This window comes from Nicotiana tomentosiformis, chromosome 5, assembly GCF_000390325.3.
Source record: "Nicotiana tomentosiformis chromosome 5, ASM39032v3, whole genome shotgun sequence".
Taxonomy (NCBI): domain Eukaryota; kingdom Viridiplantae; phylum Streptophyta; class Magnoliopsida; order Solanales; family Solanaceae; genus Nicotiana; species Nicotiana tomentosiformis.
In genome coordinates, this window is record NC_090816.1 from 78,157,925 (window position 1) to 78,230,013 (window position 72,089).

At 38.0% G+C, this 72,089-nt stretch overlaps 2 protein-coding genes across 2 annotated transcripts; one reads left to right on the forward strand and one right to left on the reverse strand.

Moving 5' to 3' along the window:
• Positions 1-6,321: 6,321 nt before the first annotated feature.
• LOC104118069 (uncharacterized) lies at positions 6,322-8,960 on the reverse strand. Its single transcript, XM_009629243.4, has 2 exons — positions 8,741-8,960; positions 6,322-8,193 (listed from the first exon to the last, which is right to left on the reverse strand). The coding sequence occupies exon 2, from the start codon at positions 8,084-8,086 to the stop codon at positions 6,515-6,517; it is 1,572 nt and encodes a 523-aa protein (XP_009627538.1). The 5' UTR covers positions 8,087-8,193; positions 8,741-8,960; the 3' UTR covers positions 6,322-6,514.
• A 30,009-nt stretch (positions 8,961-38,969) lies between these two features.
• Positions 38,970-44,561, forward strand: LOC138892613 (uncharacterized). The gene is made up of 7 exons (XM_070176349.1): positions 38,970-39,112; positions 40,176-40,210; positions 42,191-42,315; positions 43,234-43,419; positions 43,488-43,910; positions 44,006-44,085; positions 44,231-44,561. The coding sequence occupies exons 1-7, from the start codon at positions 38,970-38,972 to the stop codon at positions 44,559-44,561; spliced, it is 1,323 nt and encodes a 440-aa protein (XP_070032450.1).
• Positions 44,562-72,089: the final 27,528 nt, after the last annotated feature.

Below are 72,089 nucleotides of genomic sequence, written 5' to 3' on the forward strand. Positions count from 1 at the left end.
GGTTTTGAAAAGAAAGGAGCAAAAATCATTTTCTTGTTCTATCAAGTCAAGAGGGTGCTATTGCTCCTTTCTTTTTTTAGATACTGTCTTTATAAAGACATAAAAAGCCCTCAAGACTAATCAATCTAGAGACCAAGTGATGTTACCTGATTAATGATAGAAGCAACAGCTGTGCTATGACAACTTCAGCAGTAATATCAAGTTTGACCACCATCAAATTTAGATACTCTGTCTTTATAGAGATAAAAAGAGCCCTCAACTAACAGTCACCTTTTTCTGCATTGTTCGGTGACTGTTCAGGTTTGGAACATCTTTATAGCACTAACAGGGATTCAATGGGTCATGCCCAATAGCATCATGGAAATGTTGTCATGCTGGAACAAGGGGAGAATTTTGGTGGTAAGGAATTTGGCACTAACTCATACCATGTACATTAAGGACAGCCCGATGCACTAAGCTCCCGCTATGCATGAAGTCGGGAGAAGGGCCGGACCATAAGGGTCAATTATACGCAGCCTTACCCTGTATTTCTGCAAGAGGTTGTTTCCACGGCTCGAACTCGTGACCTCCTAGTCACATGACAACAACTTTACCAGTTACGCCAAGGCTCCCCTTCAACTCATACCATGTACATTAATAACCAAAAGTAAGACATGAAGACAGGACGAAGTACCTTACCTCATTGAGTCCTACATGACTTTGAAGTTCAACAATGGTTCAACCTAGTGGCCGAAAACAAAAAACAGCACTTGGGATTCACTTCATATTATGATTAAGTGCCTTCATGTTTCAGAAGATTTACCTTGGATAAGTTGCCAAATTCCAAGCCCAGAGAGACCTGTAGCTTTCCAACACTCTGAAATTCATACTAAGCAGACCAACTAAAAGAAATGCATTGACATGCTTAAGAAAAGAGATTAAAGGAATACAGCCAATCCTTATACTTACAGCCAAAATCCGATAGAAGATCTGTAAGTGAGAAGAATAGATGGGGTATGAATCCTGCATGCATATGGTGGACTCTTTGGAATGAGAGGAATTCAAGATGTTTTGAAGACAATGCTAACTCAATTCAGAAGTTTAAAATGAATTGCCTACTGCTTTTTCATTTTTGGTGTAAACTGGAATACATAGAGGACTCAGAAGCTATAATAGATGTTCTTGGGTCTTCGTAAGAAGATAGATAAATTGATGTATATTTTTGGTTATTCCCTATGTAATTATGGCATGCACAGCCTTTGTGCTTTTGAATATAGCAAACTGTTATCATCTCAAAAAAAAAAAGAACCCTCAAGACTAATTGATTTAGAGATCATTTGATGTTACCTGACAGCTTTGCTTTGACAACTTCAGTAGTAATGACCACCATTTTTCTCCATCCTTGCTCCATGTCTAATCTCCCTCCCTGGATTTGTTTCATCTTTTTCTTTTGCAAAGGTGCCAACTTCAAGTTTACGGCCATTCATTGTCATGGTATTATCTAGGAGTAAAACACTTTCTTTTGCTTTGCAATTACCAGTGGCTTTCCAGGAAAAAGGAGTTTTGACACTGCTTTTCTTTTCAGTGATAGTTGACTACTTGACTGTTCTGGTGACACTATTCAAGCAATTGTTTTGCTCACTGTTCTGGTGATACTACTCAAGCAACTGTTTACTCTTCCAATAATATTTTAATATTTCTTGTTCTCAAAATAAAGTAAAAATAATCTAGTTTAAGATAATTACTAAGAGTATTGCGTAAAATATTCTTAGTGATTAGGTTATCAAGCTGAATATTCTCAAAAAGCTCCTCTTTCTTTCAAATAAATAAAATATTTTTATCGTGATTAATGAGAAGTTGAGAACAAAATACTTGCATATACGGAATAATCACTCAATCAACTATGACAATCAATCGATCGACTATGCTTCAATCCTAAACTAGATGATATCGGTAATATAAGACATTTGTATCCATTCGGATCTATTCAGGCCCATCTTGTTCCAATCATACATACAAGGAACATCGTAGGTAAAATGAAGTTGAGGAAAGATATAAATAGACAAATTATATGCAGATTTGTTAATTAAATTTTTCACCTAATTGACTGGAAATATAAATATACAAAAATTATTTGCAGATTTGTTAATTAAATTTTTCACCTAATTGACTGGAACCCCACAACTTGTAAGTTTGATGAATTTTTTCAATCCGAAAGGATATAGATCGAAAAGACACGCATTGACTAATGAATGGTGGAAAATGCTCAAAAGAATATGGAGAGGTGAGTTAGGATAGGAGCACAGTCTGATTTACTCGAAGCAAGAGATTCCCCATAGTTATTCAGATACCTATTTCTGATAGGTTTTTATCATAAATTTCAAAAATTGTTTGAATGAGCATACAAAAAACTACTCAAAGTTTATCACCTTAAAGTTAGATCTTAGTTTGGTCTATTCAGATAACTCAGTTGGAAATTTCAAGATCCAGCAGGGTCCGGAATAGGAAAAAGGTCCAGCAGGATTCAAGAAAAGAACTAAATCTAGAAAAAAATCAGTATCCTCCAATTTACATAAAACATTGAAAGCTTGACCCTTAGACAACGATACTCCTTTCAATGAAGAAATTATTTAAGTCCAGGAGAATTCGTTACTTACAGCCCAATAAGTCGCTAAAGAGGACACTCACACTCATTAAAGGCAAATGCAGCACAAATTCAAGTGATACTATTAATTCAAAGCCATAGGTAAATATGAGGCCTTGGGTGATTAAATAGTCACAACCTCAGACTACAGAATAGAAGCTGCAGTGGCCAACTTGCAAGACTATGCATATCAGAGAACTAACATTTAAGGCAAAGAAGAAAAGAAAACTAAAACTCAATTTAGGTGTTGTAGTCCCTTTATGTTAAAATAGTTGACATGCTTTTTGTTTTTTGTCTGTTCCCATGTTACTTGACCATTCCCTTTAAATATTAAGCTTTTTCTTCTCCAACAATTGTAACCAATTTAGAGATCATTTGATGTTACCTGATTAATGAAAGAAGCAACATTTTTGCTTTGACAACTTCAGAAGTAATCTCAAGTGTGACCATCATTTTTCTGCATCCTTGCTCCATGCCCAATCTTCCTCCCTGGATTTGTTTCATCTTTTTCTATTGCAAGGTGCCAACTTCAAGTTTACGCTATTCATTGTCATGGTATTGTCTAGAAGTAAAACTATCAAAGTGCATGTTTGCTTGTAGACCAGAATAGCCATTTCAAGCACCAAAAAAGAAATCAAGATATAGGAATATCAGCATATACCAGAAAACAGACTAAAGAAGATGCTCTTGATTCCCAGCATAGAGCCTCCACACACTCCAAGTCATGATTTCTACTGTCGTCGAGAAGAGCATACGACTAGGCGCTAATTGATATCTTTAGGCCTCAGGTTTAGAGTTTCATCACAAACAACAAACGATAAACAAAAATCTCCACATACAAACCACTTCCTTAGAGCAGAGAACTACGCCTAACACAAATCTTTGCTATCATTAGCATGTTCAATGTGTATTCTTAAACTTTATTCCATTGTAATTCTGAGATAGTCTACCCCTTAACAAGTAAAGGAGAATTAATATGTTTTTCTTGCAAGACAATAGATTCAAACAAAATGCTCCCTCTCATTAATTTTTAAGGTAAGGAGGAAACTTAGACCACTGACACAAGTAGCTTTTGTATCGACTATATGACAGCTTCACCGACCACTTATGTTCCATATTTATTCCAGAAACATACAATGGAACAATTAATTGGCATAGAGCATTAGCTAACACCCTGCAACAAATTAAATATGGATGTCTGCAATTAGTATGAAGGCAATAAATATACATGGATCAGACATGTTCCGTTACTGCAAAATGCAGCCAGATTAGTAACATGATCTCTAATCCTGCTTCCATATAAGAGATGGACCCTAAACAATAGCAAGTTGACGAGTGATGTTGAAAGTCAAGAAAATCAATGCTAAAACTTCTTAATCTCTTCGTTTTTGTCATGGGATCAGAGTCTAGGTAATGAGTGTTTCCTCTGAATATTGAATTTTAAGTCAGCAACTCTTTGCTTACTCATCAAGCTATGCTGATGATGTTACAGAGACTTGCTTCACCGTACCTCTTTCAGCTTATAAGAATAGATTTTGTTCCGATACCAAATGTGCAATTACCAGCAACTTCCCAGAGAAAAGAGTTTTGGCACAGCTTTTCGGTGATGGTTCACAATTTTGATAACACTATTCAAACAACTGTTTACTCTTACAATGATCTTTTAAAATTTCTTGTTTCTAAAATAAGTAAAAAGATATTTCACCCCATAAGCTTTAAGGGTAAGTCAAAATTTAAGAGAATAAAAAGAGTATCAACCAATCAATTATGACAATCAATTAATTGACAAAGCTTCAGTTATAAACTACTTGAGATCGGTTATATAAAGCATCTCTTTTAAAAATAAAAATAAAAATTGGAAAAACTGGTCATAAAGCATCTTTATCCATTCCGATGTTTTCAGGCCTACTTTCTTCCAAACTTACATAAAAGGAGCATCCTAGATAAATTTTCATCTTTCCAAAAAGAAGCTAAGAAAAGATAGAAGCAAACAAAAATTGGTTGCAGATTGGGTAATGTAATTTTCCATCTAATTGATGGAACCCCCGCAAATTTTAAGTCTGATGAATTTTCTAAATCAGAAAAAGTACAAAATCGGAAAGAAATGCATTGAATATGAAAGGTGGAAAATGCTCAATAGATGATTACATGATGGTGAGTTAAGAGAGGAGCATGGTTTGATTTACTTAAAGCAAGAGATTCCCCCTAGTTATTCAGATACCTATTCTGATTACATAGGTTTTTATCATATATTCAAGATTTGTTTATTAAGCATTGTGGAAAAATCTATTCAAAGTTCATCTCCTTAAAATTAAATCATGTTTGGTCTGTTCAGACAACTCAACTGGAACCTCAAAAGAAAATTTAGAATACAAAAAGGTTTCAGAAGAAAAAAAAAAGATTCATGCGGATTCAAGAACATATCCAAATCTTGAAACAATTCAGTATGCTACAATTTAGATAAAAATTTGAAAGTTTGGCACTTTGACAACGATACTCCTTTCAATGAAGAAATTATTTAAGTCCAGGAAAATCCGCTAAAGCACAATAAGTCACTAAAGAAGTCACTCATACTTACTAACGGCAAATATAACACAAATTCAAGTGATACTAATAATTAAAAGCCATAGGAAAATATGAGGCCTTAGGTCATTACCAGTCACAAGTCACAGCCTCAGAGTAGAAGAATAGAAGCTGCTACGGCAAATCAGCAACATTATGCATATCAGAGAACTAACATATAAGGATAAGAAAAAAGAAAGCTAAATCTCAATTGAGATGTTGTAGTTTCTTTGTTGTAAATTAGTTAACTGCTTTGCTTTTTTGTCTGTCCATATAACTTGACCATTCCCTTTAAATACCAAACTTTTCCTTCTACTCCAACTCTAACAATTTTATACTAATGCTCTCTCTACTCAAGCTATATGACACTCCTTCCATTTGGATATTGCAAAATATTTGACATCATTCCAAAAATAATATTATTTTATACAAATTTCAGAACTTTTAAGAGTTTAACTTAATTGACTATTCAAATGTTAACTTCAATATGGCGCTTTCTATGTTAAACTAACTTTTAAACTATTACTATACTTCAAATTGACATATATAACTTTGTATTCAGTCAAACACCGCCATATAAAATGAAACGGGAGTACTACTTTATAATGTCTTAATGATGCGAGACATCTTCCTCACTAATTCAACATATCAAAGTATTATTTTAATACTTCTTTATTAGTTATGACATAATAAAATATTCAAAAAGTTTCTTAATCTGTGCTAGTAAAAGTAGGTAGTGTACTTTAGGAAAGGAACTAATTAAAATCATCCGATCAAAGGTAAAAGTCAAGCCACAATATTCTAAAGCGAAGTCTACTTTCAAAAAGTCCTCATATTCATTATTGCTCTTCACCTTCACTAAACCAGCCTCCTCCTAATAAGGATTGAGAAAAGAATAAGGCCAATTATCTTTCCAACTCCAATAAGGGGGCACCATAAGGGGGATCAGAATGTAAATCTTGTATAGCAGATCTGAGAATAGATCGATAGAAATTCTTGTAGAATGGGATTTTCATATCAGAATGCCTTATTAAGTCAAAAGATTTTTCACTTGAGCAATCAATTAAGAGTGAGTCTCACTGATCAAAATAAGTTATATGTGCCGCCTAGAAGCATAAAAACGCTGGCAAAAAATGTGAAAGAATCAGAGTACTGCGACAATATTACAGAGAATAAAATATCTGAAACATGATGATCACAACCAGCACTTGTACTTGTACAACATATTTAGAATGTAGAAATACAACATACCTATAGCTAAAATGAAAATTGCGCAGGCGAGCTTACAGTGTATGGTTAAAGTTCTCATAACATTGCAAAAAGGTCGTACTACACATCTTCTCTTTGTATAATCGAAGGAGCAGGCGGTGTCATTATCTCATTTTTCACTATTGGAGGTGGAGAGGAGTTGGGAGAACCTTGAGTGGATCTATATAGCACATCCTCACGAGGTAATGGAGCTATACTTTCATCTTGTTTCATATAAAATTTATCCTCCACAATGTCATAGGAATTTCCAGTCCTTACTTCCTGTGCAAGAGAACACCAACAGCAGAAAAGCCATAGTGCACAATCAGCAACAGAAGGTTTACCACAGCAAGTATTGTAAGGAGGCAAATTGTATCGTTTTCTCATCTGAATCCTCCAAAAGCCACCATATAGTAACCCAAATAGACAAAGGAAAATTCCAGTAAGTCCTAGCGCCCCCCTGACACTATCATTGTCAATATTAACAGCAGCCAAATTGAAGATCCAGAAAGGAGCCATACAGAAGAGAAGAAAAGTTGCAATATGAACATACATGTTTCCAAACCCAAGTCTCTCCATATTCCAACCAAAAACACAAAAACTGCAGAACAGAGAGAGATATGCCAAAGAAATGTCATCCCAAAAATCAAGAATGCCTCCACTCCATTGTGGCCTAGTTTCAAGAATTCTTCCTTCATCTGATGCAAAAGAAAATCTTCTTTCCAATGATTTTCTTCTCAGTTGGCTAGATGCGCTGCTCTCAGCAGCTGTCATCTGAAGTTGTGCTTCCTCATCTAACTCAGTATCATAATCTTTTCCAAGAGGGCTGAGCATAGAGTAAACTCCAGCAATGGCAGGTGCACCAATTGCAACTGAGATACTTAATCCTACCCCAATAGCTGGTCTTTCTGACCTCCTGTAACCCAAATTAAGGCCGCACAGAGCATATTGAGCAAAACAGTTGAGATTAAGTAACCCAACAACCACCATCATGTGTGTCCATTCATGGGGCTTATAAGTGCCATGTTTGCAGTAAATCTTTCTCAGCCTGGAAATATCTTCTGGCCTCCATCGCATTAAAAGAACAAAGTGATAGAGTCTTTGTGGGTGTTGGTACAGACACATCAGAGTAAACAGTGCATTAAGGATTTGGTTATTCACTTCAAACCACGTATCCCTCTGAGATTTCTTAGGGATGGCATGGTTCAACATCCCTGTCATCACAAGAAATAAAATTGCACCAGAAACGGCTACGCATACAATCCAGATAAAGAGTACAATATTCAGCGGATTTCTGAACCACTCTTTGCACATTTTGCAAAGAGACGTCCAATCAATTTTCCGTGAAAACAGCCTAGAAAGGCGTTGACGGAGATGAAGGCTGCTAGAAGAAGGTACAGTTCGAGAAAACTCATCTCTTTCATCAGCTATCTGCTGAAACTTTGCCGATGGAGAGCCCAAAGTACCAAAGTTGAGGAACCTTAGCCTTTTGGGAATAGCAAGATTGCTACCTTGGGAATGGTTCTGAGAATTATCATTACTTATGAGTCCCCTATGAGATGTAGAAACATGCAGAGGTATATGAGTCTTCACTTGGCCACCCTTAGGTTCCTCAACAATACCATGGCATTCACCATTGACAGCAGATGTCATTCTTGCTTTCCTTTAATTTTATTGGGTTCAAACTCAAAGTATTAAACTTTAACAGATCATCATGTACAGCTTCTCCGCTTCAATGTGGCAAAGTAAGTATCTTGAATCTGTAGATTAAGACAGCTACATCAATATTCAAATGCTTCAACATTTATGGTATCAAAAAAATCTGTCTTCCGCAAAATTGTGGCTATACAAGCAGTGGCGGAACCATGAATTTGGAAAAGGGGATTCAAAAAATTTGAAAAGCAAATTTTGAAACTACCTTTGCCACTCCAATGAAAACTTCCCTTAGGGATTCAAAAGTTTACATATATAGACAAAAAAATGTTTTGCCTTATTTATGCAGTACAATTTTCCAACATAAAAACCCTACAAACTTATGATAAAATGAGCTAAACGAATTCCCTAAAAGCTCACTCAAGACACAGCACATGACAGATTGAACTTAATTAGCCGAAATATCATTGTTAACAGTTTTATCTCATGATAATCAAGAGCTGCAAATCACAGCGGAAAGTTCAAGGTGACATCTTTAGAGAACAACAAGCACAAAAAGAAATACTACCAAGAACTATAAAATAGGCTTTAATTCATGAATCAGCAGAAGGAAAAAAAAAAAGTAATATAAGACAAAGAAGTCAACATACATACCATTAAGACAGCACACACAGATGAGAGTAATTTGAATCAAAAATAGAAACTTTGGTTTTCTGGGTTGTGCTTCATTTAACCTAAGCTTCAATTCAAAAAAGAAGGAAAAAGAAGCATCTTTAATTTTTCTGGGTTTACTTCCTGTGAAGGAACACAAGGATGCCTAAAGGGACCATCTCATAAACAACACAAAAAGCCAAATGGGTATATGCTAGAGTGGAAAAATCATAAGCACATGCACACCCACTTATTAGGCTTTTTTTTTTTTTTTTTTTTTTTTTACAAACTTATTTTTAGTTTTATAACTCTATCTCTTTTTTTATACATGAAAGATTTATTTTTTACATCTGCTTTCTACATATGAGATATCTAAAAATAGTTATTTTCTTAAATTCAAAATTATAAATGATCATACTGTACAAATAACACAGCAGAGCTGAAAAAGAAAAGCAAAAAAGTGCCCCCTTTGTAGCTCACCTTCACCCAAAGCAAAAGGACTATTACGCTATGGCCAGGGTAGCATTAATTCTGATCATCGGAAAATTATTCTTATTTTTTATAATCAACAAATTTGTTTATCTAGAATTATTCTAATTTTAGTATTCTTCTTTTACTTAAATACAATCACATAAAATAAAAATAGATGGGGTATTATCCAACCGAGCACACGCTCCAACAATTTGGTAATGCAAAACCCATATTATGATAAACTAATAATTTGACCGCGCTTCGCGCAGTTATAAAAATAGCAATAAATTTAGAAATAATATTTTTATAAACTTAATAGAGATAGAATAAATAATAATTTTCTTGTATATGCATATAATTTTTAATTCTTTTATATTGATTAACTAAAAAGGGTAATATTCTTACTGAAATTAGAATATTTTACTGCATATGTCATTATCAAACCTCTTTTCTAAAAAAAATAAAAATAAAAGGAATTTTAAGAAACTTTTTGTAACGACCCGACGTGTCGTTTTAAGAATTAACGCCTCGTTCAGTGACTTAAGGTCTCGAGAAGCCTCGCAATATGTATTATGACCCGCGTGTGTGGTCGAGTTTGATATACAGATGATTCGGAGAGATTTGGGACACTTAGTCCCTAAGACGGAAGCTTAAGTCTTAGGATTTTTGACCGTAGTCGGAACTGTGTGAAGACGACTCCAGAATGGAGTTCCGTCTCCGTTGAGTGATTTTGGACTTAGGAGCGTGTTCGGACTATGAATCTGAGGTCTGTAGCCAATTTAGGCTTGAAATGCGAAAGTCGAATTTTTGGAGAATTGGACTGGTAGTGGACTTTTTGATATCGGGGTCGGAATCTGATTCCGAAAATTGTAGTAGGTCCATAATGTCAATTATGACTTGTGTGCAAAATTTGAAGTCATTCCGGATTGATTTGATGTGTTTCGACACAAATTATAGAAATTGAAAGTTCAAAGTTCATAGATTTTGATTTGGGGTGTGATTCGTCGTTTTGATGTTGTTTGAGGTGATTTGAGAATTCGACTAAGTTTGTATGATATTTTGGGACTTGATGGTATGTTTGATTGAGGTCCCGAGGGGCTCGGACGTGTTTCGGGGTGGTTTCGGACCAAATTGGAGCTGTTTGGACTGTTGTTGCTGAAGTCTGGTTTCCTTCTTCGCGAGCTCGAAAGGAGTCCCGCGTTTGCGAAGAGAAATTTGAGGGACTGATGGTTTGGCCTTCGCGAACGCGAAGCTGTGGACGCAAACGCAAAGAATGAGTAGGGCAAGCCTTCTCGAACGCGGCCCAGGTAACGCGAACGCGAAGAAGAAGGGAAGATTGGGACCTGGGGTCGTTTAGCCTTCGCGAACGCGAAGCATGGAACGCGAACACGAAGGAGTTGGTCAGCTGGTCATCGCGAATGTGACAAGGAGTTCGCGAACGCGAAAAGGAAATGATGGGGTAGAAAAAGTTGGCCTTCGCGAACGCGACGAGGAGGTCGCGAACGCGATGAAGGATTTGAGGCAGTCGGATTTTGGCCTTCGCGAACGCGAAGCAAAGGTCGCGAACCTTAAGAAGGCCTATCTGGGCAGAATTAAAAGTCCCAAAAATGGGGGTTTGAGTTCATAACTCAAAATCTAATTTAGAGTTCGGTAGAAGGCGATTTTTGGAGAGATTCTTCCGTAGGTGTTTGGGGTAAGTGATTCTTATCCAGTTTTGATTAATTTTCATGATTATGTCTTTGAATCCATCATTTAATTCAGATTTAATGGAGGAAAAAAAATCAAGATTTTTATAAAATCTTCCAAAAGCGAAAATTTAAGATTTGGAAATCAAGTTGTTATTGGAATTCGATAAAATTGGTATGGTTGAACTCGTATCGGAATGGGTGTTCGAATTTCATAAAAATTATGTCGGGTTCCGAGAGGCGGGTCCCACGTTGACTTTTGTTGACCTTTTGGAATAAATTTTTAAGTCGACGTATTATTATCCGGAATTATTTTCGATGAATTTTAATGAAGTTATACAATTAATTTGGATAGATTTGAGCTGTTAGGAGGTCAATTCAAGCAAGAAGGCAATTTTGGAATATCGGCATAACTTCAAAGAGGTAAGTGTCTTGCTTAACCTCGACTGGGGGAAATTCCCCTTAGGCATTGAGTCTTATGTGCAACTTGGGTAATTAAAAACCATGTACGCGACGTGACGAGTACGTACTTGATTTATATGTGCAAATTTTATTGAGTTAAAGTCTTGAGCATATTGTGTAGTAAATTGGATAATTGTTGGCATATATTTTATCATCTACTTGTCGTGCCTAAACCCTTGTTGTTGACTCTGTTGTTATATGACAATGTGATGTGATTGTTATTTGATTATTTATGAAATTTTGTGAATTTGTTGGCTTGATAATTATTGGAATTTAATTTCATTTTGAATTTTTTCCTCTGCAAATAATTAATTAAATGAGCTTAAAAAGAGGCGTTTATATAATTATTAAAAATTTGATCTTTTATGAAGACTTTGCTTTATGTTGAGTAATTTATATATATATTGATTATTTTTGGGTGTTGTACACATTGTATGAAGTATTTGGCTATTTGCTGTGAAATTAATTGACTTTGTTGTAGCTTTGAAATTTGGTTGTGGCCATTGGGCAAATTGTGATATGAATTGATTTTTGTTATGTTGTTGTGATAATTTTCCGTGTAAATTATTGTATTGTGTGAATTATTATTTTTGGGAGATAAGGGTGACATTTCACCGTTGATATTATGTGGTTATAAGGATGGCATTTCACTGTTGTATTTGTTGACTATTGATATTGTCTGGGCGGAGCGATAAGGGTGGCTATAGGAGCGATAAGGGTGACTATAGGAGCGATAAGGGTGGCTATAGGAGCGATAAGGGTGGCTATTGATATTGTCTGGGCGGAGCGATAAGGGTAGTTATAAGAGCGATAAGGGTGGCAATAAGAGCGATAAGGATAGCTATAGGAGCGATAAGGATGGCAATAAGAGCGATAAGGGTGGCTATTGTCAGGGACGATATGTGATGATGTGGGGTTGTGGTGTTGAAAATTTTCATGTGATGTTGTGATTTTCTTGTGTTTATTTTTATACCTTGTGCAACTTGTCTTGTTGTTAGTAAATTGATAATAATTTAATTTTGTTGAAATTGGGAGCCTGCGGCTATTGCCTGGCAGTTTATAAAATGAATTATGGGCACGAGGTGCCGTGAATTGTGATATAAAATGGGGATATTGGCACGAGGATTGTCCGTGCAGTTGTGATATAAAATGTGGGCACGAGGTGCTGTGATGAAATAATAATGATATTTGGCACGTGAAATGTCCGTGCAGTTGTGATATGAAATGAGGGCACGAGGTGCCGGGCAAATATGATGATTTAATTATGGGCACGAGGTACCGTGGAAATATGAAAATAAGTTGAGACCCGTATTTACAAAAAATATAAAAATGGGCTGAGACCCGTATTTTGATGATTTTGAAATGAGGTATTACATGGTGACTTTTTAATTGAAAGAATTATATTCAAAATATTTATTTGAAAGGATTTTTACTTAGTAAGTATCATATAAAAGAATTGTATTTTGAAATATATTTATTTGAGGAAATTGTATTTGAAAAGATTTATTGAAAAAATTATATTTGAAAAAAATAATTATTTGAGCGAATTATATTTGAAAGAGAGTTATCTGGAAGAACTATGTGAAAGACATTTATTTGAAGAGCTTGATTTAATTGTGTGTAATTGTGTTTATTAATTGTTGAGATAATGGTGTTCTTGTTGTCTGTTGTGCATATCACTGGTTGTTTTATCTTGCCTTTATTATTATTTATTTCCTATTATTTTGTATATTATATTGCACAGGTTATTAGACTAGTGCGTGTCTTGACTGTACCTCGTCTCTACTCCATTGAGGTTAGTCTTGATACTTACTGGGCACCGTTGTGGTGTGCTCACTCTACACTTCTGCACATTTTTGTGCAGAGCCAAGTATTGAAGATATTGGACTTGAGCAGATTTAAAGCGCGATCATAAGGATTCAAGGTAGAGCTGCTTGGCCGTCGCAATCCTTTGGAGTCTTTTCATTTCATTGTACTGTTAATTTGTAATCAAACAGTATTGTATATTCGGTCCTCGTGATCATTCCATGTATTAAGTTAGAGTTCATGACTCAGTACTACCAGTCTTGGGAGGTTGTGTATTGTAATTATTTCCGCTGTTAGATTTTAAAAAAATGGCTTCAAAATGTAATAGAAATCGGCTTACCTAGTCTTAGAGACTATGTGCTATTACGACGCCTGTGGTGGAATTTTGGGTCGTGATACTTTTTTACTTTTAAATATAGGTATGTATTGTTTTCTTATTCAAATTGAAGAAACAAAACATGAAAACTAAAGAAACTAAAAACATAAAGAAAGCAAAATACCAGCTTATTATTGGTTATATACACTTACATCTTCCAATTTTACAACAACAAAAAAAAAAAAAAAAAAGTCAAGTGAAGTACATTGTGCTACTAAAAAAAAGAAATCCACAAGTACAGTGACTCAAGTCTCCAACAGAAGGTAAATGAAAATAAGAACTCCATAGTAAGCAAAAAGTTACTACAATTTTCAGGGTAAACCCCAGCCTCTCACGAAAGGCTCATTAACGCGCATTTTCATATCAATGGCAATAAAGATTTTTAACAAAAACACAACTCAGTGTATAGTATAATATCTTTCTGGATCATCCTTAACCTTAAGAAAATAAATAATAATGAATTAATAATGAAAAACAGTTTCCAGCAAGCTAAAATTAAGAGGTCATAAATGTGTTCCAATAAATCATTCTCGACAAAATAATTATTTTTTCAATTGGACAACTATTATAGGTTTGATTTGCTTCTGTTTCCATAGAAAAATTGCAAGCTAACATATGTCAAATTAGAAATTGGAATAGCTAGGTATATATTGCACACAGGAGTAAAAAATATGTTAAAAATATCTATCTTATAAGATTTTTTATCAAAATATGGATAAGCCTCGTGTGCGTACTCTCATCATCCAAAATATAATATTTTCTTCAAATAATACCTTCACCTAGACAAAAAGATTCACAATACTATTAATAAGGTGTCATGAGAGGCCAAACTATAAGGCGACAGAAATTGAGGAAGATAAAGATTTTTAAATCAAGAAAATAAAACATGTTAAGAAGAAGTAAAAAATGTTAGAATCGGAAAGCCAAAAGATCAAATAGAATATCAAACGAATGGCCAACTCCCCTTGTCTTGTTTGGCTTATATATATATACAAAGATTAAAGAATATATTGGAGTGGGAGAAGAGAGTAATTAGAGTAATTAAGGTAGGGATTGAGAAAGTGACTAGATATTGAAATGCCCAGTAACGTAATAGCACTAATATTTAGTGCACCTTAATAGACATTAATCATAGGGATGAAGGAAGGAAAAGTAAACCAAAATATTTATAGTTATTAGGGAATAAACCAAAAAAATGAGAAAATAGATAAATAGGATCCTTGGCCAAAGAGAAGTGCCAACTCATTTCCTATTTTTCCAACTTTTTATATATATATATATATATAGATTGTAACATTTTGCAAATTTGGACAATGGACAGGTGCCAAAAAGTCTTGACATGTGTGGAATTATTTTCCACTTTATGTTAGATTTTAATTTGCCGTGGTTTGAAAATAATTCGTCGTTCTCTGTAATCAAAGAAAATCTATATATAATTTTAATTTAGGGGAATAGAAGAGTGACTACGAGCCCGTTTGGATTAGCTTATTTGAAGTAGCTGATAAGCATTAGGTGATGAAAATCACTTTTAAGTGCTGAAACTGATTTAATAAATAAGCAGTTACGTGTTTGGATACAAGTGCTGGAATTAATAATAAGTTGTTGCAGTATTTGATAAAAAATGCTGATAAGCTCTTTTTCTGTTAAAATGATTTAAATAACCTTATAACTGTTTACACTTATAAGGGCGTAATTTCTTCAAAATTTTAGATTCCAGATCGATTCAAATATAAAATATTCTATTTGTCATTTTATTTTAAATACAAATGTGCTTAGATAAGATAATTTTTATGATAAATATAATTTATTTTATGATAATGATATAATTATAAGTTATAATAGTTAATGAATTGACAAAAGTTTCTCAGTAAAAAATAAACCTAAATAGGACAAAATATTTGAAGAGAAATAAACACTGTCTTCATCACCACAACACTTAGAAAGCAATACACTAAAAATTTTGATATGCCCTCGTTTATTACATACAGTTCAAAGATTAATACACAATCACAAAGATACAAATACGCAAAGGAATAGAAAATTTGCTTTTCTTAAATAGTCAATGAGAATTCAAGACTTGAAGAGGCGGAGGAGGATGGGTTAGGTTAAAACAATACTTGAGGCAGTGAGTATCGATGTAAGAGTTTTTTTTCTAAAAAAGAATATTTTAAGGATAAAATAGTAAAAATCTTGGTCAAACTTAAAGTGCTTATAAGCTAAAAATTCATAAGCTGAGGGTGACAAGCTTATGACTTATTTTTTACTTTTAAGCACGTGGCTTATAAGTATTTTTAACTTTACCAAATGCGTAGATAAGCCGAAAAGTACTTATAAACTAGTTTGACCCGTTTATAAGCTTAACCAAACACCCTCTACGTGGCACTTCTCACTGCCCACAGTTCATATTTATCTAAATTCTCATATTTTTGCCATTTCCCTCTATATTTCACTCTTGCCTGTTCCCGAAGGGCCACTTCTTTTCACAAAAAAATTCAGTTACACTTTATATATTTAATTTCTATTTCCAAAGCGGTTGCTAATATCCCGTTTTCGAAACGTTATCCTCTCAATTTTCACATATCATACATATATGCTCTTCATATTCAGTCCTTTTTCTTTCTTGGTAGATGTTCAATTATTTTTAAGGCAATTTATATTAGGAATTGTAACGACCTGACCTGTCGTTTTGCTTTCTAGATCCCCGTTCTTCTAAATAAGACTCCATATATGTGCTTTTACTGTTCTATGACTAGCGGAGATGGTTAGTTCGGGATTTGGAAGGGTTCGGGTTGAAATCGGAACACTTAATTCCTTAAGGATGGCTAAAAGGACTAAATTTAACTTTGGTCAACATTTTGAGTAAACGATCACGGAACTAGGATTTTACGGTCCCAATAGGTTCGTATGATGATTTTGGATTTGGGCGTGTGTTCGGATCGAGTTTTGGATGACCCGGGAGCGTTTCGGCACTTAAGATTGATAATTGAGCACCTTGAAGGTTTTAAAATTCTTTAAATTTGGTTTGGAGTGAATTTTGATGTTATCGAGGTCCGTTTGGGATTACGAGCTTGAGAATAGTTCTGTATGGTGATTTAAGACTTGCACGCAAATTTTAGTATCATTCTGAGTAGTTTAGGTATGATTCGGTGCGTTCGGAGTGAGTTGGAAGAACTTGAAGTTCATATGTTGATCCTATTAGTTTTGGATTGCGATTCTTAGTTCTAATGTTGTTTTTCGCGTTCCGAGGGTGCGAGCGAGTCCGTTTTATATTTACAAACTTATTGGTATGTTTGGACGAGGCCTCGGGTGCCATCTGGACGATGCTCAGATCGATTTAGAGCACAAAGGGTTGCTGGTGCACCGGCTCTAGTGTGCCCGCACCTGCAAGCTTTTGGCCGCAGGTGCGAGCCCGCAGATGCGAGCTTGTGGCTGCAGAAGCGGCTTTGGGGCGTTTGGCCAGTGGCCGCAGAAGCGGAGAACCATGCCTGCTTCTGCGAGGAATATCCCGCAGGTGCGATAAGACCGCAGGTGCGCTTGGCCATCCGTAGAAGCGGGACCGCAGAAGCGGTATTCCGCCCGCAGAAGCGGCCAGTGCTGGGCCTGGGAAATTTCGCAGAAGCGGACCTACCTCCGCAAAAGTGATGCCGCAGATGCGACCCAGTGACCGCAAGTGCGAAAGTACTAGAGGCAGTGAGGTTCATTTAAGTCGGGAGTTAAACCATTTTGACTCATTTTCTTTCATTCATTGGGCGATTTTGGAGCTTTTGGAGAGGGGCTTTCACCTAGCACTTTGAGGTAAGTGATTTCTATACAATATGAGTTAAATACATAGATTATGGGTAGATTTTAACATGTAAAAATTATAAAAATTATGGGTTTAGATGAAAAATCTAGATTTTAATAAAAATGAGATTTAACCACGAAAATGGTTATGGAATTGACTGAAAATTTTATATTTGAGTTCGTGAGGTTATGGGTAACAACTTTCTTTAAAGATTTCCAGAATCCGGGCACGTGGGCCCGGGGATGAATTTTAGGAATCTTTCAATTGGGGTTGGGTAATCACTCTAATAGTTGGAATATGAACTTTTAAACGTGTATTGATTAATTTATATAACATTTGACTAGTTTTGGATTGTTCGGCACCAAGTTGAGGTTTTAGGACGAAATTATGATCGGAAAGTGAGCCTTGAGACGAGGTAAGTCTCTTGTCTAACCTTGTAAGAGGGAACTTGCCCCATAGGTGATTTAAATTAATATTTGCCTCTGATTGTGGGGGCTACGTACGCACGAGGTGACGAGAGTCTATGCGTAGCTACTATTTGTGCTTATGTCTGGTAGTTTAGGACCCAAATCATGAATTACTTATAATGTTTGCACCCTACTTGTTAATTTAAGTACCTAAATTATATTAGAACTTGTTAGAGGAATTGTAAAAGATCGAATTTTATTTACTTGAATTTTTAGCGGATTACTTGACCATTAATAGAAATTTTATTATAGTGTGTGTTAGCCTTGTTATAACATTTAAGTCAAATGCTTATAAAGTATCCTCTCTTCTTGTGGAGCGGGCCGAACGCCTTGGCAGTAGATAGATACATCTATGGATCGTGCCGCACATCCCTTGGCGGTGTACACGTTATTCTGGATCGGTCCGTACGATCTTGGCATAAATCGTGCTTAACAATACTCAAAACCTAATCATACTTGATATTATTTTATGCCTTATCAGGTTACACTTATTAATGACTGGAATTTATTTGGGATTTATTGAATTGTGAAAGAATTATTTGCTCCTGCTTGTTAATGGGTAATTATAATAATTTACATAACTCATGCTTATTTAGAATTTATGTATTCATATTGTTAGCCCTTAGTAAGTATTGAAGTCGACCCCTCGTCACTACTTCTTCGAGGTTAGACTATATACTTACCGGGTACATGTTGTTTATGTACTCATGCTACACTTCTGCACTAATCGTGCAAGATCTGAGGCAGGTGCATCTGACGGTCCTACCGGCGCGCATTCTAAATATCCCGAGGCCTAGTGGTGAGCTGCTTCCTGAACCGTTCCGCAGCACCTAGAGTCTCTCATTTGCATCTATTTTTGTCTATTTTCATTTCAGACAAAAGCTAAAGTTTTGTATAATCTATTAGTGCTCATACACTTGTAACACCAGGTCTTGACACATACACTAGCCGTCATATGGTTTTGAATTATTCTATTATTATGATTGCACTCAGCTGCTTTCGTCTATTTATTTAAATTTGTTGTTTCTTAACCTTTTAATTAATGAAATTTAATTACTTGAAAACTTATTAAAAGAGAAATTACATGGTTTATTTCACTGTTGGCTTGCCTAGCGGCAACGTTGGGTGCCATTACGGCCTATAGGAGAATTGGGTCGTGACAGGAATTGTAATGGGTTCTCTTGAAAGAGGGTTTGGGGATTCTATTAGAACTTGAAAATGGAACTTGGGCCTTTTTCCTTTTCTCATATTGAATCTCGGTCATTCATGCTGGTGGTTGTCTTGATGCTCCTATAAGTACGACTCAGGAAATTGACCTTCGAATTCAAATGTCCTCAATGGTATCTCATTTTCTTTTTGACTGCGTCTATGTAACTTTTTCTTGAGGGTTGTTTTTCGGGTTATTGTCTCCATATTTTCTCTTGGTTTTAGTTTTTTAAATTTCACGATTCGGTACGAAGTCTTTCATTGGAATTTTTGGCAGCATTAGTTTTCTAACATTTGTTGAATATCAGGTAATCTGGTAACTACGCTTATTCATATGAAAAGGTGAAAGAAACAATAGTCTTGGACATGCTCTTTATATGTTGGATAATATGATATGGTCCAAAGATGGAAGAATATGAATATACAAATTTCATAAATGTATCATTGAGTAAGAGTGATAGTCATTACTTTCAAGTTTTATTGGAATTAAAAATTCATATAACTCTTGGAGTTCATATTTACTGTTAACCTGACATTTAAGTCACGATATAAGAACTATTTTTAGGAGAATTATATTTAATACTTATTGTTAAATGTTAAGGGATTTCTCTTTTGGATGGCTTAGCCTGAATATAATATATGTACCTTCTAATGACTTAAAAATCGAGTTAAAACTTGAAACTAACAATGCTAATTCAACTGAAGTATGGATCTCCAATATCAATTCCATGATACCTGACTAAAGAAACAGTGGTCGTAGGACAATGAGAATTTTTCAATTTAATGTAAGTTTTATTGGCCTCAAAGCAACAAGTTATGTGAATCTTGCCAGTTTTTCTGCTCCACCATCAAAAGACCTTTGTGTTCTATGTATTTGTGGTTATCACTTATCAAAACTTAGAAAACTAGTGCAAAACAATATCCTGAAGGTCAGTAGCGCCGGTCTCTCTCTGGGCTGATGTAGTATTCGTTCATTGACTTGAATCATATATCTATAAAATAGCTTAGAGAAAATATATACGTATATATATTAATATGACACTCACTGTAACTGGTGTAGTATGCTCCATATTTCCACCATATCAATTAATTTAATTCAGAAAAGAAACGAGTGTCGATATACGTGTGCATATGCATATTTATTGTTAACTTTATCGTATCATGTTACATGGAGAGTTGAAGGTGCGACTTATTTATATTTGCATCGGAGTTAATATTCTGAAGTTTGTTGTTGTCATATTAATGTCCTTGGTCAATCAATTGGTCTTTAGAAAACTAAAAGCCTAATCCATTGGAATTTCAGTAAAGTACTGTTTGCCCCTCGATGTAGTTTTGATTCTTGATACTATGCATTGGATAAATTCTGAGCACTTTAAGCATAGTGACTACATGTGCTTTTGAAGATGTTTATATATTTCTTTCTCCATTGCCCCTTATTATATGCACGATAAGCTGGATTGAACGTTTGATCAACTTTCTCTGGAGTTGTTAAGAGAAATATCAACCAACTTACTGTTAAACTGTTGTTGAAAGAATTTATGTGTTAATTTGCATCTATGATGATTAAATAATAATTGTGGCCATAGTATTGATGACTTGACACCTCTTTTTGGCTAAGAAATCTATTTATCTTTTTTCTCTCTTTTTATTTTTCTTTTTCCTTTTTCTCATTAACTGGTTTAGCCGCTTTAATGACTCAAAGCTCCATGTTCCAGCAACCCTACATCTCCTATCCGACCTTACCATTTCTCATTTTCAGTTTTTTAATCATTGTATTGAATTGGGTGATGCAACCAAAATAAGATTACCCCGATCTCTCGAATCTATTCTGTTACGAATTTGGATAGACAATTTTTTAAGATATCATAGACAAGTGACCTTTTGCTCTTTGTGCTTCTCTTTCTTGGATTTGCTTTGTTCTAATATATGGGCAATTTCTTAAGTTGCATTGTTAACTTACTCTGAATTTGTTTCTTTTTATTTCAGATTTTACCTCTCAGTATATCGTCCACTCTTCATTTCACCAACACATCAAGGCATAATCAATATAATATTTATAAATCTTATATTTTCCTTTTTATAATTGATCAGCAATTCATACAGGTACTTTCTTGAAGTGTAAACTTGGTGTTAAGATACTATTACATGTCCTCTCACGTTTTAACGATGCTGCTCTAAAATAACAACCAAAAAGGAAAAGAAGGCAAGAAAAGAAAGAGGAACAATATAAACTTGCAGAGCTTCTTGATGTGAAAAGGTAAATCTGTAAATGTTAAAAAGGGCCATTTAAAAGTATTAAACTGTTGAAATTAGATTGTGCCCCCTCAGTAAGCTGGTAAACATTTGAAGCTAAATTGTCCATTTAGATCCCTCTTCTAGCTTTACATTTCTCATTCACCAGAGTATAACGAAGGAAATTAAATGTTATCTGAATGCATGTTAAGTCAAAAGTAGACAAGTACATTTACAACATGATTGATATGCAGCGGGAAGATATCATCCAATGAGGATTATTTTATGTATATTTGATTTAGACATGTAGCATTTATTTGAAGGTAGGACACGACTCAGGAGCAAGTCGTGAGTTTGATATTGTATTTCTTTATCCCTCCACTTGGGTTCATGATGCTTTTGAACTTTATCAAATTGCATATCTTTTTGCTTATAAAAACTGCTAAACTTGCAAGTTGGAATAAAGTTTAAATGCAGATTTTGAATTTTGATTTAGTCGACGTATAGCTTCACGTGAATAGCTTTCATCATTGTGTACCAAAGATTAGAATTGAATGTCCTAAATGTTTATATGAATTAGCATTTAATTTTTCCTTTTTTATTTTTTTAATTAACGTTTCTTATATTATAAAAAAGTAAAAGAAACATTTGTTTATGACCGCGCGAAGCGCGAATAGATTTACTAGTTAGTAATAATAGAAGGGACGGTAGGTGGGCTAACTGACATTGTTGATAGGGTCAGAATATTTGCCAATTCTGGGCAGTGAATATTCGTTATGGAGCCAACCAGACATAATAGAAGATTTGTTCTTGATTAGTTATTGCATCTGCCGATGATTAATCTAATTCTATCTGTAATAAGGCCGTAAAGTGGAGCATACCATAAGTGAATTGTTTAAAGGCAAAAAACATTTGTTGGTTTTTTTCCCTTCATTCATAGGAGGAAATGATCTCACCACATTACATTTTCAATAAACGAATATAAACTTATAAAAATCTCAGGTAGGGTGTATATAGGTCGATTTGGATATTTTTCAGTTACTAAATCAAATTAATTGTGTCAAATTTTTGAATTTATATGCCAAATCAAACTAATAAAGGTCGGGTTTTTCAATCTCGGTTTTCTCGAATTTTCGACTTTCTCGAGTTTTTCGCATTGTTTTGGTTAAGTCTTTACAACATAAAACATATAACTTGTGGTACAAATATTTCTTTAGTTCTAGTAAGATACAATTATATAAGGTATTTTTCAAGAAAAACACAAAATGTTGATATAATTCATGACATTGTACTAAAATATTTAATAATAAAGATAATAAAATTATAATAAAATAAATATTACTAATTTATAAGTCATATGATCATGATCTAAAAGTACTAAGTCATGCTAAAATAAGTACGGGTAATACGTATTAGTTACACGAGTAACCACTTAAAAAAAGTAAGTAATGCATTTTCACTATCTAAACAAATGCGAAATAAAAAAAAAAATCCAACAATAATATTGTCATTCTTAATATTGAATTGAATTTCTTTGCTAGCAAGAGTGTTGATTTGGTTCGGGGAAAGGACATAAATGCTCTGGCGGAGTAAACTATTTCCACGTCGCTGCCCCAAACTTTATTTTTTACTGCCTGCCCCATCATTGCCCCAGTACATGATTACTGTTACGCGGTGTAACGACCCGACCAGTCGTTTTGAGTTCTAGCGCGTCATTTGGCTGTTTGAGGCCTCGAGTAGCTTCACTTCATGTTTTATGACTTATACATGGGGTCAGAATTGAATTTCGGAAAGTTCGGAGTGATTTCAGAAGAAAAATTCTCAATTCGGAAGCTTTAAGTTGTAAGAGTTGACCAAGGTCTGACTTTTGAGTAAATGACATGTAAATCAGGATTTGAAGATTCCAATAGGTTCGTATGATGATTTTGGACTTTGGCATATGTTCGAGTTGAGTATCGAGTGGTCCGGGAGTATTTCAACGCTTGTTATGGAAAGTTGACATTTTGAAAGTTTAAGAATTTCTAAAGGTTGATTTGAAGTGAATCTATGGTGTTATCCATGTTCGTTTGAGGTTCCGAGCCTTGGAATAGGTTCGTATTGTGATTTGTAACTTGTACGTAAAGTTTGGCGTCATTCTGGAATGTTTTGATATGATTCGACGCGTTCGTGGAAGTTTGGGAGTTGAAAGTTGAAAGAAAGATGTTGATCGTCGATTCATGATTTTGATATTATTTGTGGTGTTTTGAGCCTTTGGATAAGTTTTTATAAGGTATTGAGCTTTGTTGGTGTGATTGGACGAGGTCTCGGGGGGCCTCAGGTGTGTTTCGGGGTGGCTTCCGACCAAATTTAGCTCAGTTGTTGTTGGTGGTGCTGGTTTTGTTCTTCGCGAACGCGAGGGGTCTCACGCGTTCGCGAAGAAGGAATATGGGTCTGGGCCTTTTTGTTCTATGCGTTCGCAATGGGGAAGCCGCGTTCGCGATGTGTTGGGCAGTGTTACTCCGCGTTCGCGATAGACATGACGCATTTGCGTAAGAGAAGTTGGCCTGGTCGTGGAATTTTGCCTTCACGTTTGCGATTAGGCAGCCACGTTCGCGAAGGGTAGGCTGGTAAAGCTTCGCGTTCGCGAGCCCTTTCTCGCGTTCGCGTAGAGGAGTTTTGGAGCTGAAGCTGGATGTGCTTCGCGAACACGAGGTGATTTTCGCGTTCGCGATGAAGGTCGTTTAGGCAGTGTATAAAATTACAAAAACAGGTTTTGACTCATTTTATCTCAAATCTTCCATGGAAACCAAATTTGGAGCAACTTTGAAGGAGCTTTTTCGTCATCCATCACTAGGTAAGTAACTTCTACATATTGTGAGTTAAATACACGACTTATACATGAATTTTACATGGACTTAAACATTGAAATTGGTGGAAATTGTGAGATTTTGAAGAAAAGCTAGAATTTATATTTTTAGATTTTTACCACGAAATTGGACACGGGATTAGGGATACATTACATATTTGAGTTCGTGGTGTCATGGGTAATGTTCATCTTCGAAATGTTTTGAAATCCGGGTGTAACGACCCTACCGGTCGTTCTAAGCTTTAGCGCGTCGTTCAACGGTTTGAGGCCCCGAGCAGTTTCACTTCAGGTATTATGACTTGTACGGATGGCCAGAATTTAATTTCGGGAAGTTCGGAGTTTATTTGGAAAGAAAATTCAAATTTCGGAAGCCTTAAGTTGGAGGAATCGACAAAACTGGGATTTTTGAGTAAACAACCTCAGAATCGGGAATTGAAAGTTCCAACAGGTTCGTATGATGATTTTGGACTTGGACGTATGTCCGGATCGTATTTTGGATGACTCGGGAGCGTTTCAGCGCCTATTATGGAAATTGGCATTTTGGAAGAATTTCAAAAGAATTAGCTTGGGGTGTATTTTAAATATTATCAATGTCCGTTTGGGATTCCGAGTCTGGAAATATCTCCGTATGGTGATTCTGGTATTGGAAGCGCATCTGGAAGTGGATTTGGAGGTCCGTTGATCATTTCGGGGTCATTTGAAAAAAAATAAAAAATTGAAGGTTTTTAGAAAGTTTGACCCGGAGTGGACTTTTTGATATCGGGGTCGAATTTCGATTCCGGAAGCTTGAGTAGGTCCGTAATATCAATTATGATAGGTGCGAGAAAAGGAAGTAATGGATTTTATTTGGCAGAATGTTATATGCCGATTCGGAGTGCCAAAAGAAATCGTATGTGATAATGGACCACAGTTTATAGGCTCGAAAGTCACAAAATTTTTTTAAAGTTGGCAAATCAAACTAATAACTTCCTTACCTTATCATCCCGTGAAAAATGGACAAGCTGAGTCAACGAACAAGATTATTATTAATAATTTGAAGAAAAGATTAGAAGAATCAAAAGGCAATTGGCCCGAGGTGTTACCAGGAGTATTATGGGCTTATCGAACAAGAACAAAGACAGGCACGGGAGAAACACCATTTTCACTTGTTTATGGTTCAGAAGCCTTAATCCCAGTTGAAATAGGAGAGCCAAGTACGAGATTCACACAAGCAACAGAAGAATCAAATGATGAAGAGTTAAGAGCGAACTTGGATTTACTCGAGCAAAGAAGAGAAGCAGCTCTAATAAGGATGGCAGCACAGAAGCAAACTATTGAATGATACTACAATAGGAAGGCTCATCTAAGATACTTCAAGATTGGGGACTTCGTTCTCAAAAAGGTTTTTCAATCAACAAAAACAGTTGGAGCAGGAAAGTTGAACCCAAATTGGGAAGGTCCTTATAAAGTTCGAGGTATCGCTGGGAAAGGTGCTTATGAATTAGAAACCATGGACGGCAAGGTGTTACCTTCGAATTGGAATGCTGTTCATTTGAAGAAATTTTATTTCTAAGCAAGGGAAATACCCACGGTCAGGTATCACTTAACTACGATTTTGTTTTATTCAGTTAAATTATACTAACAATTTTAGATGATAGGCAAAAAGCTAGCCCATACCAAATGATGATATTAGACCTGAAAGACACGCGAGATACAAAATTATTCCTGATCTGGGTTACAACCTTTCTGATGGAAATAAAAAGGGTTAAGCAGTCATAATCTAAAAATATACCTCCGAGTCCCGTATGTATTTTCCTTTTCAGGAAATGGACCACATGAAAGGAACTATCAAGTGCTCGATATTTCATACTTCAAAACTCTAACACTTGGGGGACTATGGAAGGCAAAGAAGACTAAAAGAGTCAGAATTCAAGTCAAGCCTGGATCAACCCAAAAATAAAAAATCAAGAGCTAATCAAGAGCCAAAAAAAAGCCCGATTCAAAACCTTTGTAATAAGCTTTGATAAAGTATAAACTCGCGGATGTAAATTACAAGATCCTACGAGTACTTAGGTTAAGGGCAATGATTAGTCATGGGTTGCAAAATATACCCTAGAATTTTATGAAATTTGTTATAAGGAAAACAGTTATGAAAGAGTTGTAGATGTTGTACAAAAAGTTACTTGAATACATGTAAAGTGTTATATAATTTAAAAGTTTAAAATATGAAACTTCCTCAAATTATTCAATAAATCTCTTCGAAACATGTATTTTCCTACTTCTTTCATATACTTACACCAATATGAAGTTGAGACGTCTTCTTCATTAGTGTCGTTTATAAAAGGGCCCTCTTTTATAAAATTTGTGTCTATACCAAAATCACGAAATACTAAAGCATTTTTAAAATGCAAGTCAAAGAGTAAAACATAAAATCAAACGAAATATTATATAATAAACCTAGCTAAAACTAAGTATAAACTTAGTTAAAACCAAGGTATTAGTTTGATTACAAACCCCAAAACGGACCAGGGGTAAAAACTAGCCAATCATTCCAAAAATAAAAAAAACAAAAATAAACAAAACAAACTTCCCATCAAAAGTTCAAGAAACAAACTAAGAACATTATGGGGCAGAATCCAATATGGCATCATCAGCAGCGGGAGAAGATTCGACTTGAGCAGAAGAGGCTTGAACACCAACTTCACCAGGAGTAAGTTCATCACCTTCGGGAACTCCCACCTCAGGTGAGGAAAAGTTCTGACTTTGCTGAATTTTTTTAATAGTTTCCTTATCCTTTGCAATCTCAGCATTCAAGTCAAAGACTTCCTGGCTAGCCTCCATCAAAGTCTCGAGGCGCGTGTTCAGAAAAGTCCAGCTTACGTCAAGAGTTGATTTATCTTTGAGAGCCTCGTAGTCCTTCTCCCATTGCTCAATTTCAGCCTTCAACTCTTCTCTTTCAGTCAAAGAGGCATCATAAGAAGACTTCAAAGGGGCGAGGGATCTCTCCAAGAACTGGACCTTATCAGTAGAGGCACAGAGGTCTTCTTGAGCCTAGGTGAGTGTTTGAACAAGCTCCCCGGCATAGGTCTCCTTCTGATTAAGGAGTTCTTTCAAACCCCTAATCTCTTCGGTAGCTTTGGAAAGGTGCTCTGCAAATGAAGACTCAAGGATATCTTTATCTTTGCCAACTTGACTGGAAGAGGCTTTTTCAATTACCAATTCTGCCGCCATCACTCTTACTTGTTATTCCAAAGCACACTTCTCCTTATCTAAAACTTCTTTCTCAAACGGAAGACCCTCGTATTGTTCCTTCCAGTTGTCCGCCTCTGTACGATAATCGTTGACTAGCTGTTCAGTGGACAATTCTCTTCATAAGCTCCGTGTTTATCAAGTTGATCTACAAAAGAAAAAGAAGAAGTGATTATCAAACAAAGGTAAAAAATCACAAGGAAAATAAAGGAAAGAGCTAAGACTTGTACCTTCAAAGATGAATAAACAATATCATTCATCCACGTCAAGGAACTGTGGCTTTCCAACTTCGACTTCTCAACTGGGCCAAGCAGAGGTTTTAGCCATACGTCGGCTTGGCCAGAGTTTTTCAAAAGATTACCATCCTCGGGGACTTCTATGGTAACCTTTTTCATCATCCTATTGCTCGAGGAAGTGAAACTTCAACATGAGAAGTGGTAGCAATAGGGACAGTTGAGGAAGTGAAAACAGGCACGGGAGGAGCAGTAACAGCAACAACAGGAGCAAAAATCTGAGAATCAATAGGAACTGACACTCGAAAAGAGGCAAGGGGTACTTCTTCGGAAACAGGACCAAAATCTTCACTATCAAAACCACGGAAAAATAATTGATCGATAGAGTCACGAGGGGAAACATTCATCTCTTCATCAGAACTCACTAAAGTAGCACTTTCAGGCTCATTCACAGGAACTGAACTTGGAGGAGGGGTGGTTTCATCATCTTAAATAACGCGCCTCCTAGCCCGAGGCCTACACACTAAATAACCCTCTTCTTGTTCCTCTTCACACTCTAAGCCACGAGCTCCCTCCGCTTTTCTCTTTGATGAAGAATTTAAAATCATCTCTTGAGCAAGGGACAAAGAGAGTCTTGATGAAGTAATAGATGCGGCACTGACACCTCGAATGGGAAACCCTAGCAAAGGAAAAAGTTAGTAACCTCCAAGTAAATACAAAAGGAAGGAGGAAAATCAAAGAGAAGGATACCATGAGTCTTGACTTTCCAACCAAACCTATGAGAAATGTGTTTCCAAGACCTTTCTTTCGTAGGAGCAACCGACAACAATTTCTCTACCCAAGCACGGAAGTTTGGTATTTCTTCAAAAACTTCCATGGTTGCTAAAAAGAAAAGAAAAAAGCCACGAGATCGTAAGTTTCTTCTTCCCTCATAAAAAAAGAAGAGAGATACTTAAAAAAAACAACCTTACGTGCAAAAATCCACTTTTCTGAAAAAGGCATGTTCTCCTCACCCACCAAACCACTTGTGGGAGCAGCAACAAAATGGGCGTACCAGCCACGATCTCTATCATCTTCAGGGCTAGCCAAAACCCTTTTGCTTTTGGCCATGAGAGTAAAGACCCCTGAACGAAACAACTTAGGGGAATAAAAATGAATCAAGTGTTGAAAGGTAAAGGGTAAGGAAGCCAAATTAGATAGGTATCGTAGACATGCAACAACTCTCCATAAAATAGGACCAATCTGTCCTAAGCAAACATTAAAGAAACGACAAAATTCTATGATCGCTGGGTCAATAGGTGGTCTGAAACCTAAGGTAAAAGGATATGTGTAAACAAAAGAATAACTAGCCTGGTATGAAGTTATCCTTTGGTTTGAGCGAGGAACTAAAACTGGAAAATCAGATTTCCAGTGGCATTCTCTTCGCACAAGAGAAATCAAGCCATTAGTAATCTGGGAAGGATAGACATCGGCACGATCATAGAAAGTCATAGAAGTAACTTGGTTCCTGATCGATTCACGATCAGTAGAGAAAGAAAATTCTTGAGGAACAATTTCATCAACTGTTGGTTCTCGAATGGGTTCACTTGATTCCCTATTTCTGGCAGAAGATCTATGGGTTGAAGAAGTCCTAGTCCTAGAAGAAGAAGGAGTAACGATGTTGGTTTGGGAAGTAGAACCACGAATAGATACAGCTCCTAAACTACGTAATACCTCTTCTACTCCTAACAAGAGTAGTTGAAGGGGGAAGTTTATCTACAATTACTACTCTACGAGGATCGGGGTTTGATGAAGACATGGTTATACAAGAAAATAATGCGTGCTGAAGAACAAGAACGATTAAAGAAGAAAAATACTCTAGATTGAAGGTTTCATGAAACTAAAAGTGACTGATGCAGCCACAAGAAAGCCCTAAAAACCGTTGAAGAGTCGCAGACCCAATCGAAGAAGGCCACGTGGCACATACATTAAATGGAAGTGACATGCGACGTGTTGGTTTTGAAGAAGACGCAATGATACATGGGAAACGGTGGCAAATAATTCCCGCCATAAGTACGTACCACTTCCCAAATATTCAATTGCAGAATATTCGGCAAGTGGGAGGACTATCTGTATTGGTAGAAAATAAATAATACACGTGGAATTATATGTGGCTGACAGGGCATGATACATGGATCACTAAGAAGATGATAACTGGAGTGTAATAATTAAAAAATGCACGAGTTACAAGAGGTACTAACAAATCACTCACGAAATGAAAGGACAGAGTTGCTCGAGCCTAAATTGTTCAATGAAGAGACATGGATAGAATGAATCAAGACAATAAAAAAGGAAGATTCACGAATCTCCAATTAATGAGGAAGAAGAATCAGAATCGCTACAGAATCTTCATGAACAGTTACAATCGCCAATTATAACAGTTCATTTAATGTCATTAATGCTCATAATGACTCAGACATAAAAGGAATGAAACATTATATTTGTAAACCCCTATATAAGGGAAGAGAATTTCACTTGTAAAGGGACGTTCTGATTCTTACTGGAATACCATTACTTTCTTTTGTTTTCAATCAATTATTTCCATATTTCTTGTCACGTTTATTTCCTTTCATATAATTGAGAAAGTACGGAATTTCTTGGTTATCAGTAACCCGAGTTCTTCTAAAAATAGGCTTTGACCGAGAATCTTATCTTTTGGTTAAACAAATTGATTCCATTGCCGGAAATCTGATAATCTTTTTACTTTCCAAATCTTTCTCTCTCACAACCAAATCATGTCAACTATCAGTGACAACAACCAACAAGTAGAAGGAACTCCAGTTCCATCACCTCAGAGATCTCCACGCACTTCTCGAGAAGGAACACCTGAAAGATCTGCTACTCACTCGAATGAACAACATGGAGAAGAGCAGACCGTTGAGCAGGATGATGTGAAATAGTTGATCACTAAACACGTGAATAATGCTCTCCAAGCTTTCACGAGGGGACTTTACTAATGATACACTTCTGCACTAACTATGCCGGATCTGAGAGGTTAATTTGGTGGTCGTCTGGGCGCATAGGCGCAACTGCTGAGAAGACTTTATGGTGAGCTACATTCCACGCTACGTATCGCAGCCCACAGAGTCTCCAACATACTATTTACTTTATCCTGTCATATTTACATTCCGAACAAATGTTGTATTATTATTGTACTCCTTAGTAAATGCTCATGCACTTGTGACACCGGGTTTTAGGATGTTCTAGGATTTGTTTATGGTTTTATTAACCTCGATACACTTTTACTTGTATAATATTTAAATTGTATTGCTATACGACTTTAACGCATTTATGTCTCCGCCTAACAAGTTTCATGATTTTAAAAATAATAAAATAAATAACTAAGTTGTTACTTCACCGTTGGCTTGCCTAACAGTGATGTTGGGCGCCATCGCGACCTATAGTGGGTTTTGGGTTGTGACAGCTTGGTATCAGAGCTCTAGGTTCACTTGGGTCTCACGAGTCATGAGCGAGTCTAGTAGAATCTTGCGGATCGGTACGAATATGTATGTACTTATCTTCGAGAGGTTACAGAATTGTTAGTAGAACTTCCCTTCTTGATTCCTCTTCGTGCGATTTGATTCCATCAAGGCTTATGCCTTCATTTCCTTCCTACTCACACTTACACAATGTTGAGCATTTGTTATCATTGGGGCATCGAAAAGTTTCAGTGGTACTATAGATGTAGTGCATGATGTATCTCCCTGCGTATTCGAGCGAGCTATTGTCGTCGTCCTATGGAAGGGTGTTCTGCCATTTTAGCCCTGTATTAGTATTGTCTATGGTTTTGAGGCTATACACAGATTGTTATGATGTTCATGAGTGGTTATTGCGTAGTGTTGATGTAAATGGTAGGGTGCTTATTTATGGATCGCGACAGTAAATGACTCAAAAGGTGGATTTCTCAGTTCATGGTTTAGAGGTTCGACATTTAATTAGAGTGGAGGAAAGACAATCAGACTATGTATGTTTAGGTTTTGGATAATGGAGTAACGAGACTTGATAATTTCGAGCGTGGTGGAATTTTCATTTGTGGTGTGGTGTCGTCATCCTTGTTTGAACGCATTAAGGTTCGTCGGTGTTATGGTTTTCTTTGATTTGACTTCGGGGTCAGGGTGTGGTGAAATAGTGTCTAAGAAGCAGTTGTCAGAGACGGCGGTGTGTAGCAGTTTCAGAATCGAATCGGTGTTTTGAATGCTTATGGCTCGAGAAAGATGATCTTCGAGGAGCCTTAGAGTTGGTATCAATTTATTAGTTTAGGTGCTGCAGAGATGGATTGTGCTTTGAGGCAACATTTGGGTTATGAAGGATGAGGAAGGACATGGTGGGAAATGTCTCGCGGTGGTTGAATTGCTAGCATGTCAAGTATGAAAAGCAGAGGTCGAGAAGTTTCTTAAAGGAGATGGTTTAACTGAAGTGGGAGTGGTAGAGTAGCATATGGATTATGTGGTAAGATAGCCACATGCCTTTAGAAAGTTTAGAGCAATTCGAGGGATCATGGTGGACAATGACTAGGTCCACGGATTTTATTTGGGATGTTGGCTACTATGCTGAGGGAGGTTGAATATGACGGAAATGAGTTTTCTTTGAATGAAGAGGGGTGTAAAAGCTTGATTATTGTTATGGGATATGACGTAACTTCGAGTTTGGAAATGTATTGTCGGACTTTCAGTTGATGTCAATGGGGGATGAACTGACTTTTACAGCTGATGGGCGAGAATGAGCTTAGGAGGGTTTGGTGATTTCGTGGTAGTTGTACCCAGTGCAACTTTGTTGGAAGATGTTGGTATGGAATTCCATAGGTGGGCTATCTCCTGTGAGCAAGTTAGCGGTTGCGTGGTTTTGATGAAGTTTCTACGATGAGTTCTAATTTTTACCCGACAGAAGGTCAAACATGTGATTGTGGCTGATAATTCGAAATGTTCATGAAAAGTTTAACAAGAGATTACGAGAAATATGGCGGGTTAATGGTGCGACATCATGGTAATTAAGAAGGAGGAATCTTTGTGGGTTTTACATTTATGTGATTGTAGCTTAAAGCTAAGTGGGGGAGCCCACCATCTACGATTGGGTCCGTTGTGTGGTTAAGGATCGAGTTTTTGCAGTAGATTATGAAAGGGACTTGGAGTGTTTCTATGTTAGCACCGGGCTCTACCGTGTGATGTTAGAGAGATGGAAGAATATAACTTTGGGTTCGTAGGGGATCTTTCTAAATAGGTGTACCAGTTGGAGATGTTATTGTGTGCATAAAGAGGGTATGATATGGTTCATGGGTATTGGGACGATGTGGTCTTGTGAATTGGGTCACTCGAAATGAGTGTTGTTGGGTTTCATTACGTTTTGAATGAAGCTATTATTATTTCTAAGGCAAGTCAAGAGTAGATTGGAAGAAGTGGGGTCAGTTAGTAATGGTTTGAATCAGCATGATTGTGGCAATGATCAGTTCCTTCGGCGTGTTAAGTTATACAGGTGGTTTGTGGTTGTACGTGCAGGCTTGACAGCCACTATGATTTGATTGATTTGGGAGGTATGTGATTCAAATGGCCTTGTTATGTATAAATGGATCCCGAAAGAGTTATGGCGATTTAGACCACAACTTGAGGTTTGTAATTTCTGCGGTTATGGGAATTTAGTTGTGTGTTGCAATGGTTCTTCTGAAATGAGTTAAGTGAAAGGTTTCTAGCCAATGAAGTGTTTATTCTACTAGTAGTTCAGGGGTTCCGACGAATTCTTGTATTTCGCATAGCGACATGATAGGTGTAGTTAGAGGCATGGGAATTGAAAGTTGAGGATCAAGGTTGCAGCTCGGTGTTGATAAGAATGTCACAAGCTCGGATGAGCAGGGAAGAATTCAGGTGTTCAGAGTAAGCGGGCATTATCTTAGTGTCACCTGAGAATGGTGTTCTTTAGAAGATGCATTGTGTACTGATTTGCGGATTCTTGAATTTGCTTTACAGAATTTGTACGGTTGGAGGTATGGATGTGCAGGCTTTGCTACCTTGGTGCGGAAGGTCATGGGAGTATAACCCACGGGAAAATTGTAGAAGTGTGACTTGTTAGTCACTTGATTGTTAAGGATTGAAACCAAGTATAGAGATTAGGGTACTATTACTAATGTGAGAGCTTATGCTTGAAAGGCGCTCTATTCCTTTGGTTGTGGTCTGCGGGATTTTGTTCCAGATTTGATGGCTACTCGTATGTGTAATAAATAGGGTCATTGTGGATCCTTGAAAGGTTGTTGGCCTAGTATGGAATGATCAGAACCGGTTTGAGGTCCGTTGGCGGGTCTAATGTGAATGTGTGCTCTACGTCAGGACGGATGTGATCATTCAACATAGCATTACTTACGCAGGAGCCTTCAGGCGTTGGATGTTATTACCGTCGTCAGCTATTCCATGTAATACTCTCTTGTACCAGGTGGGTTGTGAGACGACTTGATTATTCGCATGTGTGTTGTGATCCCGTGTAGCTTGTGGTGTTGTACAAGCAAGATGGCTCTCGAGATGCAGGTCATTTATTGCACCTTAGTCGTGCTTGGGTTTTTGTAGCGTATGGCGCTGTCCATCTCCCCAAAATTTGTATTATGCCCTTGGCGTGGTTGTGGTCGACATTCGGGCATTTCGTAAGTATAAGCATTTTGGCTTGATGAGTGTTTCCTTATTGATCGTTATGTGTGGATCGGGTGGCACGCCGCCACGGGGACATTGTTTGGATCGGGTGGCATATTGCCACATGTATGTTGTGTGGATCGGGTTGCACGCCGCAACAGTGTCATATTTGGATCGGGTTGCATGCCGCAATAGTGAGATGTTGAGTACGGTTCCCTATACTTATTTTTGTGTGTCTTGTTTCTCGTCCCCGAGAAAGGTTTATAGCATCTGTTGGCCATTTTATTCGTTTCGCGGGCTGGGTAGTTCTTTGCCAGAGTTCGTTCTTCCTTATGAGTCATATTCGGATTGTAGCTTGTTGGCACATTGATGGCGTCATATAAGATTTAGACGGTGTTTGAGGTGGCTTATTTCCCGAGCAACTTGTATTGGGTGAGACGAGATTTTTGGACCTGAGATCAGTGCGATCAGAGTTATGTAGGGTATAATAAAGAGGAAATATCATTATTCAGTTCAGAATGAGGTAATGGTTCTTGTTAGGAGGAGAGACTCCATGATTTATTGATTCGGCAGGTGGTTATGAGTTTCTACACATCTCGTTTGTCATTGCAGTATTGCGAGAGTTGGAACGAGGCTTACATGTGTTATGAGGCATATTGCACGCATTGGGTTAGTGAATTTGCAGCTGTTGTGCTTGGAGGAGGTTACCATGTGCAAATGAGTTATGCGACGCATTGTGTGGTATCAACATGGGTGCTTGATCATGTGTTGGTTCAGTGTGTGGAGATTCATAGGGTGTTTGTATGTTAGAATCGCGTCTCGTGGAGAATTCAGGATGTTGGAATTTGGTTCTAAGTCTTGTTAGCTAAGATTATAGGGAGGATCTTCAGTCTGGCTCGAGCTAATATGCTCACATGGATTGTGGTGGCACGAGTAGGTGCACGAGGTGTTAAATAGTAATTTTTGACAACTTCGGAACAAATCTTGGAACATTCAAGGACGAACGTATGTTTAAGTGGGGGAGAATGTAACGACATGACCGGTTGTTTTGAGTTGTAGTGCGTCATTCGACAGTTTGTAGCCGTGAGTTGCTTCACTTCATGTTTTATGACTTGTACGCGTGGTTGGTGTTGATTTTCGAGAAGTTCGGAGTTAATTCGGATGAAAAATTCTCAATTCGGAAGCTTTAAGTTGGAAGAGTTGACTAAGGTTTAACTTTTGATTAAATGACCTCAGAATCGGGATTTGAAAGTTCCAAGATGACTTGGGCGTATGTTCGAGTTGAGTATCGGGTGGTCCGTGAGCATTTCGGCGCTTATTATGGAAAGTTGGCATTTTGAAAGTTTAAGAATTTCTAAAGTTTGATTTGAAGTGAATTTTGGGTGTTATCGATGTCCGTTTGAGGTTCTGAGCCTTTTAATAGGTTCGTATCATAATTTGTGACTTGTACGTAAAGTTTGGTGTCATTCCGGAATGTTTTGATATGATTCAGACGCGTTCATCGAAGTTTGGAAGTTGAAAGTTGAAAGAAAGATTTTGATCGTCGATTCATGATTTGTTATTTGTGGCATTTAGAGCCTTGGGATAAGTTTGTATTAGGTATTGGGACTTGTTGGTGTGATTATACGGGGTTCCTGGGGCCTCAGGTGTGATTCGAGGTGGTTTCGGACCAAGTTTGAATGATTTGCTATTGCTGGTGTTTGGTTTTGTTCTTCGCGAACGCAAAGGGATTCACGCGTTCGCGAAGAAGGATTTTGGGGCTTCTGGGATTTTCCCATCACGAACGCGATGAAGGAGACGCGAACGCGGAGCAGAGGCTGGGGTAGCCTACGCGAACGTGACTTGGAAGTCACGAATGCGAAGAGGAAGAGGAATTAGGGCCTGTCAGGCGTTAAGCCTTCACGAACGCGGCTCGTGGCCCGCGAACGCGTAGAGTAAATTTTCGAGGCCGTTGTTTTAGCCTTCGCGATCGCGATCGCGAAGGAGCTTCCGCGATCACGATGAAGGATGGGCCTGGGCAGAATGGTTTTAAGTTGGGTTTTTTGCCCATTTCACTCATTTGTTTTCACTTGTTTGGGCGACTTTTGGGGTTCTTGAAGAGGAGATTTTTGTCATCCATTTTGAGGTTATTTATTCCCACCTATTGTGAGTTAAATATATGAGTTATATACGGATTTATACATGAAAATTTATGGAAATTGTGGGATTTTGAAAGAAACCTAGAAATTGGTATTTTTGAATTTTGACCACGAAATTGGACATGGAATTGGGAATAAAACATATATTTGAGTTCGTAATGTTATGGGTAAAGTTTATCTTTGGAAAGTTTTGGAATCCGGGCACGTGGGCCCGAGGGTTGACTTTATTGACTTTTCGAGCGGAGTTGGGAATTGTTATAAATTGATTTATTATGAGTATTAGAGTATATTTTTATTGGTTTGCACATTCGTTGACTAGTTTTGGAGCGTCGGACATCGGTTTGAGGTGTTAGAGTGGCATTGGAGCCGGTTATGGAACTTCGGAGCGAGGTAAGTCTCCTGTCTAACTTTGTGAGCGGGAATTTACCATAGGTGTTATATTCTTATGTGCTACATGTTGTGGGAGCTACGCACGTATAGGGTGATGGGTGTCCGTGAGTATGCTAGAACTCCTGATTATGTCCGGGTAGACTTAGGTTCACGCCATGCTATAATTGTACTATTTGATTTATCTTTGCTCGTGTAATTTATTATTTAGTGTTACGACTTGAGACTATACTTGCATAGGGTGATAGACTCGCTATTGTAGATATGTGGTGAGCTACTTGATAATCCGCAGAATAATTTGTGCTTCCCTTACGAATTTCTCCCACGTTGTGCATATTCATTTCAAAGCTTTCCTTAAATTTCATAACTCACACGTATATTCATGAGTGGGGTCAAGGACCCATTAAAACTTCTTACTCTAATGGGATCAGGCCGTTCTCCTCGACAGGATTTTGTACCACACTCTTATGGGAGCGGGTCGTTCGCCTCGGCAGTATAATAGATGCATCTATGGTTCGTACCGCTCGACCCTCGACAGTGTACACATTATTATGGGATTGGGCCGTTCGCCTCGGCAGTATCATATTTCTTATGGGATCGGGCCGTACGACCTCGGCATAATCGTGCGTTATATCTCTAGCAGTCCGAATTTTCACGAGATTATCCTTCCACTAATTCCTTGCATTTTATATGGTATTTCTTATTCATTTGATATTGGCACTTGATATTTTTCGAGCTGCTGAGATAGGAAATGAGATTGAGAAGTTTATTCATTTGATATTGGCACTTGATATTTACCGTTTCATCCCACTATTACTGTTGTACTTCAATCTATTTAGAATTTAGCATACTTCTTTATTGGACCTTAGTAAGTGTCGGTGTCGACCCCTCGTCACTACTTCTCTAGAATTAGGCTGGATACTTACTGGGTACGCGCTGATTTATGTACTCATGCTACACTTTTGCACTAAATGTCCAGGATCTGACAGGTTCATTTGGTGGTCATCTGGGCGCGTAGGTGCAGCTACTGAGAAGACTTTATGGTGAGCTGGATTCCAGGCTACATATCGCAGCCCATAGAGTCTCCATCGTACTATTTACTTTATCTTGTCTTATTTACATTCCAGACAGATATTGTATTATTATTGTACTCCTTAGTAAATACTCATGCACTTGTGACACCGGGTTTTGGGATGTTCTAGGATTTGTTTATGGTATGCTTAATTTCGATACACTTTTACTTGTATAATATTTAAATTGTATTGCTCTACGACTTTAACGCATTTATGTCTCCACCTAACAAGTTTCATGATTTTGAAAATAATAAAATGAATAATTAAGTTTTTACTTCACCGTTGGCTTGCCTAACAACGACGTTGGGCGCCATCACGACCTATAGTGGATTTTGGGTCGTAACAGCTTGGTATCAGAGCTCTAGGTTCACTTGGGTCTCACGGGTCATGAGCAAGTGTAGTAGAGTCTTGCGGATTGGTACAGAGACATCTGTACTTATCTTCGAGAGGCTACAAGATTGTTTGGAGCACTTCCCTTCTTGATTCCTCGTCGTGATGTTTGATTCCATCGAGGCTTATGCCTTCATTTCCTTCCTACTCACTAGTACATGATGTTGGGCACTTGTTATCATTGGGGCATCAAAAAGTTATAGTGGTACTACAGATGTAGTGCATGATGTATCTCCCTGCGTATTCGAGCGAGCTATTGTCGTCATCCTGTGGAAGGGTGTTCTGCCATTTCAGCCCTGTATTAGTATTATCTATGGTTTTGAGGCTATGCACGGATTGTTATGATGTTCATGAGTTGTTATCGCACAGTGTTGATGTAAATGGTAGGTTGCTTATTTATGGATCTCGACGGTGAATGACTCAAAATGAGGATTTCTCAGTTCATGGTTTAGAGGTTCGACATTTAATTATAGTAGAGGAAAGGCAATCAGACTATGTATGTTCAGGTTTTGGTTTATGGAGTAACGAGACTTGATATTTTCGAGTGTGGTGGAATTTTCATTTTTGGTGTGGTGTCGTCGTCCTTGTTTGAACACATTAAGGTTCCTCGGTGTTATGGTCTTGCTTTATTTGCCTTCGGGGAAGGTTGTGGTGTAATAGTGTCTAAGAAGCAGTTTTCAGAGACGATGGTATGTAGCGGTTTCAGAATCGAATCGGTGTTTCGAATGCTGATGGCTCAAGAAAGATGATCTTCGAGGAGGCTTATAGTTGGTAACAATTTATTAGTTCAGGTGCTGCAGAGATGGATTGTGATTTGAGGCAACATTTGGGTAGGACACGGTGGGAGATGCTCGCGGTGGTTGAATTGCTAGCAGGTCAAGTATGGATAGCAGAGGTGGAGAAGTTTCTTAAAGGAGATGGTTTAACCGAAGTGGGAGTGGCAAAGTAGCATATGAATTATGTGGTAGGATAGCCACATGTCTTTAAAACGTTTAGAGCAATTCGGGGGATCATGGTGGACAATGACTAGGTCCAAGGATTCTATTTGGGATGTTGGCTACTGTGCTGATGAAGGTTGAATATGACGGAAATGAGTTTTCTTGGAATGAAGAGGGGTGTAAAAGCTTGATTATCGTTATGGGATACGACGTAACTTCGAGTCTGGAAATGTATTGTCGGACTTTCAGTTGATGTCAATGGGGGATGAACAGACTTTTACAACTGGTGGGCGAGCATGAGCTCAAGAGGGTTTAGTGATTTCATGGTAGTTGTACCCAGTGTAGCATTGTTGGAAGATGTCGGTATGGAATTCCACATGTGGGCTGTCTCCTGTGAGCAAGTTAGCGGTTGCATGATTTTGATGAAGTTTCTACGATGAGTTCTACTTACTACCCGACAGAAGGTCAAATATGCGATTGTGGCTGATAATTCGGAATGTTCATGAAACGTTTAACAAGAGATTGCTAGAAATATGGCAGGTTAACGGTGCGAGATCATGGTAATTAAGAAGGAGGAATCTTTGTGGGTTTTACATTTATGTGATTGTAGCTTAAAGCTAAGTGGGGGAGCCCACCATCTACAATTGGGTCCGTTGTGTGGTTAAGGATCGAGTTTTTGCAGTGGATTATGAAAGGGACTTGGAGTGTTTCTATGTTAGCACTGAGGATCTGCGGTGCGATGATAGAGACATGGAAGAAAACAACTTTGGGTTCATAGGGGATCTTTCAGAATGGGTGTACCAGTTGGAGATGCTATTGTGCGCATAAGGAGAGTATGCGATGGTTCATGGGTATTGAGACGATGTGGTCTCGTGAATTGGGTCACTCGGAATGAGTGTTGTTGGGTTACGTTATGTTTTGAATGAAGCTATTATTATTTCTAAGGAAACTCAAGAGTAAATTGGAAGAAGTGGGGTCAGTTAGTAATGGTTTGAATCAGCATGATTGTGGCAATGATTAGTTCCTTTGGCGTGTTAAGTTATACATGTGGTTTGTGGTTGTACGTGCAGGCTTGACAGCCACTATGATTTGATTGATTTGGGAGGTATGTGATTCAAATGGCCTTGTTATGTATAAATGGATCCCGAAAGAGTTATGGCGATTTAGACCACAACTTGAGGTTTGTAATTTCTACGGTTATGGGAATTTAGTTGCGTGTTGCAATGGTTCTTCTGAAATGAGTTAAGTGAAAGGTTTCTAGCCAATGAAGTGTTTATTCTACTAGTAGTTCAGGGGTTCCGACGAATTCTTGTACTCTCGCGTATCGGCATGATAGGTGCAGTAAGAGGCATGGGAATTGGAAAATGAGGATCAAGGTTGCGGCTTGGTGTTGATAAGAATGTCACGAGCTCGGATGAGCAGGGAAGAATTCAGGTGTTCAGAGTAAGCGAGCATTATCTTAGTGTTGCCTTAGAATGATGTTCTGTGGAAGATGCATTGTGTACTGATTTGCGGATTCTTGAATTTGCTTTACAGAATTTGTACGGTTGGAGGTATGTGATGGTAGGTTATAATCTTGTGTTTTAGTCGCTTATTACATTCTAATTTATTGCACTTTAATTGAGTTTGAGCGTTAATTGCTAGAGTTTTACACTAATTGTGTATTTTATGCCTTGTAGGAGTGATTCCAAGCTATGTAGATTTTATGGAACTAATTCGAGCTAATTGGAGCTTTGAAGTCTGAGTAAAAGCCCAAAGGAATAAGCCAGAATCGTGTTCGGGGGTCGAGGATCACTTCTGGGCGTCAAAATTTAAGTAAGAATAATCTGCTAAACAATTGCACTGGTGCGGTGCACTGGGCGACGCACAGTGCGATGCATCAGTGTAAAAATCTGTCAGAAAATGTCAAACTTCAGAGACTGGGTTTTTGGGGTCTGTGAGGAAAAAGCACTAATGCGGCGCACTGGGCAACGCATAGTGCGACGCATGAAAAGCAATAAGTTTGCAAGTTTTCCTATTTCGGCTAGGAAAGGGTGATTTTGTTTGGGCCCGACCCTACTTGGTATAAATACGCGGAAAAATGGTATTTTCTGGACTTTTGACACATCTAAGACTTAAGGAGGCTAGAGAGAAGGTGGAGAAGCCAAAGCACAAGGAATTCATCATTCAATCCTCACTCAAGACAAGAGTTTGGATCATTTTATGTTTTTCTTTATATTTGTGATGAATTACTCCATATCTATGGAGTAGTTCTCTTTAGGGATTGATGGATTTGGTGTTTTGATGATTGTTTGTGGATATTAACTCTAGTTCTTATGTATTGAATTGTTTTGGGTGATTTAATTATTGCATCTATATTCACATGTTCATGTAATCGAGAGAGGCATAACTTGTGATGTTTTTGCATCATCTTGTTGGTTGAATTCATTGATTCTTCTTAGTAATCGAAAGAGGCTAGTTGGATTATTGTTTAGACCTAGTTAGGAGGATAATCGAAAGAGGTTCTCTTAAAGACCAGTCCACTACGAATTCGTGCATATCTTCACGGAGCATAAATTGGTTCATATTGTGAGGTTGAGACTTAATCGAGAGAGGAGTTTTTACTAAACGTTTGAACTAATAATTGAGTGAATTCGAGAGACTCACTTGAACATTAGAAGTGAATTAACGAGAGTTAAATCCCAGACAATTATCTTGCACCTATCCAATCGACCCCTATTTTCTCCTATTGATATCTTCTTTGCTTAATTTTGTTCAATTGTCATTAGTCAATTAGATCTAGAGTCTTAGTTCATTTTAGTTCTTAATCATATAATCTCAATTTTTCATCATCTTGGATAGCAATCTAGCTACAAGCTATGAAAATACTGTTTAACTCCAATCCCTGTGGATACGATATTATATTATACTATATTCGACTAGCAAGCATATTTAAGTTTAAGTTTTGCACTCGTCAAAGTTTGGCGCTGTTGCCAGGGATTGGCAATCAATAGTGTTGGAAATAGTTTGTAGTGCTAATTCAGGAATTTTTTATTTTATTTTATTTTTCTCTTTTTACGTTTGGGTGTTCTTTGATTGTGTGCAGGCTACAAGTTAGATTGGTGCATGACACGATCTTTTGGGAAGGTCTTGCTACCATATGAACCAGAAATCGAGAAAAATCTGCGACAGTTAAGGAAAGAAAGAAAGATCACCGAGACGTTAGAAAAGGTTGGGCAATCCTCAACCAAAGATATGGCTAGAAACGGTGAAGATAATGTTGATTTGGCTGCGAGAGAGGCAGCCCAACTATGAGAAAAAGTAGCACGAGATGATGAAGAAGCAGCACCTAGAGATGCACAAATTGCTTATGAGGAGGATAGGGCTCGAAGAATTAATCAAAATCAACCCTTGGGTGCAGACCAGTTCGGAAACATAGCTCCCAGTGTTGGGAGACCACTTGGTGATTATGCTAGACCAGTCTATAACTAAGGCTTATCGAGTGTGAGACCATTTCCAGTCACAACCAACAATTTTGAATTGAAGCAAGGGTTGCTTCAAACCCTTCAAAATAGTTGTGTCTTCAGAGGAAAGATGAACGAAGATCCAAACAATCATCTGATGGACTTCGAGGAGATCATGAACACCTTCCAATATAATGGTGTGTCACAAGATTCAGTGTACTTAAGGGCATTCCCCTTCACTCTCAAAGATGATGCAAAGCTCTGGCTTCGAAGCTTGCCTAATGGATCGATTAGAACATGGGATGAGATGACCAGAAAATTTCTTGACAAATATTTCTCATAAGCTAATATGGGCAAGTTTAGAAGGGAGATTCATAACTTTTTTCAGAACGAGACTGAAACTGTGTTTGAAGATTGGGATAGGTTCAAAGAAATAGTGCGCAAGTGTCAGCATAGTTGAATAGAACTCTGGATGCAACTCTAGGATTTTTGGGATAGATTGACACCAACTTCACGTAGAACATTGAGCAACGCAGCTGGAGATCCGTTGATGTAAAAGACTCCAAAGGAGATAGTCACTATTCTAGATGAGTTGTCTGAGGATGCAAATCAGTGGCCCTCTGAAGTTGCTAAAAGAAGAAGAATGACCGATGTTCACCAAATTGATGCTAACACATCTGTGCAGGTACAACTTGATGCCATGGCAAAGGAAATAAGGAAGCTAACTTTAGCTTCAATACACAGTGAGCCCCCAACAACATGTGACATATGTGGAAGAGGACACCCTACTCATGAGTGTCAAGCCTCGATCGAGGAAGTTAATGCTGTTGGTAATTACAACTTCAATGCAATGGGTCAGAAGCACCCCAGGGTACAATAAATGCATGGCAACAAAATAACTCTAGATTTCAAAGAGCTCCTGGTTTTGTGAATCAGCAGAGGCCACAGTTTCAGCCTCAACAGCCAATTCAGTCTGGGTTAGAAGATCTGATGAAGTCATTCATTGTCAAGACAGATGAGAGATTAGATGCTCATGGTGCAGCTATTAAAGAACTTGGGACAGGTTTGCGAAGTTTGGAGAGACAAGTGGGACAAATTGCAACTATATTATCTGAGAGAATCCCAAGTACTCTGCCAGCTGATACTGAAAAAAATTCTAAAGAAACGGTAAATGCTGTAACCTTGAGAACTGAACAGGTGTTGGAATATCTCACTCCAATTCACAAAGAAGCTGTGCCTGAAAATGAAAGTAGGAAGGAGCTGAAAATTGAAGATGATAAAAAGACTGAGAAGAAGAAAGGCAAGAAGGGAGCTGAGAAAAAGAAAAAGGAGGAAACTTCAAGAAAGGAGGAATCTGATGATGTGAGCAAGCACATGCCTGCTTTACCTTTTCCCAAAAGTTTTATAGAGAGAAGCTGGATAAGCAGTTTGAGAGATTTCTAGATATGCTGAGATAGGTTAATGTAAATTTGTCATTCACGGAAGTTCTCTCACAAATGCCAGCTTACGCAAGTGGTCAAACTTACAGAATATTGCAGTGCAATATTGCAAAACAAACTCCCACAAAAGTGTGGAGATCGAGGGAGTTTTACGATACCTTGCTCTTTAGGCACTCTTAACTTTGATAAATCTTTATGTGACTCTGGTGCCTCAATTAATCTAATGCCATTATCTATTTACAGGAAACTTGAGAAGGAGATTGGAGAGATAAGGTCGGTGCCAATATCTTTGCAGCTGGCAGACCAAACGACTATAACACCCGAAGGGATAGTAGAAGATGTCTTAGTGCGGGTAGATAAGTTCGTATTTCCTGTAAATTTCATATTGGTGAATATGGAGGAGAACATGGAGGTCCCCCTCATCCTAGGAAGACCATTTTTAGCAACGGGCAGATCTATACTGGATATACATGATAGAAAACTCATGCTTAGAGTGGGTGAGGAAATGGTGACTTTTGAGATGAATATAGCATTTGGAGTGGAAAAGGAGAAGCCAGCTGCAAGTGTTGAGTGAAAGCTGAAGAGTTCAAAAGAGAAGGCTCCACTGATTGAGAAAGACAAGTGCGGGGTATACCCCAAAAAGTATGAGAAGAAGTTGTCTGCATGGATATGTGCACTAGTTCGGGCGCGTGGAATGGAGCCCGATTTCGACTCAGACCCTGACTGAAAATTTAGGGAAGTTTCCTTTACCTTATGCTTTTTTAATTGTGTGTCATGGGGACATGCCACAACTTAAAGTGTGGGGTAAGGGGATAATTATATGTTGTATGTATGTTAGTTTTAGTTTTTGTTTAGTAAAATTGAAAAAAAAAAAAATTTTAAAACATTTTGACCTTTCCCGACGATGGAGGTCATTCGATAGGTTTCTTGAGGGATTTAAGTCGAAAGAAAAAGACAACAAGATTTTCTTTTGTTAGGTAGTGTAATAATTCCCCCTTGGTTTTTCTTTGTGCCGCAGTTCTTTTCCAAGGGTTTTGTTTGTACCGGGTGTAGTTAGTTTTTGTTTTAAGAAGTAGGAAACCTTGTGCTATGATTTGAATTGGAAGCAATGTCTCTTAACTTTATTATACCTTGAGAATAGTGAGTTCTTTAGTTGTGATGCTTAGGCTCAGTTTTTGACTCTTGCATAAGCACCTTAAATTGTATAACTTTAACTTTGCTTACCTGCTTTGACTAGAGAGTCTTGATCATCCAATCTTGACTGAGTTATGTTTCATGTGTGTGTGAGGTTTTTGTGTTATTCTGTGCATTGCATTTGATGTCTAGAACTTGCCCTATGTGTTTGCAAAGCAAAATAGTAGTTTTATTCAGTCTGGGAAGTGATATAGGCATTTCTTTGTTGAGCCAGTTATATGCTTTTACCCACCTAATTGTTATGTATCTTAGTTAATCTCGTTGAGCTTGTAATCCTGTTTCTTTTGGCAACCACATTACAAGCCTTACCCATTTGTTTGAATTGACCATTTATTTGAACTATTTATGTCACGCCCTAAACCTGGGGAGGCGTGGCTGGCCGGTGCCGTACTGGCCCGAGCTAACCACTCTATTACTCTTTTTTTCTTTGTAACTATCATGGGCCAACATGTCCCCAACTCATAACGTATAACCATAAGTGGGCAAACGCTGTATCACAGAACCATTTTTCTTAAAACATGAATACATATGGGCCGTCAAGGCCTCTGACATACTGTACAAAATGAACCTTTGTCTACAAAGCCTCTAAGATTATTTGACATCCAATGGGGCAGTGTACCGGGCTACCCATAAGTCAGTAGCAAAACTTTCACACGAGGACTCGTAGACTCGGCTGCACTCCGAATGAGGTGGAGTCTTATCGATCTTTCACTGAATGCCAATCTCGTCTACTATGAGGGCTCATCAAACTGATTATCTATACCTGTAGGCATGAATGAAGCGTCCCCAACAAAATTTTAGAGCATCTATAACTCGAAACCCTATCTCAACTTAGCTCACAATAGCCATCAATCACACCACAAGACCATAGAAGCATTCTCTTATAGTCTTTAACATCTTTGATGATGATTTGAGTTGTTGTTTCCTTGAGTTTGGTTCTTGTGATCTTGAGATATGTTAGGGATGATTTTGGAGATCTTGAAAGTGGTTTTGTGTGAGTAACATCTGTATTGTTGACGAGATATAAGGGGATAAGACCACCGCCTCAATTTTCCAAGCAGGTGGTAAGCTGCCTGCTTGGCAGCTTGAGCAGTGCCACTTCGGACACTTGTATCATTCTATTCCAATATCGTATTGACAAACGATTTGCAGCGTTGGAAACTAGACACATAGGGATGTAATTCCATATAAATATCTCCATGTAACTCTCAATATATTGGGAGAAAACTGCGTCGCAACTTGGCCTATAAACCTGCCAGTTTCTCCGAAGTGCGGCAACGTGACTTGGCGACCCTACTAAAAATCCATATTTCTCTGCTCCGATGTCATATGAATAAATGGTTTGGACCGTTGGAAACTAGGTTCCAAGAACTTTATTTTTGTATATAATATGTTCCAAAAAGACCTCATATAACACATGAAATATATTGCTCAAAACGCTTCATTACAAGGCAAATCCTTAGTCGGTTTTTCCACAACTTAAATCCGATTTTTTCCCAAACTTTATATTTCATATCCAAACATCATATATAGCCATATCATGACTTTAAACGCATTTAAAATATGATTAAAAAGTCTCATTCATCCTAACTTACCTAATACTTCGATAAACCTTCCTTAGCCTTGTAGAAGGATTTCATCATTTTTGAGCTTACATCAATTTACTTATGGCGTACTTTCATGTACAGAAACATGGGGTGTAACATCATTCCCCCCTTTGGAATATTCGTCCTCGAATGTTTACTGATGCGCTTATCATTATCATAACTTATAGCTCTTGTGAATACTTTATTACTCTTCTTGCCATCTAGGCAATTGTTCTGTGAATAATTCCAAAGGCTAGGGCATTCCCTTTAGGCCTCTTTCTCACACCACGACTTGTGGTCAGAATCCTTCCAATCTCGTACCTGTCTCTGTCCTTGTAAATACGCCTATGCGACTTTTCTCTCCTTTGTAAACTAAACTAAAACCCAACCTATATCTGATGTCTGGACTATTCACAACCTTTTGTACTTGAGTATCTCGTATCTTCTTCACCTTTACCTTACTTATCTTTCAATCTCGCATTGTATCTTCTGTTTCTTTCATAACCTCCTTCCACATAAGTAGAAATTACATCTACGCCTTAAAGCTCTGCTGTGATACATGCACCTCTGGTGCATACAAAATCTGGCGAAAGCTCCATACTGACTTCTTACGACTAAGATCTATGACACCATTTGGAAACAAAAGAAGGATAACATTTCCTATATTCCCTATAGCCTCTCAATTATAAAATGTGGCGCGCAACACACCCATAAGTGAGACTCTACTAGGCACGACTTTGTAGACTCCCTAGGACATGACTTGCTCTAATACCACTTTGTCACGCCCCAAATCTGGGGAGGCGTGGCTGGCACCCGGTGCTGTACTGGCCCGAGCGAACCACTCTGTAACTCTTTTTTTTCTTTGTAACTATCATGGGCCAACATGTCCCCAACTCATAACGTATAACCATAAGTGGGAAAACGCTGTATCACTGAACCATGTTTCTTAAAACATGAATACATATGGGCCGTCAAGGCCTCTGACATACTGTACAAAATGAACCTCTGTCTACAAAGCCTCTAAGATTATTTGACATCAAATGGGATAGGGTACCGGCTTACCCGTAAGTCTGCAGCAAAACTTTGACATGATGACTCGTAGACTCGGCTGCACTCTGAATGAGGTGGAGTCTTACCGATCCTTCACTGAATGCCAATCTCGTCTACTATGAGGGCTTATCAAACTGATTATCTATACCTGCAGGCATGAATGAAGCATCCCCAACAAAATTGTAGAGCAGCTACAACTCGAAACCCTATCTCAACTTAGCTCACAATAGCCCTCAATCACACCACAACACCATAGAAGCATTCTTTTGTAGCCTTTAACATCTTTGATGATGATTTGAGTTGTTGTTTCCTTGAGTTTGGTTCTTGTGATCTTGAGATATGTTAGGGATGATTTTGGAGTTATTGAGAGTGGTTTTTTGTGAGTAACATCTGTATTGTTGACGAGATATAAGGGGATAAGACTACCGCCTCAATTTTCCAAGCAGGTGGGTAAGGTGCCTGCTTGGCAGCTTGAGCAGTGCCACTTCGGACACTTGTATCTCTCTATTCCGATATCGTATTGACAAAAGGTTTGTAGCGTTAGAAACTAAACACATAGAGATTTAATTCCATATAAATATCTCCATGTAACTCTTAATATATTGGGAGAAAACTGCGTCGCAACTTGGCCTATAAACCTGTCAGTTTCTCTGAAGTGCGGCAACGTGACTTGGTGACCCTACATTAAAAATCTATATTTCTTTGCCCCGATGTCGTATGAATAAATTGTTTGGACCGTTGGAAACTAGGTTCCAAGAACTCCATTTTGGTATATAATATGTTCCAAAAAGACCTCATATAACACATGAAATGTATTGCTCAAAATGCTTCATTACAAGGCAAATCCTTAGTCGGTTTTTCCGTAACTTAAATCCGAATTTTTCCCCAAACTTTATATTTTATATCCAAACATTATATATAGCCATATCACGACTTTAAACTCATTTAAAATATGATTAAAAAGTCTCATTCATCCTAACTTACCTAATACTTCGATAAACCTTCCTTAGCCTTGTAGAAGGATTTCATCCTTTTTGAGCTTACATCAATTTACTTATGGCGTACTTTCACGTACGGAAACATGGGGTGTAACTAATTTACCTCTCTTGAGCACTTGAAATTGTATGAACTTTGTAAAAGTTGAAGTGCGGGGTGGTTAGTTTGGCTTTTGAATGGAACTATTGAAATAAGGAAGAAGGTGCACTGAATTGAAAAAGTAAGAGCCACTTGAATTGAAAAATAAAAATAAAAAAATTATATAGTTGTATGATTGTGAAAAATGATCTTTGATAAGAGGTAATTCTTGATGTAATTGTGCTTAAAGAATATGGGAGTTAATGCATATTGATGTTAAGGTGGAGAATGGTTTTACATAAGTGTGGGGTTTTGAATGTTAAATTGTATGTATTAAAGTGCTTAGGGAGGTGTAGTCACTCTTATATCCAAATATATCCTACCGGTCCTGCAGCCTATATTACAACCAATTAAAGTCCTACTTGATCCTTAACTGAATGAGCTCAATTAGTAGAGTAGTACACTATAGGCAAGCTTATGGTTCATCTTTTGTGGCATATGAATGTTGTTTCTGAGAGTGAGTGAGTTCTTTCTATCTTGAGTTCCCGATTGTTCTAAATTTTTATGGTATGTGGAACTACTCTCTTTTGTTGTGTGAGGGCACTTGATTCATGAAGGAAAGGTAATGTCGTTGACCTCTATGTTAGAGTAAGGGAGTAAGTTGTGAATAATGCGTGGTGCTTTTGAGTCAATTCTTGAGGTGAAGATGTTACACTATTGTGCTTAGTCTATTTTAAATATTCTTGGTGTAATGAGTTAGGAGAGGTGCTTAGTAAGGTTGTGTCTATATAAAGTGTAGTGTGATTACTCGAGGGCGAGCAATGGTTTAAGTGTGGGGTGTTGATGCTAGGCTATGATCTTGTGTTTTAGCCGCTTATTACATTCTAATTTACTGCACTTTAATTGAGTTTGAGCGTTAATTGCTAGTGTTTTTCACTAATTGTGTGTTTTATGCCTTGTAGGAGTGATTCCAAACTATGTAGATGTTATGAAACTAATTCGAGCTAATTGGAGCTTTGAAGTCTGAGTAAAAGCCCAAAGGAATAAGTCAGAATCGTGTTCGGGGGTCGAGGATCACTTTTGGGCGTCAAAATTCAAGGAAGAATAATCTGCTGAAAAATTGCACTGGTGCGGCGCATTGGGCGATGCACAGTGCGACGCATCAGTGTAAAAATCTGTCAAAAAATGTCAAACTTCAGAGACTGGGTTTTTGGGGTCTATCAGGAAAAAGCACTAATGCGGCGCACTGGGTGACGCACAGCGCGACACATGAAAAGCAATAAGTTTACAAGTTTTCCTATTTCGGCTAGGAAAGGGTGATTTCGTTTGGGCCCGGCCCTACTTGGTATAAATACATGGAATAATGGTATTTTCTGGACTTGTGACACATCTAAGACCTAAGGAGGCTAGAGAGAAGTTGGAGAAGCCAAAGAACAAGGAATTCATCATTCAATCCTCACTCAAGACAAGAGTTTGGATCGTTTTATGTTATTTTTATATTTGTGATGAATTACTCCATATCTATGGAGTAGTTCTCCTTAGGGATTGATGATTTGGTGTTTTGATGATTGTTTGTGGATATTAACTCTAGTTTTTATGTATTGAATTGTTTTGGGTGATTTAATTATTGCATCTATATTCACATGTTCATATAATCGAGAGAGGCATAACGTGTGATGTTTTCGCATCATCTTGTTGGTTGAATTCATTGATTCTTCTTAGTAATCGAAATAGGCTAGTTGGATTATTATTTAGACCTAGTTAGGAGGATAATCAAAAGAGTCTCTCCTAAAGACTAGTCCACTACGAATTCGTACATATCTTCACGGAGCATAAATTGGTTCATATTGTGAGGTTGAGACTTAATTGAGAGAGGAGTTTCTACTAAACGTTTGAACTAATAATTGAGTGAATTCGAGAGACTCACTTGAACATTAGAAGTGAATTAACGAGAGTTAAATCCCAGATAATTATCTTGCACCTATCTAATCAACCCCTATTTTCTCCTATTGATATCTTCTTTGCTTAATTTTGTTCAGTTGTCATTAGTCAATTAGATCTAGAGTCTTAGTTAATTTTAGTTCTTAATCATATAATCGCAATTATTGATCATCTTGGATAGCAATCTAGCTACAAGCTACAAAAATACTGTTTAACTCCAATCCCTGGATACGATATTACATTATACTATATTCGACTAGCGAGCATATTTAAGTGTGTGTTTTGCGCTCGTCAGTATAGATGTGTAGGCTTTTCTACCTTAGTACGGAAGGTCATGGGAGTATAACCCACGGGAAAATTTTAGAAGTGTGACATGTTAGTCACTTGATTATTAAGGATTGAAACCAAGTATGGAGATTAGGGTACTATCGCTAATGTGAGAGTTTATGCCTGAAGAGCGCTCTATTTGTAATGACTCGGCCGGTCTTTTCTGCTTATGTGACTTCCCGGGAGGTCTTGTTTTTGGTTTCGGAGTGAGTTGGGACACTTAGTCCCTAAAACGGAAGCTTAAGTCTTAGGATTTTATCCTTAGTCGGAAATGTGTGAAGACGACTCCGTAATGGGGTTCTGTCGGTTTCGTTAGCTCTGTTGGGTGATTTTGGACTTAGGGACGTTTCCGAATTGTGTTTTGGAGGTCGGTAGCTGATTTAGGCTTGAAATGGCGAAAGTCGAATTTTGGATATTTTGACCGGTAGTGGACTTTTTGATATCGAGGTTAGAATCCGATTCCGGAAGTTAGAGTAGGTCCATAATGTCGAATATAACTTGTATGTAAAATTTGGGGTCAATCGGACATGATTTGATAGGTTTCGGCGTCGGTTGTAGAAGTTTGAAGTTTCAAAGTTCATTAAATTTAAATTGGAGGGTGATTCGTGTTTTTAGCGTTGTTTGATGTGATTTGAAGGCTCGACTAAGTTTGTATGGTGATTTAGGACTAGTTGGTATGTTTGGTTGAGGTCCCGGGGGCCTCAGGTTGATTTCAGATGGTTAACAGATCAAATTTGGTTTTGGAAGAATAGCTAAAGCTACTGCACCTGGTGTGATCGCACCTACGCAACATTGACCGCGGGTGCGAGCCCGCAAAAGCGAGCCAATGGACGCATGTGCGGTTTTGAAGGAAGAGGCCAGGGGTCACAGGTTCAAAGGTATAACCGCATCTGCGCATCCGCAGATGCGGAAGATGGAGTGCAGAAGCGAAAGGGGGCCAGGGCGTGAGGGATCGCAAAATCGAAAACATTTCGCAGGAGCGGGCGCGCAGGTGCGGCCCATTGCTCGCATATGCTGACCCAGTCCCTTTAAGTCATTTTTGCACCTGCGATGGAAATACCACAGGTGCGACTAGAGGTCTGCAGGTGCAAAATTTCTGGACAGAACACTTAAATGCAAGGGTTCACGATTTTTGCTCATTTGTGACATTTTGAGCTTGGGTTTGGCGATTTCTTGAGCGCATTTTTGAGGGATATCTTGAAGTAAGTACCTTGTGCTTATTTTTGATCAATAATCTTACTTCCCCATTTATTTTTTCACCTAATTAGTGTGTATTTAAGGTGGAATTTTGGAGTTTGAGGCTAGGAATTTGAAGAGTTTGATTTTGGATTTTGAGTGGTCATTCGAGGTCGGATTTTGATAAATTTGGTATGGTCGGACTCGTGAGTGAATGGGCTTTCGGATTTTGTGATTTTTGCTCGATTCCGAGACGTGGGCCTGGGTCGACTTTTTAGGACGGATTTCTGAATTTTTGTTAAAGACTTGATTTCATTAATTAGATTAATCTATTATAGTTGTATTTATGATTTTTAATTATTTTTGGCTAGATTTTGGCCATTCAGAGTCGAATATTCGTGGAAAAGACATTGTTACCGATTGATTGAGCTTGGTTTGAGGTAAGTGGCTTGCCTAACCTTGTGTGGGGGAAATCCCCTTAGGATTTGATACTGTCGTGATATGTGAGCACCGTGTACGTAAGGTGACGAGTACGTACACGGGCTATTTGTTGAAAAACCCGATTTATTTTACTGAGTAGTAACATGTTTTTCCTTTAATTTGAGTTATACCGTTTAAATGAGTATTAGTCTGTTTCCATTCTTAATTGAGCTATTCCAACATGCGTAGTTATCCTGATTAGCCTAATATCGCATGTCTACATGCTTTAACTGCTTATTTGAACTCTGTGAAGCATGCCTAGTTGATTTCCTATTTTTCCTTGTTCTTTATCAGTCTTAACTATAGAATTCTTGCTGTTAACTATGGTATTTATCAGTTGAGTAGTGTGTTTACTTTTGAGACTACGAGGCGGTTTCTCAGGATTTCTCCTTACATATTTACTTTTGAGACTACGAGGCGGTTCCTCAGGAGTTCTCCTTGCATATTTACTTTTGCGACTACGAGGCGGTTCCTTGGGAGTTCTCCCTGCACATTTACTTTTGAGACTACGAGGCGGTTCCTCGAAAGTTCTCCCTGCACATTTACTTTTGAGACTATGAAGCGGTTCCTCGGGAGTTCTCCCTGCATATTTACTTTTAAGACTACGAGGCGGTACCTCGGGAGTTTTCCCTATATATTTATTTTGGGACTACGAGACGGTATCTCGGGAGATCCCCTGTTGTTTATCCCTGTGTGTTGCATTGTTATATTGTTGTGTTTTCTTTTTGTTAAATTCTAGTCTCTTATTATACTGTTATATTTTCCTGCTTTATTTATTATATACCTGTGGGCCTGACCTGACCTCGTCACTACTCTACTGAGGTTAGGCTTGAAACTTACTGGGTACCGTTGTGGTGTACTCATGCTACTCTTCTGCACATGTTTTGTGTGCAGATCCAGGTGCTCCTTATCAGCCCCACTACTAGCTGAGAGTGCTTGATGTTGTACGGAGACTTCAAGGTACATCTGCCGCATCCGCAGACCTTGGAGTCCCCCTCTATTCTCTCCTATGTCATTTACCTTTCGTACTTCTTTTGTAAGACTCTGGTGTATAGAGATACTAGTTTCCTTCTGTAGCTTGTGACTTACGATGTTCCGGGTTTTGGGAAGACTGTGTATTATAGAGTATTGGTTATTGCACATGCCGAGCGGCATTATTATTAGTTATTTAGTTATCCACTACTGTTAGTTGCCAAGTTTTACTTTCGTTTTTGTTATATTTCTGCAATTTGTTAGGCTTACCTAATCGTAGAGACTAGGTGCCGTCACGACGTTATACGGAGGGAGTTTGGGTCGTGACACTATTCCTTTGGTTGTGGACTACGGGAGTTTGTTCCAGATTAGACGGCTGCTCGTATGTGTCATGAATAGGGTCGTTGTGGATCCTTGAAAAGCTGTTGGCCCAATATGGTATGATCAGAACCGGCTTGAGGTCTGTTGGTGGGTCTAATGTGAATATGTGCTCTATGTCAGGTCGAATGTGTTCATTCGGCATAGCATTGCTTATGGAGGTGCCTTCGGGCGTTGGGTGCTATTCCCGTCGTCAGCTACTCCATGTAATACTTTATTGTGTTAGGTGGGTTGTGGGACGGCTTGATTATTTGCATATGTGTTGTAATCCCGTGTAGCTTGTGGTTATGTACGATCAAGATGGCTCTCGAGATATAGGTCATTTATTGCACCTTGGTTGTGCTTCGGTTTTTGTAGCATATGGCGCTGTCCATCTCCCCAGAATTTGTATTATGCACTTGGCATGCTTGTGGCTGACATTCAGGCATTTCGTAAGTATAAGCATTTCGGCTTGATGTGTGTTTCCTTATTGATCATTATGTATGGAACGGGTTGCATTCCACCACAGGTACATTGTTTGGATTGGGTGGCACACCGCCACGGGTATGTTGTGTGGATCGGGTTGCACGCCGCAACAGTATCATATTTAAATTGGGTTGCACGCCGCAACAGTGAGATGTTGAGTACGGTTCACTATACTTATTTTTGTGTGTCTTGTTTATTGTCTCCGAGAAAGGTTTATAGCATCTGTTGGCCGTTTTATTCATTTCGCGGGCTGGGTAGTTCTTTGCCAGAGTTCGTTCTTCCTTATGAGTCATATTCGGGTTGTAGCTTGTTAGCACATTGATGGCGTCATATAAGATTTAGACGGTGCTTGAGGTGGCTTATTACCCGAGCAGCTTGTACTGGGTCAGACGAGAGTTTTGGACCTGAGATACGTATGATCGGAGTTATGTAGGGTATATTAAAGAGAACATATCGTTATTCAGTTCAGAATGAGGTAATGGTTCTTGTTAGGAGGAGAGACTCCATGATTTATTGATTCAGCAGGTGATTATGAGTTTTTACACATCTCTTTCATTGTGGCAGTATTGCGAGAGTTGAACGGGGGCTTATATGTGTAATGAGGCGTATTGCGGGCATTAGGTTAGTGAATTTGCAGATGTTGTGCTTGGAGGAGTTTACCATGGGCAAATGATTTATGCGGCGCATTGTGTGGTATCAGCATGGGTGCTTGATCATGTGTTGGTTCAGTGTGTGGAGATTAATATGGTGTTCATATGTTAGAATCGGGTCTCCTGGAGAATTCCAGATGTTGGAATTTGGTTCTAAGGCTTGTTAGCTAAGGTTATAGGGAGGATCTTCAGTCTGGCTTGATCTAATGTGCTCACATGGATTTTGGTGGCACGGGTAGGTGCACGAGGTGTTAAACAGTAATTCTGGACAACTCCGAAACAGTTCTTGGCACGTTCGAGGACGAACGTATGTTTAAGTGGGGGAGAATGTAACGACCCAACCTGTCATTTTGAGCTCTAGTGCGTCGTTCAGTGGTTTGAGGTCGTGAATAGCTTCACTTCATGTTTTGTGACTTGTACGCGTGGTCGGAGTTGAATTTCGAGATGTTCAGAGTTGATTCGGATGAAAAATTCTCAATTCAGAAGCTTTAAGTAGGAAGAGTTGACTAAGGTTTGACTTATGAGTAAACGACCTCGGAATCAGGATTGGAAGGTTCCAATAGGTTCATATGATGATTTCAGACTTGGGCGTATGTTCGGGTTGAGTATCTGGTGGTCCGGGAGCATTTCAGCGCTTATTATGGAAAGTTGGCATTTTGGAATTTAAGAATTTCTAAAGTTTGATTTGAAGTGAATTTTGGGTGTTATCAATGTCCGTTTGAGGTTCTGAGCCTTGGAATACGTTCGTATCATGTTTTGTAAGTTGTACGTAAAGTTTGGCGTCATTCCGAAATGTTTTGATATGATTCGGATGCGTTCGTCAAAATTTGGATGTTGAAAGTTGAAAGAAAGATTTTGATCATCGATTCATGTTTTTGATATTATTTGTGGCATTTTGAGCCTTGGGAGAAGTTTTCATAAGGTATTGGGACTTGTTGGTGTGATTGGACGGGGTCCCGGGGGCCTCGGGTGTGATTCGGGGTGGTTTCGGACCAAGTTTGGATGATTTGTTGTTGCTAGTTGCTGGTGTCTGGTTTTGTTCTTCGCGAACGCGAAGGGATTCACACGTTCGCGAAGAAGGATTTTTGGGCTGCTGGGATTTGCCCATCGCGAACGCGATGAAGGAGACGTGAACGCGGAGCAGGGGCTGGGGTAGCCTACACGAACACGACTTGGAAGCTGGGGCATGTCAAGTGTTAAGCCTTCGCGAATGCGGCTCGTGCCCTGCGAACGCGTAGGGTAAATTTTGGAGGCCCTTGTTTTAGCCTTCGCTATCACGAAGGATCTTTCACGATGAAGGACGGGCCTGGGCAGAATGGTTTTAAGTTGGGGTTTTTGCCCATTTCACTCATTTGTTTTCACTTGGTTGGGCGACTTTTGGGGTTCTTGAAGAGGAAATGTTTTTCATCCATTGTGAGGTAAGTTATTCCCACCTATTGTGAGTTAAATACATGAGTTATATACGGATTTATACTGAAAATTTATGAAAATTGTGGGATTTTGAAAGAAACCTAAAAATTTGTATTTTTGGATTTTGATCATGAAATTGGACATGGAATTGGGAATAAAACATATATTTGAGTTCGTAATGTTATGGGTAAATTTATCTTTGGAAAGTTTTGGAATCCGGCCACGTGGGCCCGAGGGTTGACTTTATTGACTTTTCGAGCGTAGTTGAGAATTGTTATAAATTTATTATGAGTACTAGAGTATATTTTTATTGGTTTGCACATTGTTCGACTAGTTTTGGAGTGTCGGGCATCGGTTTGAGGTGTTAGAGTGGCGTTGGAGCCGGTTATGGAACTTCAGAGCGAGGTAAGTGTCATGTCTAACCCTGTGAGGGGAAATTTACCCCGTAGGTGTTATATTCTTATGTGCTACATATTGTGGGAGCTACACACGTATGAGGTGACGGGTGTCTGTGCGTATGCTAGAACTCCTGATTATGTCCGGGTAGACTTAGGTTCACGCGATGCTATAATTGTACTATTGGATTTATCTTTGCTCGTGTAATTCCTTATTTTGCGTTACAACTTGAGACTAGACTTGCATAGGGTGATAGACTCGCTATTGTAGAGATGTGACGAGCTACTTGATAATCTGCGGAATAATTTGTGCTTCCCTTATAAATTTCTCCCGCTTCGTGCGTATTCATTGCAAAGATCTCCTTAAATTTCATAACTCACATGTATATTCGTGAGTGGGGTCAAGGACCCGTTAAATCTTCTTACTCTAATGGGATCGGGCCGTTCGCCTCAGCAGGATTTTGTACCACACTCTTAGATTTATAAAGTTGGTATAAAATAATACAACATTTGTTTGGAATATACATAAACAAAATTTAAAATCTAAAACTACCAAGGACAAGTGGTAGCTATATCCGGAAGGCAGGTACATCTTCAATGCCAGCTCCCGCCATACACAACAATATCAAATTCAAAATCTGCACGCAAGGTGCAGAAGTATAGTATGAGTACAACCGACCCCATGTACTCAATAAGTATCATAACGAACCTCGACGAGGTAATAGAAGTAAGGATTATAAGTGATACTCGCTATCACTTGTACAGTTCATAATTCCAATAAATATAGAACAGAAATATGATTAAATCATGAAATCACATATATAACCACCTCGGTGCTCACAATTTTCTTAACGTATTATGCTCAGTCAACAATCTAGCATATAAGGAAGATATGCAAATAAATTAGATAACATCCAAGGAAATTGCAAGTAAAGGTAAAATGTAATAACCAAATATCAATTCGTTGAGGCCCGCAACCCGATCCCAATAGAAATCACATCATGGCTCTCAGGCCCATATCAGAATCTTAGTAACCAAACCAAACCAATAACCAGCTCTCCCATAGCTCACATCAACCATAAACCCGTTGGTTCCTCATAATCCGCGTGTAGACCATCAAGAGAGAAACATGAGAGGGTGACCCTAGGGTGATGGATTCGTATCCACATGCTGCACAGACAACTCACGTGCTGCACAGATAACTCGTGTGATAATAATATCAACAGCACGGATAACTCACGTGTTGCATGAACAGCTCGCGTGCCAATAATATCAATATCTAGATCCGCACGGATAACTCACGTGCTGCACGGACAACTCACGTGCTAATGATATAATAACTGCATGGACCACTCATGTGCTAATAATCACAATCCACCCAGCATGGTCACATGCACAATATCACAATTCGTTCGGTGTGGTCACATACACAATGTCACAATCCTCCCGGTGTGGTCACATGCACAATATCACAATCTACCCAGCGTGGTCACAGGCTACCAGTCCAAACCATATCATAAATAAAGCAAATATGCAAGAATACTTGTACATGATCAAAGAACATCAAGTTTCATAATTTTGGACTGGTATAAGTGACATGCTAAGGTGTATGCATGTGCAAGTGTGGTATCATAGCTCAAAACAGGTGAATACATCACAAAATAGCAACTATCAGGCTAAATAAGGAGATTAACCTCTATGCAACCTCAAACATGGCTCAAATAGCTCACAATAGGGGTACAAATAAGAGATACATCACATTATAAGTCTTATCAATCAATTCAAGGCATGTCATAGCCTAAGCACTACCCCGAGCATGGATAAATACCACGGTTCTCGAACATGCTCTTAACCCCCACACATATGCGCACCCATAGCATGTAGCTATCACAAATAACTTAGAAAACTAGTGACTCAACCAAGTTTAGATAAGATACTTACCTCAGGCAAGCCAAATCAAATGCCGAGCAAGCCAAACAATACTCTAGAAATTCCATCCCACGCGAATCGGCCTCAGAACAGCTCGAAACTAGCCAAAAGCAACTCAAAATCATCAAATAATTCCAAAGGAAACCAACCTAAACAATAAAGGTCGAATCTTTAATCAAATACTCAAAGTCAACCAAAAATTCAACCAGGGCCGGTACCTCGGAACCCGACAGAACCCATAAATTCCGATAACCCATTCAATTACGAGTCCAGCCATACTAACTTCACTCAAATCCAACTCTGAATCGATGTTCAAATCTCAAATACTTACTTTAGAAACATTTGGACAAAAACTCTCAATTTCTCTTTTAAATTCATCAATAAAATGCCAAAATCAAAGATGGAATCATGTAATATAATCAAATCCGAGTAGAAAATACTTACCCCAATCCATGTGGTTAAAATCCTTGCCAAAATCGCCCAAATATGAGCATCCCAACTCAAAATGTGATAAAATGTGTTCAAGGTTTGAAATAGAGTACTTTATATTCACTGCCCAGGTAAACCCTTCGCGATCGGGAGACAACTTTCGCGATCGCGAAGCATAAAACTGCTTAGCATCGAAGAAACGTTAAGCAAACGTAGCCCCAGGCTCGCGATCGTGGTCCACATCTGCACAGGCCAACAGGAAAGCAGACGCTACAGTGCGAATGTGAAGAAGAACCCATGAAGACCTGCCTAGCCTATCTCCACACTACACGAATGCATAGTCCAACAAGCGAATGCGAAGAAGACCGACTCCTATAACACTACGCGAACGCGGTACCACATTGTGACCTCGATGCCCAAAACTCACAAAGCTACGCGATCGCTTCCCACACATCAAGAATACAAAGTACCCAACTCCAATATACTCTACGTGATCGCGGTCATTCCTTCACGATCACAAAGAAGACCTGAAGCACCAGAACCAGCAGAAACCCAACAATGCCAAAAAGGTCCGAAACCCGTCTGATACTCACTCGAGCCCCTCAGGACCCCATCCGAACATGCCAACAAGTCCCAATATATAACATGGACCTACTCAAGTCCTCAAATCACATATAGCAACATCAAAACCAAGAAAAGAAATCAAACTTAATGAACTTTTGAACTTTCAACTTTCAAAACTCGTGCCGAACCATATCAAATCAACTCTGAATGACTTAAAATTTTGCACACAAGTTCCAAATGACATAACAAACGTATTCCAATTCCCGGATAAACAATCCGAACCCGATATCATCAAAGTCAACTCTTGGTCAAACTTATGAACATTTCAAACCTTCCAATTGCCAACTTTCACCAAATAGTGCAGAAACCTTCTAGAAACATCTAAATACAAATACGGGCATACGCCCAAGTCCAAAATCACTATCCGGACCTAATAGAACCATCAAAAATCCATTTCGTAGTCAAATACATAAAAGTCAAACTTAGTCAACTTTTCCAACTTAAAGCTTCCTAGTTGAGCATCATTCTTCCAAATCAATCCCAAATCTCAATATACATAAGTAATAATACATCATACAAATATACTCATGCTCTCTAACCATCAAACAGAATGCAAATTCTCCAAAAGACCGGTTAGGTCATTACATTCGGGATTAATTTAGAAGAATAATTCTCAACTAGGAAGCTTTATGTTGAAAGAGTTGATCAAGTTTGACTTTTGTGTATTTGACCTTGGATCAAAATTTTGATATTTCCGTTAGGTCTGGATGGTTATTTTGGACTTGGGCGTATGCCCGGATTTGCATTTGGATATTTCTAGAAGGTTTCGACACTATTCGGCAAAAGTTGGAAATTTGAAGGTTTAAAGAATTCATAGGTTTGAGTGGGAGTTGACTTCGATGTTATCAGGTTTGGATTGTTATTCCAGGAGTTTGAATAGGTTCGTTATGTCATTTGGAACTTGTATGCAAAATTTGAGGTGATTCCGAGTTGTTTAGACGTGTTCAGCGTAAGTTTGAAATTTGAAAATTTGAAATAGTTCATTAAGCTTGAATTGAGGTGCGATTCATGGTTTTGAGGTTATTATGTGTGATTTGAGGCCTTGATTAGGTCCTCGTTATATTTTGGAATTTGTTGGTACGTTTGAACGGGGTCCCGAGGGGCTCGGGTGAGTTTCAGGGTGGTTTCAGACCATTTTGTCTCTTGTTGGTATTGTTGGTTTTCTGCTGGTTTTTGAGGCTTCAAGTATTATTCGTGATCGCGAAGGTAAAGCTGCGATTGCGTAGTGTATGGTTGGAGATGGGTGTTTCTCCTCATCGCATTCACGACTGGAGGGTCGCGTTCGCGTAGCTTTATGGGGCATGGGCATCGCGTTCGCAAGAGAGAATACGTGGTCGCGTTTCAATGTAGGGCTTGGCCATCTCCTTCGCATGGGCTGTGTCGTGAACGCGAAGTATATTTGGTCAGTGCTATTTTCTTCAACGCGATCGCGAGCGCTATGCCGCGATCACGAGGCATAGAACTAGGCAGTTCTTATAAGCACTCTATTTCGGACTTTGAGCTCATTTTATCACATTTTGAGTTTGGGAGCTCGGATTTGGGCGATTTTGGAAGGGATTTTCACGATTTGGATTGGGATAAGTATTTTTAACTCAAATGTGGTTATTTTACGTGATTCCATCTTTGATATTGGCATTTTGATCATGAATCTAAAAGCGAAATTGAGGGTTTTTGTCTAAATGTTTTTAAAGTGAATAATTGAGTTTTGAACATAGAATATGAGTCGGAATTGGATGAAATTAGTATGGTTGGACTCATATTTGAATGGACTATCAGAATGTGTGAGCTTTATCGGGTTCCGCAGTGCGGTCCCGGGTTTAATGTTTTGGTTGACTGTGAGTATTTGATTAAACATTCGACCTTTATCGTCTAAGTTTGATTCCTATTGTATTAATTGATGTTTTTGAGCGGTTTTTGCCTAATTTTGAGCCATTTGGAGGACGATTCATGCGGGATGGCGCTTCTAGAGTATTGATTTGGCTTGATTAAAGTAAGTATCTTACCTAAAATTGGTTGAGGCACTAGTTGTCTGAGTTATTTGTGATAGCTACATGTTATGGGTGGCACACATTTGTGGAGATTGAGCCCATGTGTGTGCACTGGGGTATTATTCATGATTGGGTAGTGCTTAGGCCATGATATGCCTTGAGTTGATTGCTAAGCTTCTTGCTGTGATGGTTCTTATATTTGTACCATTATTGTGAGCTATTTGTGCCATGTTTGAGGTTACATAGAGGGTAATCTCCTGATTGAACCTGATAATTTCTACTTTTGTGGTGTATTTGCCTGATTTAAGCTATGATAGCACACTTTGCACATGCATAGCATGCCACTTATACTAGTCCATGAGTATGAAATTTGATATTCTTTGATTATGTACATGTATTCTTGTATATCTGCTTTCTGTGTGATATAGATTGGACTGGTAGCCTGTGACCACACCAAGCAAATTGTGATATTGAGCATGTGACCACGCCAGCCGTATTGTGATATTGAGTTTGTGACCATGCCAGATGGATTGTGATGTTGATCTTGTGACCACACCGGGCAGATCTGTGATATTGAGCCTGTGACCATGCTGGGTGGATTATGATATTGAGCATGTGACCACGTTGGGCAGATTATGATAGCACGTGAGTTGTCCGTGCTACGTATGGATATGGATCCATCCCGCTAGGGTCACTCCCTCATGTGTCTTCTTGATAGTGTACATGCGGATTGTGAGAAACCGATGGGTTTTTGGTTGATGTGGGACTTGGGAAGGCTGATTAGTGGTTTGGTTCAGTTATTGAGAGTCTGATATGGGTCTTAGGACCGTATTGTGATTTCTATTTGGATCGAGTTGCGCGCCACAATAAATTGATATTTGGTTATTGCATTTCTTCTTTCCTTGCAATTTTTCTTGGCTGTTTACCTGATTTATTTACATATCTTCCTTATATGCTGGATTGTTGACTGAGCAGAGTACGTTACAAAAATTGTGTGCACCAAGGTGGTCTTATCTGCGATTTCATGATTTTTTCATATTATTGTTCTGTACTTCTTGGAATTTATGAATTGTACAGGTGATTGGCAAGTATTATTTATAATTCTTGCTTCTATTACCTCACCGAGGTTAGTTATGATACTTGTTAAGGACATGGGGTCAGTTGTACTCATACTACACTTCTGCACCTTGCGTGCAGATCTTGGAGCTGAGATGCTGTGGATGACGGGAGGTGGCACTGAAGATGTACCTGCCTTCCAGATATAGCTACCACTTGTTCTTCGTAGTTTTAGATTTGAATTATGTTTATGTACATTCCAAACAGATGAGTATTTATTTCATACCAGCTTTGTAAATATAAGTCTTAGTGGCTCATGCCTTGTACTACCAATCCTTGGGTTATTGTATGAGAATTCAGTTATTTCACTTATTGTTTTCTTATTATTTTTATTAGAACTGTGTTGACTATTATTTGTCTTATCTAGCGGGTTGAGTTCGGTGCCATCATGACTAGATGGATTTTGGGTCGTGACACTACTCCTCATCAGATTCTGTCTCTTTATCACCATAAGATTGGGGGAAGCACTTTTTCATGAACTTATCCACTTTAGTAAAGTGACCTTCGGATGTTTCACAGCGTTTTAATATCAATTCAATCTGCTTTCGCGTCACTTACATTTCTTCCTGATTTTGCACAATAGAAACACCCTACAATAATGGCGATGGACGACACGAGGAAGGTTGTACTCCAAGCCCGTAAACTCTACCTTTCAATTCACCATATACCACTGTCCATATTGAAGTCATATCATTGGGTGATAGTTGGATTGGGGTACTATCCTTAGAAGCAGGTTGTCTCTGACGCCATTCATCCATGTTTCGATGAAATGCATCCTGAAGAAAAAATACTCCCTCCTTTCCAGTATATGTGAACCTATTTCCTTTTTGGTATGTTCCAAAAAGAATGACCCCTTTCTAAATTTGGAAACAATTTAGCTTAAACTTCAAATTCTACCCTTAATAAGAAGCTTTTATACCCACACAAATACTCTGGACCCCTTTCTGACTTGTTTAGGACCACAAATTTCAAAAGTCTTCATTGTTTTTTAAACTTCGTGCCCAGTCAAATAGGTTTACATAAATTGAAACGGAGGGAGTAATAAGGACTATATAAACAAGTTAATATCAAATAAAAGTGGAAATAGTCTTAAAGTGATGATCTTACATATGTTTCCTCTCCACGTGGCTCGACCCATCCTTCTCTTGAATCGTCCTTCTTTTTTTTCTTATGTGTCTCTGTAAAGACCTCAGCATGAGACACTGGCCCCCCTTTTAACTTTTCCTGCAAAATTAATAGGATATAGAATTTAGATAAAAGTTCAATTGTGTTTAAATAAAATCAAAGAAAGAAAATTACCAATCTTCGTTGTTGCGCAGTAAAACTCATAGATCCCCCGGTTTTCAACAAGCCACCCTTTTGAGAGGCTTGGTTGCCTTTGCTCGTTCACTATTCTTCTTAAATTCGTCACCGTCCCATATTTCTAAAAACTTTATCCACATATCTTTTCTTATCCAATCAAGCTTCTTCTTCTTTTCTCTAGCTTTATACAATGAATCTGAATTCCTTTTTTTTTTTTACTTTCTTCTCGAAAACATCTTTTATTTCATTGTCATACATTGCTGCCACACACACTTCCTCTGCAAAATAATTAAATAAAGTAGAGTGAAATTGGATATTTAATAAATATATTAAAAATAAAAATTATACGTACCCTAAACTGATTCCACATTGAATCTCTAATATGATATGAAATTTCTTTCCATCCACCCCAAGCATCATTGTAAAGTAGCTTAAGAGACTCTGTAACCATATACATGACGGTATATGGGGGAAAACCTGCATTAAAATTAACATATGTAAAATGTATATTAAATAGACTAAAAATAACCATAAGGATTTATAATAACCTGAGCGGTCATTTTATGTATTTGAGCCTCGTTCCCCTATTTGATACTTCCTGTAGGTACTTTTGTTGTTATGTGACTTGCGGGGATGGTTGGTTTGGTTTCAGGAAAGTTTTGGAGTGAATTGGAATACTTAGTTCCCAGTTTGGAAGCTTAAGTTAGAAGTGTTAACCAAGTTTGTCTTTTATGTTTTTGACCTCTGATCGGAGTTTTGATGGTTCTGTTAGGTTTGGATAGTAATTTTGGACTTAGGCATATATTCGAATTTGAATTCGGAGGTTCTTAGGTTGATTTGTCTTGATTTGGAAAAAATTGGCAATTTGAAGGTTTAGAAGTTCATAAGTTTGACTCATGGTTGACTTTGTCGTTATCGATATCCATTTGGGATTCTGAGCATTGAAATAGGTTCATATGGGGATTTGTGACTTGTATGAAAAATTTAAGGTCATTTCGAGTAGTTTAGGCATGTTCAGTGTAAGTTTTGAATTTGGAAATTTGGATTAGCTCATTAAGTTTGGATTGAGGTGCGATTCATGGTTTTGAAGTTATTTTGTGTGATTTGAGGCTTCGAGTAGGTCCGTATTATATTTTGAGATTGGTTGGTGTGATTGGATAGGGTCCCGAGGGCCTCAGGTATGTTTCAGATTGGTTTCGAACCATTTCACCTTGTTTTGGGATTGTTGTCTTCTGGTGTTCTGGTATTCTTCACGATCGCGGAGAGTATTTTAGTGGTAGCTGATTGTTCCCTTTGAATTAGCGATTTGGAGGTTGCGTTCACGTAGCTTGCGGGGCAGTGGCCTTCGCTTTCGTGTCCTGGGAGTCGCGTTCGCATAGAAGGAAAGACTAGTTGGGTGCGTCAGGCTTTTAGCCTTTAAAATCGCGTGTGTAGGACCATGTTCTCGTAGGCCCAACTGTGTTAGACATCGCGTTCATGACCATCTCCTCGCGTTCACATAAGTTATCTGAGGAAGAGTTTGGTTTGTGCTTCGCGATCGCGAAGTAGGTCCCGCAATCGCGAAGGGTATCACTGGGTAGCTACTTAAGAATTTTATTTCGATGGTTTTGGTTGCTTTAACATATTTGAAATCTAGAGCTCGCATTTGGGTGATTTGGGAGAGCATTTTCACGATTTGGATTGGAATAAGTATTTTTTTACTTGGATTTATTTATTATTCATGATTCCAACCTCAATTTTAGCGTTTCGTTGGTGAATCTAAATGAAGAAATTGGGGATTTTGGTAAAAACGTATCAAAAGTAAAAAAATAATGATTTAAGGGTCCATATTAGGTCGGATTTGGATGAAACATATATTCTTTTGGACTCGTATTGGAATGGGTGTTCGGAATTTATGAGTTTTGCCGGGTTCCGGGGTGGGGGTCCGGGGTTGACTTTTTAATTTTTGTTCAAGATCAAAGGTTTATTGTTTGGGGTTGTTTCCTATGGCTTTTATTGATGTTATTACATTATTTTGGCTAGACGAGCCGTTCGAAGGTTGATTCACGTGGGAAAGGATTCTTAGAGTACTGATTTAGCTTGTTTGAGGTAAGAATTGTGTGGGGAGAAAATCCCTTAGGACTTAGCCTTAATTGTTTATTTCTGTGATGTGAAAAGTGACGTGTACATGAGGTGACGAGCATGTATGCGGGTGCTATGTGTGGTTTTGACGATCCGTAGGCTATTAATATGCCTTAATTTGATAATGAACTTTGTATGAAACATGTTGAAACCGCTTTGTGACTACTTGATCTTGATCACTATATTGATTTAGCTATAGTCATGCATTATTTGTTGAACACCCCTTTCCCCTCCCCCCCTCGCTTTTATGATTATTGGTATGTCCTTGTGCATTATTGTTAAAAGTTGTGACCTTTTATCTTGGTGAAACTTTGGTATTGTTGTTTTTGTGATATTGTGGTATTGTAGCACTTGTGGATATGTTGAGTGGATTGATTGGGGGTGTCATCACAAGGTCTTTGTCATGCGATTGTGTTTATTGTTGTGCGCGTGGGGCGAAATAAGGTTAGCATTATCTCGAGCTGCCCAGGTGGCGAACTAAGGGTGGATATATGTGCATGTGGCGAAATAAGTGAGACATTTCATTATTATGTGCACATGCAGCAGAATAAGGGTGGCATTGTTGATGATGTTTGTGATATTTCGAGGTGTCTTTCTTGATGTTGTGATTGTGTTGAGACAGAGTTGATATTTTGATTACATACTCGTATCTTAAAGTTTCCGTCTTGCACTTCTATGAGTTATTGGTTGTATTTGTCGTACTATCACATGCCCCACCTCTATTTGATGTTTTGTTGTCAAGAATGAGTTTTACTACACAGAGTTGTTATCACACGTTCTAAAAAGATTGTTGTTACTGATTTCAATTATATTTCTGTTGTCGGTTTCTTTGATATATTCATTGCGTAGGTTATTTGTCTAGTGAGTATCAGATGATTTTAACCTCGTCACTACTCCACTGAGGTTAGTCTTGATACTTACCAGTACCGTTTGTGGTGTAATCATACTACGCTTCTACATATTTTTGTGCAAATTCAGGTACTTCGAATCGGTTAATCGTCAGTTAGGCATTTTGCATATTGGAGACTTCAAGGTATCCCTGCATGTTCCGATCGCAGGCCTTAGAGTCACCCTCTTTGTTTTATTTTTATTGTTTATGTATTTCAAATAGTACTGTATTAATATATATTCTCGTGTATTCAGTTAGAGCTCATGACTCTATACTTCCTAGTTATGGGGATATGTTTTGACTATTGCCGTTTTGGCTTGTACCACCTTTATTTATGCATTTATGGTAAACTCTACTTTATTATATCATGTCATAATGATTTTATGTTGCTAAGTGATCGACTTACCTAGTTTTAGAGATTAGGTACTATCACGATCCCTATGGTGGGACCCATTATATTGATCCAAAATAATTATCAGCCTACTATATGCATCATACTGTGGCATCTCTCTATCACTTCGGCCCCGTGAAGCTACTGGTGTAGAACTACCAATGGATGGTGATATTGGTGTGCCAGAGACTCCAATATTTAACCTAGATATGCTCGGTGTGCTTGAAGACAGAGATGCAACTGGAGTTGATGATGAAGTAGGTAGTGCTGGGAAGCTACCTTGTTGACTAATATGAAAACTCGGGGAAGAATTCACATTTGGTGGGCATAAAATCAAGGTTAGAGCCAGAGCTCGTGCCAACTGAAGGCATAGAAAAGTGGATAGGCCCAGTTGGGGGCACGAAAAATGTAGGTTGCAATGAAGTCGAATGAAGAGGTAAAGCAGGAGAATGCCCCATATGTGGGGGAGGAGAGTGACCTGTAGTTGGAGATTTTAATTGATTCCCCTTACTTTTACTTCATCGATGGTCGCTACCCCCAGATGCCACCTATGTAAAATAAGCATAGTAGAATATATAAAGTAATTTTACATATTAGATGATTAGTGTTGCACCCTATTTTGCGAGTCAAAACAAGATTCAACTAGTGGTTTCCCTGTTGATAATAAAAGAGAGTCGCCACCTAATATTTAAAGGTATACTAGGGTACCTGTTTTAATTATTAAATTATTATCCTATCAGTCTGCTAACCGGTGAGATTTGGGTAAGGATTCTTATTCTTTTAAGAGGAAGGTGTTAGACACCCCCTAAAATATACCTAAGGTAGCTCCATACGACTTAGACTAGGTTAGGGAATTAGATGTCAATATTCTACCTAGTCAGTGCTTAAAAGTTCATGGCTTACCCTATGTCTTGTTCAAAGTCTATCATTTGAAAGAAAATAGTATATGTACTTTGAAAAGAGGATGTAGGTTTAATTTGTAAAATCCCTTTAAAATGTTTACATATACATGATTGAAAAGATTTAAAAAATGACTTTATAACGTTTACACTTACAAGATTTGAAAAGACGTGAGATGTGGCTATGTTTGAATACTTTATCTTTTGAAATAACATGGTTACTTATAATAAATCTAGTAGAGTAAAGACTATTAGAAATGGGGGCTTGAATATACCTTTGGGAATTTGTTTCAATTTGTAGCAATGTATTTGAAGAAAAACTTTTGTTGAAGTTTAATAGTCCTTGATTCCAACCGTGTTGATTTTGTTTATAGAAAAACTGACTTTGAAATTTTCCTTTCGATTCCGGCTTTAGAAGAAGAATTGCTTGCTTTTCAAATCTGTTTTGAACTTCAAAAAACTTCATTAAAATGGTTAGCGTGATTAAAAATGAAATCTTGTGTAATGAAGGATAAATGATCAAAGTGCTGAAATTTTATAGCTAATTGTAATGCAACGGTGATTCCTTTTATTACCTATGGATCTTGGCTTCCCTAGGTTCCAAAAAGGCTTAAGGGGATAAGAACATTCAATCAATATCGTTAGTGTCATACACATGTAAGAAAGATGACAGAGTCAGTTCATCTAAAAGTGAGGAAGAAAAGAGAGCTGGACTTAGTAGTTTGGGTCTGAAGAAGGGTAGGCCCAGCTAACCACAGACAAGCAGCATCGGCTTCCATGACTTCTGACTCAAAGACTGGAACTTGGTACTGAGTTCTTGAGGACTCAGCAGGCCCAGTTCAGTTACATGTTCAAAAGAAAAAGGCAAAAATTAGTGACAAAGCCCAACATAATATTTAAATGCAGATAAGATCAAATGTAAGGCCGAAATTAGATTGTAATAAATATTTGCGGTTAAGAATGTAAATAAAATTGTGTACGATCGAACAGAGTAAGGAAAGTTATAGTGAAGCCTTTTCCTTCATTCGACATTAAACCCTAAAGAGATTAGAAAATGTCAAAGACTAAGGCCTTAAGGTGAAATCCCATTTATACCCAAGACACCCTTTGGGCCCCTGGCACTTCAATGTTCACAAGGGTCTCAAGGACCCCGAGCAGTGCATGTGTCAGAGAGAGTATCTCAACCACAAACTAAATCTCACTCCTAAATACCCCTAACCACTCAGACTTCCTCCTCCCTATAGGTTTAAATGCCAATGAGGCATTCATTGTAAGTTTTAACACAACTATAACAACAATACACAAATTTAGGCATGTGCACTTCTAACAGAAACTATACAGAATATTACTATGAACATGTAATAATAGATAACACCAAGGAGATCACAATCCAAACACCAGTGTGTAGCTCATTGTTAAGAACTACCAATATGCAAAAGAATGCTCAGAGAAACCAATTACAGGTGCAATTAAGGGAAAAGATCAGCAACAGTTTATTTTAAAAGCTCAAACAATTAAGTCAGGCAACATAAGAAGTAGAAGAGGTACATAGTTAAAGTTTATAGAGGTCCTCAACCTTAACATCCTATGTTTAAGTTGATCACGAGTTCATACATAGACTAAGTGTTAATTTCTAATTGGTGTATGAGTTAACAGTTTCACATGGGATCTCTAAAGAGCATCAGCAGGAGTACTTAAGTGAGCAAATTGGTCTCAACTTAATAGATGGTCACTTTCTCCTTAAAAGATTCCTAATATCATATTCTCACTAGGTTCATTAAGAGTCAAGGAATAGTATTATACTCAAGCAGAGTAGATAACATTAGAAGGTTCTCCTAAATCCATAAATAAATCATAGTTACTTGTGCAAACTTAGCAAGGTTCAGTCTTCATTATGTGATAGGGAAATATGAGAATATAGGCACAAGTATGAAAGATAAGTAGGGAGTTAGTTTGATAACAGGAATGAGTGCAGAAACCTGGGAGAAGATAATCAAGCACATACAAAATATATCCTTAAGGAGTGCAAGACTACAACATGGTAGAGTATCAAACAACATAGGATTAGGCCAACAAATTCAGTATGAAAGTCTAGAACAAGGAAGGTTTCACATGGAGTAAGCAGGGTACTAATAGTAAGATAACTAGTCTAGTTAAACAGATTGAGTGTGATAGTCTAGACATGAAGAAGTTCAGTTCAGCATAGCCAATCCGAGAGATAATGCACAAATACAACAGATACAACTCTTAACCAAGTTCTTGAGGATAATCAAGGGCATAACTTAAACTAGGTTAACAATACCTGACTAGAATACATGTAAAATTGACTATAGAAACTCATTTAGGATTTAGGTCAATCACTTCATGATATATTTATACAATGGAACTCACAAATGTGGCCACACAAACATGAAGGTTAACATAAGACCTTCACAATGATGTTTTTAAGGAATTACAAAATCACAGAACACATTTGAAGAGAGTAGGCAACTCAAACAACTAAACTGATGCATTTAACTACAATGACAGGCTTGTATTGACCTTTAAGTGTTCACAATTACCATAGTCCCGGCTTTATCAAAGCAAATAATTCAAGTTCATGACATAGATCAATAGGTAGTAGTTTTAATCAATGTGAGATTGATAAAATAGGCATGAAGAGCTCAATAGGATATAAGAAAAGGTTAAGATCATAACATGTTTAGAGAATCATTGAGGTCTATTGATTAACTACAAAAAATCAACAACACTTAGATCATTCAACTTAGAGAAACATTCATTAAGTTTGCAAAGATAGTCAATTAACATTGATTTAACTTCAAATTATTAAAGAGACACTTGGGTTCATACATACAATATCAAGGCATAATTATCAATTATAAACCAATAACATACATCATAGCGAAAATAACCAATAGAGAATAACAGTGAAAATATGATTTCAATTTAAACAATTAAAGAGAGGAAAGGTCGATATGCAATGACCTTCCTTTGAGCAACAAACCGAATAGAGATTTTGTTTTACCGTTTGGGAACAAAAGCTCAAACTTCAACCAGTGAATAAAACTCAGAACCGGAAAAGAGAGGAAGAAAGTGAGAAACTAGTTAAAAATCTAAGCTTTCGATTGTGAGATGATTCTTAGTGTATGTTGATGTGTGTTCGTGTTAAGTCGTGTTAGGTAAGAGCATTGAAGGCTCTATTTATAGTGTTATTCAATGACTATGGTTCCAACAGATTTAAAATAGTGAGTGGAAGATGACGAATATCAGATGATGGAAGCAAAGCTAGTAAAATCAGATAAAACAGAGGGGAAAA

What these genes read in the sequence shown, in the direction of transcription:
- LOC104118069 (XM_009629243.4), bottom strand. Translation starts at nt 8,086, where the DNA reads ATGACATCTGCTGTCAATGGTGAATGCCATGGTATTGTTGAGGAACCT.
- LOC138892613 (XM_070176349.1), top strand. Translation starts at nt 38,970, where the DNA reads ATGGATTGTGATTTGAGGCAACATTTGGGTAGGACACGGTGGGAGATG. An exon ending in TGGGTCAGAAGCACCCCAGG is followed by an intron (nt 43,420 to 43,487) that starts GTACAATAAATG and finishes GTGAATCAGCAG; the next exon opens with AGGCCACAGTTTCAGCCTCA. An exon ending in CAAACTTACAGAATATTGCA is followed by an intron (nt 44,086 to 44,230) that starts GTGCAATATTGC and finishes ATCTATTTACAG; the next exon opens with GAAACTTGAGAAGGAGATTG.